Here is a 72,089-nt window from a genome sequence, read left to right as displayed (position 1 = left end):
CCTTTGCTGAGTGCTTTAGCCTAATTGATATCCTTATTTAGCAATGAGCCAGTGGGAGTCGAAGGGGAGTTAAATAGAGCAGTTTACCAGACAGTGAGCACGCTAAAACCAGATCCCTGACACCGCCACTACGGCCTGCTGCAGCCAAGATGATGATTTACATCAGCTAATTTACTGTTAGGAATTGCTTTTGTTTTGTGGGGGGGAAAAGACACTGCTTACATTTGTCTTTTCCTCTTTTTGTTTTCTCCCTCAAATATTCACACCACAGAGGAAGTTTAGTCATGGGTATTGTTTTACATTTGTTTATGGCAGCTGACTGCTCCCCGGCTGCTAACTAAGGCTGAGGGAGCGATCAGCAGCGTCTTTAATGTGTTCAGGTCCACCCGGTAAACAGACACAAGCATACGAGTGCCAGACTTTAACAATAATACATGGCCATTCACAAGTATTTATACATGATGCAATGTTCGAGACATAGCTGCAAAAACCTTCCACAAAGCTGGAGGACTCCGCTACCGACCGCTTTCAGCACGGAAACACAACAGGTAGAGCCCGACGTGGAGTTATCAGACAGAACAATGCACATCCAACAGGTCAAACAAAGCCAATCGGGAGCAACGGGAAAATCAGATTCTTCTTTTAAACTGGGTTTGTAGGTCTCTCCTTCCTGCCTTGCTCCCCAGATATGTCTCCCTTAACAGCTCAAAGTAATTAGCAACGACCACATGCCAAAGGTAGGGTAGCTACTGTACACAGAGTAGGCAGGCCTTATCTTTAATTTGAGACATTGAGATGCTCTGTGGGGGCTTGTGGAGAGCTGGGAGCTATGAGGTAGGCACAGGGGCTCCCCCCTCCCAAGGTCGCATTAGTGAGAGTCAGGAAACAAAGGATACCCGCTGCATAAACTCAAATTATGACGGCTTCATTAGAGCTTTCTGAACACAATAATCTGGAGCTCATTTGCAATAGGACACCTTTAAAATCTGCTGTGTACTCGCTGCTAAATTGTAAGTGTGAACCCAACTTTGTCTCTTTGTCTTTAAATTGGATACCACTGAAAGTCCTACAGGGCTTCCCATTAGTCACTTTTCAACCCGGGCCACACAAAGGCCTCCAATCACGACGGCACGCCCTGAGCCCATTTTTTACACTGTCAGGATGAAGAAGAGCATACGAACGCAGAGTCGATAAAGTCGTATGTAAGAAATGCCTGGTATCACAGCGCTGCATGCCACATTGACCGATTAAACATCCAGGTCCAATAATGATGCTCTCACATGCTTAAAAACACAAAAGACAAGGAGAGAAAGGAACCGAAAAAATATATAATAGTTAACACTTAAGCAACTGAAATTATTGTGGAGGATTTTTCTGCAGCCGCTTTGGTTTCTGGAGCCGTTGTGGAAGTTTTTTGCCCTGTTGTGATTTAAAAATGTTTTACAATGAAAATAAAAATGGATAGGAGAGCCAATTCTTACCCAAATAAAGCGTTTAATTCACAGGACCAAAAGCTGTGTGAAATTCAAATGGAAATACTCCTGAAGCACTGAATCACGCCTTAGCTCACAAACGGACCACTTAAAAGGATCTACCAGTGAATACGTGTCCAAAGTCTGCACTTACATTTTCTTTAAGATAATGAATTCATGCGTACAAGAAATGCACGCTGGAATTACTCCCTGACCTCTCTGCTGGGTCAAAAACACGACAGAAATTTTACCTTATCTTAACGAGCCCCAGTCAAATTCAATTCCTACGGTAGAAAGCTCCAACACTTCAATTTGATGCCATCAACTGATAGCTGACAACTTTGCATCACCTTTACTGTTCCCCAGACAGTGTTTGGATGGCAATAAACTTCTCAAGGTATTGTATACAAATACTATCTGTCAGGCCGCAGCTCCAATTTGACATTAACACACAGAAACATTCCTGACTTGAGTGAGACTCCGACCTGACATGAATGTTTTCTGCACATTCAGGGGGATAGAGAGGGAGAGAGCGGTGCGGTTTTGGACAGCCCGTGTTAAGATCAGTGCTCCAGGCTAGGCAGGTTGCTATGCGCTGAAATGCTAATAAGCTTCCTGGCTCTCGGTGCAGGTCGACTAGCCTGTGCCGACTCGTCTTGACACTTCACACACATGCTGTCTTCCACCCTTTTTAATCATTTTTGATAGGTCTCTCTGGGATGCCATCTATTTAATTTGAAAGGGCTGAGCCACCCAAACTTTTCACCATGTTTTAAATAGAGGTCTGCCTCGACTAGCCTGCTATTTGTGACCTGACAAGGCGAAAGAAGTGCTATTAAGGTTTTAAGAGCATAATATTTGCTGAACACTGGTAGCAACTCGTGGGAATAGGCATGGGATTGTGGAGAGAGTTAATAAAAGGGATGTGCAACTGTAACAATAACACAAGCAGGGAAAACAGGTGTGGACACTTCAGAGAAACACAGCACCATTCCATAGGTTTTTTTTAAATTATAATTTAATTGCATTAAAGGGTAACTTAAAATAAAAATAATAAATAAAAAGCTTTAAAATGTACAGAATTAACAATCTAATAAAAAAACCCATGCACTGTAAAAAAAAAAAAAAAAAAAAAAACAATGACGTTTAACTCCAAATAAATACACAGCAAAGGTAGTTTAAAGCATCTGTTAGGATTATATTTTATATGATATGAACTGTCTGACAACATGTTTTCCCTAACAGAGTTAAACAACCACTTTATAAATCTTATAATTCTCTTAGAGCCCGCAGCCCTCTCGGTGTGGTCAGAAATGAGTCTCAGCCATATTGTACACTTTGATTCATAGGGATGAGCAGGATATTTTATTGGAGTCGGAGAGATTTATTTACTTTGGTTCCGTTAGATATGTTCTTCGAACGACACAATCACCAGGGATTTCTCCATCTAATCTACCACCGTGCTGTTCTATAAACATCAGTCAAAAGAAATGGGACGCGCTTTGCAGGAAATAATCCTAAATAAGCCTTTACATTGAATTTTGGAAATTGTCAGGAGACCCCGCTGATGATCCACGAAGAGTCGGCGGCAGAAAGACCCAACAGGCAAGTGGGTTGTCTGTGTGCTACATAATATCACTGTGACTCTCAAGATGAAGATATCATACATTATTGGTTTAGACTGGCGAAGAAACAGATGGAGTAAGTGAAATAAGCCCCCCCCCAACAAAAAAAGAAAAAGTAAGTCAGGGCAAGATAGACACAAATACACAGAGAGGAAGTATGCTCAAATATGTTGCCTCTTAGCAAGTACACAGACAGCTCTGAGCCTCTTTATGTTCGTCTATATGAAACAGCTGGATGAAAACCACACTCAACTCCACAACAAGCTTGCTTGTTAGTTTCAAACAGAGACTGATGCTGTTTCATACCCTCCGTGCTCTCGTTGGGCCCTGTGCAGCGTGCACAGTAAACCATCATTCACTCAAGTCTAATTTACTGGTGTGCATTTGCAGATGCAGTAAATACAATTGTTTTGCATACTTTCATTAAAAATACAAATAAAACAAACCAGGTTGCGAGTATGGCCACAAACCAGCATGCACCCATAAGCGGGAGAGGGAAAGCTGACATAATTATTAATTAGTCAATATAATACTAAATGGAAAAAGATCTGTCTTTGGTTTCCTCCCAGAGCTTAATGCAACGCAGTCCAAATGAAGTTAAGCAAAACAACATGAGACAGTTAATCTCCACTACGATTCACATCACAGGACAATGTTTGGGGGTTGTAAGTGAGCAACAGGCCCATGCTTTTTAGATTTTCTTGTTTGCTGTTGTTTGCCATCTTTAAGTGGTCTTTTATTAAAGCCAGCCATCTTCCAAAGAGCTTTAATGTACTTCAATATTCCAAACCCTAATGACGACCGAAAATCACATTATTTAGCATTAGTTTGATTTCCCTTTGAGCCCCAAATGGCGACAAACTGTCTTCTAACCAGAGTTTTAACTTGAATAAGGCACGCCACCCACAACCCTCGTGGCATCGCGGAGCTCGAGTCAGTGAGAGGATTCAACTTACCGGGAGCAAACAGCTCAGAGAACATGCTATTTGTCTGTTTAAAAAACATGCCAGATGTGATTTTTGTAAATGTTTGCAGAGAGCCCCGAGAGTAAAACTACCATAAACAAATGAAATGTGTTAAATTTGAAGCAACAGTTTGAGCTTGAGAGTGTCTGTGTGTGTTAGCGTGCTGTCATGCTCGTGCATCTGCACACGAAGTGCATTAAGGCATGCCAACGTTATCATCTCATCTGCGTTGGTCCAGCTTGTAGGTCGTATCCAGTTTCAGGCCATTGGAGCACACTTGTTGGATGAGGTTAAGAGCCTGAACATTCCTGTATGTATTGCTTCCAATACGGTTCAGATTGCTTTTCCTTTTTTTGCATGTGAGCGAGTGCATGTAGGCTGAGGATTCCCCAAAGACCTGCTGTTTGGCTGAGAGACAGGCAGAGTGGAAGTAGCCATATTACTGTTCTTACCCTGCCATCTGCTGGCTCACATCATTCTAGGCCTTGTATCCATCCCTCTGTCACAACTGAGCCCCCTCATCCCCCCCTCTTTCTCGTGCATACATCTCTCCTTTTCTGCCCTTTTTCTCTTTTTGTTTGTTTCCCCATCGCTGGTGACTATACGTTTGTGTCTCTCTCTTTCTCCCTCATGTCTCTTTACACAGAAGCGTTGTCCGCCCTGCATGCCCCTTTACGTCAACCCTCCGCAGAGAGCAGAAAGAGGAAAAAAAGGAGGAGGAGGAGGAGAAAGCAAAAGGTAGAGGGGACAGAGGAGGGGGAGGAAGACTATTGTTATCAAAAAATAAGCATGGTGTTTGAAAGGGATTTTAATTGAGGCATCCGTTATATTTGAAAAGGTGAACTCCTTAGGGGATGGGGCAAGAGGAGCTGCGACACTATTCATATCCACAGACATTCATAAAGAATGGCATCTTCTGACTTTCCCTTTTAAACCATGCAACCTTAAATGGCCTAAATATAGAGAGGGGGAAGTAGACAGGGTGATTTCCTGCACCTTGGGGGGTTGCCACTAGTACGGAGCAGTGAGATACAGCTGAGGACTCCGATTAACCAAAAAAATGAAGGTCCAGCTACACGAAACATCTCTAAAGCCCCAAAAGACAATGTCACGATATCTCTTTTATGTGTATGGCACTTTTGATCTCATATTAGATATATTTTTCTTTGTGAGTGCATAAGACTAACTTGAATCCATCTTTAATTTCCCGATTCCCTCCCTCGTTTCTATCTACGTAGCAATGTCGTTAACAATATGAGGGGCAAAGGTTCGGCCTGTTAGGACCAGATGTCCAGTCTGTAAGTCTACAGCTCAACACGGGAGGAAGTCAGCTGACCGCTCATTTGCTGCTCTTTGTAAGGTCAGCCTTTTACAAGCCCCACCTCCAATGAAGCAGGCGTCGCTATCTGTTTTAGTTACTATATTTTGTTTATGACCACTGACCCAAACATGGCCTGCAGTTTTAAAAACTGTAAAACCAGAAGAAAAAAAAAAAAAGATTTACAGAAAATGCTGCTAAAAAAAAACATTGTTTTTTTTTATATATTGACTTGAACTTTTGTTTACATAAGTACAAACCCAATCTATTTTATGTTTCATCTTGTTAACTTAATTTCATTTTACAGTCATATATTCCTGCAAAACATTTCAAAGAAAAAAAGAGGTGGGAAGGGGCAAAAATAAGTTTCTCACTGAACGATGAGAATGGATTTAATTTTCACTGTGTATAGTATCATTTATTTTTCAAGCTCACTTAAAACTTTACTGTGCATAAAATAAGCCACAATTCGTACCAGGCATGTGCTCTTGACAAAAGTCAGGCTCTGTGGAGGTAGGGGGTGGCACCAGCGCCCTTGGCAAGAGTGACTTATACTCCTGTGGTGGCAGCACTAACTGATAAAAGTAAGAGACTTTAGAGCAAGAAAATTCATACATTTTTAAACAAGACTGTTCAAAACAATAATCTGCACACATCACTAATACATGGCTGCAGAAGAGGGTGCCAGAACTGGACCGGCCTGCCTGCTCCCGACAAAGAATGTAAGGAACATTATCAGAGAAAAAAGACCTGTAATTCTTAGATGTGATACAGAACAGTGCCTGGAACACATCATTGTAGGGCTGGGCGATATGGACCAAAAGTCATATCTCGATATTTTCTAGCTAAATGGCGATACTCGATATATATCTCGATATTTTTTCTGTGCCTTAATTGGGGTTTCCCCCAAAGCATTATAGCATAGCATCTCTGTTAGCTTCATTTTTTCTGAGGCAAACCCTTAAAAAAACAGTCAGTTTTAATACAAAGCCTTGTGCCAAATGTCACGCAGGTACATTTATTAACAGAGGTCTGCACAATATCAACATGTATAAAACAAATGAAATAAAAATAAACTGCCTGCATATATAGAATAAAAATGCTTCTTGAATAAAATAAAACAAATATCCCTTTCCTGCATAACAATTCAATTAAAATACACTGTGCAATTAATACAATGTAGACAGTAACAGGCAGACTTTTCCACTGAGGTTGACAGTTGTGCAAATAACAAAACATTTGTGCAAATCTCAAATAAAACATTCAAGTCAATTTGTCACAAAATAAGCTATATCAAAATCAAAAAAAAATGTCAAAAAAAAAATATTTTTTTTTTCTTTTTTTTAAATCGATATAAACGATATTGTCTCGTACCATATCGTGTTTGAAAATATATCGATATATATTCAAATCTCGATATATCGCCCAGCCCTACATCATTGCTTGGTATTCTCAATGTCAGGATGTCTTACATGTAAGTGCTCTGAGAAAGCCACCATGGGAATACCACATGGTCACTCAAATTCAAGTTTTCTCACAAAAGCTTCACCATTCACACGCCTGAAATGCACAAGTGGCAGTATATTTAAATGAAATTAAATTATGACCAAACACAATATATCTTAGATTCATACCGTCTGCATGAAATGAAAGACTGAGGAAGGTAAAAGTAGTCCGAAAGTTGATGATTTGACCCCTGGCCTCTGCAATGTCCATGTCAAAGTACACCCTCGGGCGCTACAGTGAACACCACATTGTCCCTAATGCATTCGTTACAGTCTGAGCGAGTGTAGAAGTGCTGTCTGAATGAGGCCTGTGGTGTCAAAGGGCTTTGAATGGTCAACGAAAAAAATGCAACATAGATGCACTCCTTTTAGCATTTACAGAATCTCCTCGCCACTTACAAAAGTTCTCTCTCTTTCCAAATTAATGCGGTTAGACTATGTGTGTTCCTACTGATGGAGATGTCGCCTACATGTGCTGTTCCTCAACGACGACAGTGATCAGGCCGAGGCACCAAAGGTTTTCATTCAGTCATCTGATCTCTTCTGCAATTTCACTTAGTGAAGTGCTGAAGTCTCCCAATATTATTGGTGAAAAGTTTCATCCTTGTGCTTTGGTAAATACCCGCAGGCGCTCTTCTGTGTAAGCACCTTTGATGATTTATGTAACTGAAACCAAGGCGGCATCCTTGATTATGAAGTTATAAAATTTTGTTGACAGGACCCACTGAAGTTATTTATCATCAGATTTCACTTCTCCTTAAGACTCTTTACAGCGTCACACATTATGAGCGTTCATCAAAAAAACAGATGAAAATGTTGTAAATGTTAACAGCAGCCAATGCTGACATCATCATGTGAGTTCCTCTCTTGTCTGCTCTTGAAGCATAATTGGAGATAATATTCCAGCAGGAAAGACAAAGAGAGAGCTTGATTGATAACCGTTGGGATTTTGGATGAAAAAACTGGATTAGCCGTTATCTGTACATGACTCTACGGAGGTCATCTATGGAGGTCAACTCTTGTAAAGAACACAGACGCATCTCTATCTTAAGGGGGACAAATATTAACACAGGTTTTTATTCTGCTATAAGTACAGAGGATAAAAGTGTTTGATTTCACATTTGTATTATTTGTAACAGTTCATTTGTTCTGCATCTCTTAGTGAAATTACTTTGACAACGACAAGCTTCTGTTGTGGTTGCGCACTGCTTTTATTGCTCCTTTGCAATAAAGGCACATTTCTAATATCAGTCCGGAGTCCACGTTCTGAGCAAGTGACTAAGTTAAGGTGTGATCCGTTATTTAGACAGACTGGATGCACTTCCTCAAAGCTGGAAATTTCCCCCGAGGGCACGCTTCCATTTCTCACTGTCATGGATTTGAATCTTTTTACCACTGAAGTCTTACAATTACTGAACATTCATCACCTGTCCACCTTCTTAGCTACCCAGATGCTGCATGCAGACCAGGGATGCGGGAGACATAGTCACGAATACCAATTGCCGCTCACACAGTAATGAATTCTCTTATCCTTTTCTTTTTTTTTGTTTTTGTTTTATTTCCTAGTTTAAAAGTTCTCCAGTTGTTAACTTTGGATGCTCGTCGATTTACATACTCTGTGTCTGGGCTAGACATGAAAGAGATTGGTTTTGTCCTTCTGATCTTTTTTTAAATTAATCTTAGCTACAAGAGTGGCAAAATCATATTGAGAAATTCAATTAAATGCTGCTATACTTTAAAGCAAACAGTCAAGTATCTTAAGTATTTAAACTTTAAATTGTAAATTATACCAGATTTTAGCAATAAGAACCAATTATTAACATATCAGTTAAAAATAAGTCGTAATAATAAAGTCACATTATAATTGAAATGAAATAACCCAACATCCAAAACAGTCAGAGATCAGTTTTACACCAGATTAATTTATTATAAATGTCTTGTCCTACACTCTTCACTTCCTCTGATTCATTCAGCTAAAGTGAAAATCTTCTAAGCTCAAATGTTCGTTGGTATCATGGATACTTCTGCATAACTGCAATGACTTATAACCAAATACCGCCGTATATCTGTGAAGTTGTTCCCTCATGAATAAAAGGCCCGATCCGAGAGGTGAGAGGATTTGCCCCCGTGGCTCTCGCAGACTCCCCCTCCAGTCCTTTGTGTTACTCATGCTCACTTGTAGGAGTCCCTTAACACTAACCCAGAAAGCATAAATATATTATAATCTCATCACTGTCCATTTATACAGGTGTCACCCTGCCACGCAACTTGATTTCCAGGAGGGCAGCAGTTTTTCCTCTGGCAGCGATTGAAGTCACAGCGTTATTATCAGGCAAAATGTATTCATGATAGCTGAGGTCCGAGTGCCCCGTGGGCTTTGTAATATAATACTGGACCTCTTTATCAAATTTAACAGTTTATTGGAAACAGCTTGTACACATGATTTAGGCACCAAGTGCTACGGCGAGGCTCCAGGTATCCTCCGAACACACACTTCCACGCGCTCCCGACTGCACATATACATACGCACATTATGACAAACACGCCACACACTCACTCACAGCGACAGTCAGACACGCACACATTTAATCACACATCTCCCTCCTCCTTCGCCTCCCCTGCTCCAACTTCTCTCCTTCTCCCCGTCATATCTCCCGCAGACCCTCTCGCTGGATGAGACAGCACTTTTTCCATAGTGGTCTTTTGTGTGATTTGCTGTTTGTGTTCTCTAAAGAGAAGAGCGATAACAAAAGTGTGACGTGACAAATGGACCTTGTGCCCTGCAGCGAGATTTAAGTGATAGGTTACTGAATGGAGTCTCGGCTTATAATTTATCTGCAGAATATGCGTGCACACAAATGGACACATCTGGATGAGCACTGACACGTGGATTTGTTGAGACTTTACAAATGAGACCTTTATTTTTTAACGTCACCCTGATGACCAATTTTCCCCAGCAGAAATTCAAAAAGTAATTCTTTGTCGTTCAATTTTTCATCATGTATTTTGACTTTAAAATAGATTTAAGTATTATTTCTGTGTAAGACCCCCCCAAAAATGTTGTATTATTAACTGTCTTTTGAAAATTGACAAACTGTGAAACAGTAAACGAGCATTTACAATATCCACAAAAACACCAAGTCTTCTTCTTTCAGATCTTCTTTCAGGATGGCAAATAGAAACCATCAGTTGACCAGCTAATGATTCAAAGAGATGGTCAGAGGTCATCCCCAGCTATTAATGATCCCCCCTAACGAAAAGCACGTGCAGGATCTGTCCAATCATGGACCGTCTAGACGTCACCTGGGGCCGACGCATGACCTGTCTGGTTGAGATTACTCTGAGAAAGAGCAGTAGCCCAGTTTTCAGATGACTTCATGCGCTTGTGTCACCAAAACAAAGAAAAGAAAAGCCCAATCATGCCAAGCTTCTTTTTTTTTTATATTTATTATTATTATAAATTTTGTGTTTTTAATATTAAAATAGTTGCAGCTACTTTGGGCTGTTACATTACTCCTTTTCATCTCTTCTACTGTGAAAATCCCATTAAAATCTCAATAACATTCAGTTTAGTTTAGTTTTTTGTTTCATCTAAAAATGAAGTTTATCAGAATAAAAAAAAAATGATTCTAAAAAAGTTATTTAACAAAGTGAACAAAGAGGTTGGCAACTAGAGCATCTGCTCACTTCACCTGTCACATTCAAATTTAAAAGCTGTCCTCCAAAAGAGAGAGAGAAAAAAATGTAAAAATCAGTGGAGCTCCAGATTTAGCAGACTCTTGCCTCTGGATACGTACATTAATGCTTTACCCTGCTCACATTTGTTGGCAATGCTGCCATGTTCAGAATACGGGCTTAAAATGTTGCAGGCGTGCCACAGCTTAGAGGTTTTTGATGTGTTTAGCAGCTGCAGAGCTTTAAGTATAAATGTTTATTAATCCTTTTAGCCATGTGTGCCCTCGACTGGAGTTTGCTGTATGATGGAGGTTATCTGCACGGCAAGGAAGAAGCTCCGAGCAGGGCTGACCCGCGACCTCTGTGTATCAAATGGGCTCTTTGTATTCTGCGAGTTCACTGTTGTCTTCTGTTCTGCAATTTCTCTTTCTTACTCCGTTCTGCTGCATTTCATTTTATTGTATTCCTGTTGCCACTGACTAAGGCTCCCATCAGTCCTGTGGAAGTTAATTATTAGAGCCAAGCTGTTGTGAGGTTGAGGAGACACTTTTTTGCCTGAATACTGGATATACACCAAGTCTGGCAACGCCACTGAGCATTGTCTGCCGTGATAAAATATGGACGGAAGTGCTGCTAGGCAAATCGTTTATCAGCCAGGTTTAGCATGCACATGCTTAAATGAGAGACTGTGCTATCTGCATAGGTTGTGAGAGCTTATTTTAGTGTAGCCAACCCCGTTTGTTGTGTATAAATGGCGTGCTGGCTGTCGCCCCTATGGGACGTGATCAATCACACATCGCCTGCTTTGCTCTCTTAACAGCTATGGGCAAATCTATTCAAAGTATTCAAACTAACATTTCAGTCCCACCTTAACTGCATGTTTTGTTGATTTTATACTTTCTGCCCCTCTTTTGTCTGCGTAACACTTTTCAAAAGCTCCATTTTCCACTTTTCCACCACAACATTCAATTTAACTCGTCTCCGAACTCTCGTGGCACAACAGAGGAGATCTGACCCCTTTCAGTAACTTTCGCATTATATGGTCAATTATGTTTATTGAATCTGGCATATTTCCTCCACCCTGGACATGCCATTACGAGGAACATGAGCTGACATGTTTGCTTGGCTACAAAGCAGCCTCTAAAATAACTCCACGTGCAGTTTAGTCTCCCATTCCACGTTTGCCTAAATGAGCCAGTTAGAGCTGTCAGACGCTCCTGGAAAAGAGCAGTGATAACTGTCAGTCTGTGCTGAGTGCACGGGAAGACCGGGATGAAGTGATAAATGGAAAGAGGGAGGAACAGAAAGAGGTTTAAGGAGGTGTAGAAAGGTTAGGCTTAAGAGTACACTGGGTGTCACCTTTGCTTCAGGCAGAAAACCAAAAACAAGGAGGAAAAAAAAAAAGAGAGGGAAACCTCAGCTTTAGATGCTGCTGTAAAAGGAGATTTTTGTATTTGCAAGAACATTTTAATTTATGTTATTATCAGCTATTAAGCACCTTCTTATGTACATATGCCTGAACAGTGATAGCAGGGAAAGTAGAGCCATGAATTGTAATGAAGCTACATCTCACTTTAGCATGTCTTAATGACTTAATCACTGACCGAAACAATGTCATTCTAATAAAAAAAGTTATATTCCCAGTGTTTTTGTCGGCCTAAAAGACAGACATTTAGTGTGTGGCTATTAACATGTAATCACAAGAGGTATAATAATGAAGAATGCCCTTCATTTTTGCAGAGGGCAAGGTAGAAAGTGGTGTCCGTCCCTCGTCTTCAGAGGAAAATTCGGCGGGAACTTAGGTGTTTGATGATGCGTTTAATTCACACAGGAATACATTAATATGATAGTCAGTGGAGCGGGAAAGCCCTCAAGTAAGGTTCGCTCATTAGTATGTTTCTCTATTTCTTTTTTTAATTATTCAACAAAAAAATGAGGAGCCGTGTGACAGATGTCTTGGCTGTGTCAAGAAGGAATGATTTGAATTTGAATTGTGCATAAAATCGTGCAATTAAAAGGGCTCATTTGTGTGTGTAAACAAAATACTTGCGTCTAATGAGTACCGGCTCTGAAGCATCAAATCAGAGGGTATGTCTCAATACTTATTCCTTATTCAAGTATCCACTTTTTTTTGTGTTCGTTTGAAGGTGGTGGGAATGAAATGTTGCCACTTGATGGGAAAGTATATCATCTGAGCGTAAAGAGCGGACAACTTGTGCACGGCGGTGAGACGGACCAGACCAAGTGGACCACGCCCCTCACTTTCTCTGACTTCAAAAGCATACCATCTCCAATGTGCCATACAGGTTTATTGCTTGCACGAGTCACTCCCAGTTCATCTCACTGAGCTATTATTTCCATCTTAACTGGTCGGGGAGACTTTCATCACGCGGAGAAAGTGAACACCTGATCTACACACAATGGCGTATTGTTTTCAGGGCCCTGCTTTGACAGAACACCAGAGACAGCTGTGTGAACATGTCAAGAGAGTCGTCGATGACGGCACTGCACTTAATCAGCCCACAGAGATATTAATACAATGAATCAACAAAGCAGCAACAAAACCCTCTCTTTTTTTTATAGCTATATCTACATCTCTAATTAGATGAAAAGATTTCATCAGCATGAAAAGGCTTGCAAGTGGTGAAAACTGGTTTCTATAGACAATTAATTAATTAATTAATAGAGACAGGTTTGTGTTACTCATCTACAAAAACACAAAACTGAAATCTTAGGTTTTTTTAAAATAAATAGAGTCTTTTGGCGAGTCTCATTATTACTGCATCTTAATTTTCATTGACACAGTTAACTACTCAGGCTTCCCCTACTTTGATTTGAGGTTAACGCCATCCTCCTGCAAAAGGTTAGGCAGGTAATTCGTTGCTTGATTAGGCTCACTCTGCAATTAATCATGCTCAAATGAATCCCTTTACAGAGTAATCATTTAGGAATGATGATTAATGGCGGTGTCAGATATTTTGCACGCTCGTATCCTTACTGGGCAACTGCGGTAATGTGTGACGCCACTGTAGCAGGCACCAGGCATCGAGTGTTTGCACTCCCTGCAACCGGGGTGAAGGTCTTGAAAGCTGATTCTTTCTTTCGTAGTTTTGTTATTCTTGTTCCTCCATAAAAACACCAGCTGCAGTGCGGCGGCGGAAGTGAATTCTGGGAACCGGCGTACATCAAAATACAGGTGCAAGGTCAAGAGGACGATCGGCACACCTTGTGGGCACGAGGGACGACTTGCAAGACAGTTGCGTGTCAGTGGTTGTTGAGTCAATTAATTACTTAACTTGGCAAGAGATCAATCGTTCCAGTAAGGTGATCCCATTTCTGACTAGAAGCATATTGAGACGGTAACCTATGACAATATTAATCACTAACAACAGCAGGATAATTCCCACATGTAATTAGTCTACATTTTAATTCATAGAAAAACCAGCACTTTTCTAAACTCACTTAATTATGTACTTAGACTTAATTATGGACCCCTCCAACACCTCTCCCCCCTCCCCAGTTTGTTTTCGGTGCCACAGATGGAAAAACATATTTATTTTGGGGAAGAGGAGATAAAATGAAAATTCCACCTGGGAAAGGAGCGGCAGGTCTCTGCTGAGTTGAGCTGCGTCTGGTAGGAATTTACTGGATTAGCTCAGTCACAAAATGTGAGATGAACCACATTGTCAATCACCCTCAGGGCAGAGCAAGAGAGGAAGAGCTGTCAATCAAAGCGGGTCTTCAATCGTCCCATTCACATCGCCTCCTGGAATCAGTCTCTCCCGCTGACTGCTCTTTGACATTTAACGCACTGGGGCCATGAGGATGGAGAGGAAAAAACATCCTCAGATCTTCCCTTTCTTTCCCTCCATTTGTCTGTCTTCTATCCTTGTGCTTTAGCAGAGGCAGATACGTGTGTTTAAAGTGATGACAGTGTTCATTTACTGTGAGACAGTGCAATAGCTGTGAGAGATAACTGTAAAGCAGAGGGGGGAAAAAAGTTGCAGTAACTCTTTTGGTGTGGTGAGAATAAACAGTGTTGTGGAACAGACAATAAAAGCAGCATATATTGGTCTTAAAGAGCAGAGTTATGCTTTATTTTCATTCTGATAAATAAGTTATATTATTCCATTACAAGGCTGAAAACATATGACTCCCCTGAACAGTATCTCTTTTAGGCTTCTCCTTTTCATGTGATGCATTATGAAATTCACACTGAGCTCATCAATAAAATGCATTTGCTGAAATTCAAGCTATAAATGCACTCCATTTACCAACAGAGTCCATAAAAAAGCAGGGGGAAAAAAAGACTACATCTAAAAAGTGTTAATCTGCTGAACAGATAATACCTTCTGCCTCAGAGAGATGCAGCCTGATGAAAAATCGCGGTGTAGTTCGTTGTCATGTTTATGTGTTTTTCTCCTCCTGTTTGTATTCTGGTGCAGCCGCCTGGCTCAAAGTGAGGTATACAGAGTCATTGCTCTTTTGGCTCCGGCACTGACACCTTGTGCCCTCAAGTGTGGACTCCTTAGCCGCGATCTGATCAGCATCTTTATAGTTTATCAGCCTTGGGGTTCAATTTTGGCTTGGATGCTTTTACAAATGAATGCAATCACTGCTGAGCCTTCGCATCCAGATTGCATTGAGAAAAGCGGGCGGAGGAAAGTTTAGTGGATTATCGTGCCACTTGAGGATGGAGCACAAACACAGTGAGGCAGCCGCAGAGGGGGCCTCCCGTGCCTCCCTCCCCTGCCTGGGCCATTGGCACTCGCTGCTTGTACTCTGTCTTATTTCACTAAAATAATATAATTGTCTCCCATCTTATTGCTTGTAAAGCCATCTTCTGTCCGCAGGCGATGTGTGTGATCAATGAACTATCTAACAGAATCAATTCTTCCAGGAATACCTTGTGTTTGTGAAATGATCCCAGGCAGCTGCAGCAGAAGACTTGGCTGAAAGTGGGATCTTGTGGTACTAGGATTAGTTTAGCGACTTGGACCCTCCAGTTCACACTGAATAGTATGGCTCCTCGCCCATTTCTCATGTTCTTCGCCGCGTGCGCGTGCACGTGCATGTGTGCAAACTAGGCTTCTCAGGGAATTTCAAAATCATATTGCCAAGTCTGTGCATCATCCCTTGAACATCCTCTAAGCAGTTTACCCGACTTGTAACCGCGTCAGTGCTGCGCCTCCTGAGATGTTCTCAACTGTGTTGGAAAATGCTAATAAATGACATGTCATCTATTGGATAACACAAAGCAGATTTCTTGAATTTCACTACAAAAGAGAATTTGATCTCATCACTTACGGCATTTAGATGTCTGTCCGACTCCAATTATTTATTTCATTTATCAAGAGTGACTGATACCCTGGTGCCAAATGCTGTATGTGTTATCTAGAGAAGGAAAAACAGATCCTTGTTGTTATTTTGAGCACTGAATACAATGCTGGTCAGTAGAAAAAAATGCCACTATTTCACCATAAAAACAAAACAAAAAGGAGTTTAACAATCAAAGTGAACTATCAGATACCAGATCAGAACAAATGAATTAACGTCCCCCTGGAAACCCTCATTATCTACTCCCACTGTGCACTTATGCCCTAACTCTACCAGTGATATCATTGCTGTAAGTGGATTTTGGCAAAGTATCGGAGACAATAATACACCAAAAAATATTACAGATGGGAAACTTTGGGAATAGATCCTTCTTCAGGAACAAACTGGAACAAGAGAGGAGAGAATTGAGGACTGGGATCATGCCACGGGGAAGCCTTTTTGGCAGGTCAGGTTGTTGGGGATCATTACTGGAAATCCCTCCGTCGCTGCCAGTGTCTCAAGCATTTCACTAAAATCTTATGTTTCTGTATGCTCGCCAATCTGGAAGTCAGTGGATACAATATGCACCAAAACAAAGTTGTACATCGGATCAAAACACGATTGACATTTTGAGCACATTGTTTTAATACGGTGTAAACCGCTGGCTCGGTCAGCATTGAGCGAGAGTCGTATTTGGATTTTTAAGCATGGACACCAAAACCCATTAAGTTATTTTGATGTATAAATTAAAAAAGGACATTTCATGGAAGTGCGTGTCTGCCTTACTATCATCATTCAGTTGTTTAGTTTTGGGGTTTATTCAATTTAGTGCAAACAACATTGCCAAATTGTGTCCTTCGATAGCATCGCTGCATTGATTGAGTTACACGTTATTGCATTTGTTTCCTGAGTTCAGTCTGTTTCTCTGCAGTTTGAACCTTTACCTGACAACAACTCATCCGGCATGAGAAGTCAGGTCTAAAATCCTTTCATTTCCTTTGTGAACCACATGTCGTGTCCTATATTAGCTGGATAAAGGACCCATGTGCCTTCATGTCTCTGCACCTTAGATCTGGCTGGAGATATTCCCCCCTCCCCTCGTATGCTCTTTTTCTTTCCCTTCCTCTCTTCTGTTTACTTTTCTGCAGTTTCATCGCCATGTGTCTTGTTTTCGTCTTTCTCCCGCTATCTCCCCTCTCTCCTTCCCCGTCTTCCCCAGTGGTAGCGGGCTCTGCATCGCCGGCCTCAGTCCATTCTTTGAGTAGCACAGGAAGTGAAACTGTAACACAGAGTTCACTGGTAATTGGCCACGGTCACGCTAACCAAACAGGAAGGAATCTGCAACTGATTAGAATTCTTCCTCCTGCAATAATACCCCCCGCTCCTCCGCCACCATACCCCCCGCCCCCGCAAAATTAATTACATTTGGGGGTCTATTCCCACTATTGGTTTTCCTGTTTTGAAGCTGCATTATAAGGGGACAAATCCCAAGACAACACAGCCGAGCTAGTTTTTCAATTACAGAGACAGACTAAGTCATAAAGGGCTGAAGGAGAAAAGGCATGCATCCATCTATCCATCTCTACATCCAGACAGGGAGTTACTGGCTGCCTTGATCAGTCAGCGAGACAGACTGCTGAATAATCTTCATGACTCACTTACACTGACCTCCCAGTCTCTCCAGCGCAAAAAAAAAGGAAAAAAAAGACTTGACATGTCTTCCATTATATTTTCTTTATATTTGTGGGAAAAAGGAATGACTTGAAACCTTTCGTGTTGGTTTCTGGATATACAGCAGATTTGGATTATTCATAGTTGAAAAGACGGCAAAATAAAACAGATTTTTCCTGGTTCATATTTTTTGCATGTTAGTTTTTTTTTTACTTTTTTTATTTGATTTAGTTTCTGCTCTGGGACATTTCGTCTGCCAATTCACAGATACAAAACAGTCACTTTGTTCAGTTTACAAGCATGTTCAAATCATGTAAATTTAAATTGTACTCGTTTTCAAATGTATAAAATGTTTATGTTTAAATATAAGTGTGAAATAACACCACAGGAAACCACAGCCAAACATTATATTGTTTATTTCTGCACAAATGTTTTCAAGCCTGCATGAATGCTGCCCAGCTTTAGGGGATTGCATTTTGTACAAGTGCAGGACTTAAATATGACATTCTATACAAGACGGGGAAGGAGCATAAGAGCAGCTGTATGCCATGATCCTTGGTAAATGTAAAAATGCTGTAGTGTTCAGTGCCTTTCAAAATAAAGTGGAAATAAAATTAGGGAGATACATTTCCATCTCATCTTCACAGAGAGGAACAGTGAGCCGAGGCTGCTTCGAAAATAAATGAATCCCTAACAATGTTTTTGATGTCCTATTTTTAAATTTGTACGCTTACTTACATTACTCCTACTTCCCTGGTCTTGGAACTAATCCGATTGATATGGAAATGGGGTTCTCTGTTTTATGACAGAGTTGGGAAGAGACGGAGAGTGGATTCGTAGGTTCGCTCCTACTCAGAATGTGCTGAAAACAGATTTTCTGAATCCTACGGCTTCATGGTACAGGTTATAAGGGATTACACAAACCACTTAAAACTCAACAAAGAGCCGCTCTTTTCAACGAAGAAAAGAGTCCTTTATGCTGGACGTAATCTCCACACTCAAAAGGTTAATCAGGAACAAATGAAATAAAGATTTTCATTGTCCAAGGTTCCATAAACATAGGATTATCTATGGTTATGCCCTAGTTGTTGCTATTATTTTTACTGTTGTTGTAAAAGCACTGCATCTCTTTTATATAAGAATATAGAAACATTTAAATATCATTTTGCTTATAACATTGAAATAAAATAAAAAAATTGTTAAAAAAAAGAATCATAAGCGATGTTTCTCAAATAAGAAAACAATTATTCAAAACCTGAAATTAACAATAAATATATATGTGAAGGTATGTTTACTTTTCTTTCCTAACTTACAGTAACTGTTTTGCTATACAAGTTTGATATTTTAAGATTTCTTAAAATATAGCTTAAATTAACATACTTCGTAGATGTATTAATCATATTATTTAATGGTTATTTTGTTTCAGAATTAAAGAATATTTCTAACTTGTTGAGTATCAATTTGAAGATTTGTCAAAAAGAACAGCTTTTTAAAATAAGCATTTGATATTTCAATAGCAGTGTTTACTAAAGCTCAGTCACATAAATCACACATGTGGTGTGCAGCTACTGTAACGGCACATTCACGCTGGTATCTCCAAGCTTCCTGCTCTCTACCCAGGCAAGTCCTTATCTGCCGCAAACTCCCCTTTTTATCTTAAACAGCATTTAAAATCATCACTTACCAATTCCCTTCTTTAGCTAAACAGTCATTCCAGTGTGTGTTGTCTGTCATTGGGGTTGAAAATTGGGGAATGGGCTGGAAATTGGAACCATCGAGGATGCGGTCCTGGAAAAGGAGGAAATCAAAGTTAAATGAGATCATGCATGCCAAGAGAATGTTTAACCAAAGGGCAAAAAGGAAGCTGGAGATAACAGAGAAGAGAAAACCGCTTAATGTTGTGTTACTGCAGTCTGTTTGGAGTCGTACATACTTGTATCTGTGTGTGTGTGTGTGTGTGTGTGTGTGTGTGTGTGTGTGTGTGTGTGTGTGTGTGTGTGTGTGTGTGTGTGTGTGTGTGTGTGTGTGTGTGTGTGTCTTTTTTTTCATATTTATTTAATGCATTTCAAAATATATGTTAAACTGCATCTGTACAAGATTATTTACATTTGCAATGATAATATATGTATGATGATTTTTCAGGCACGGAATATGTTTGTGTCTACATTTGATAATGTGCACGTTTTTTTTTTTTTTATGTTTTGTTTCTTCGATACGACACAGGAATGTGAACATAAACCATTTATCATTTCTTCCGAGTGTGTGCAGGTGTGTATGCAGGTGAAGACGGGCCTTGAAAAATCTCATCTCATAATGCAGTGTCAAAAAAGCAAAAGAAAAATGTTTGAAGTGGTACAGCACAAACAATTAATCTTGCGCCTTTGACTGCACTGAACAGCGATGATGCTGATCTTCCATGACGAGTTCACTTCAAAAGACTGGAGTTCTGCCTCACCCTGTGGGCCTACGGTTACTTGACAGACAGGTAGATTCTTTGTTTTAATGCGAGAGGACATCGGAGCATATGAAGCATATTTGGGGGTGGGGGGGGCTCTTCTTAAGTCTTTGTAATTTTCAGTCTGAGATAGAAGGAACTACCACACTGATGAAAACAGATAAAAGACAGGTCACGTGACATGTCCAGCACTTTCATTTACATTGCACGGCTAAATACAGCTCACGTTTAACCTGTTACACACTCGAGTGAATGTATGTATTATACATTTCTATCTGTCATCTGATGAAAACAAAGGACACTATGAGCCCGGTTCAGTAAAATGACTGATTATCTGATGTTTGATTAAAGTTCCGTTTATCTCAAGAGCTGTGAATCTTCCTTTATCTGACAGCCGCCTTCTAGCTGACATCTAATCTCTGCACCCTCTTCCCTTCTGCAGTCATGGACCCCAGTGTAAGTTGGCCATAAGAGACAAGACAGGAATGAATGGAGCATGTCTCGATTACAGTATGTTTATTCAGTTTAATCAAGCAGTTTTGCTCCCAGGTATTGTTACTAATGTGTGTTCTGTATGTGCAAGCTAAAGGAAGCTGAGTGATCAAGAGAAAGAGATAGAGAGAGATGGCAGGAGAGAGGTTCCCAGTCCAGGAGCTGGGAGAGGGAAACATGCAGCCAGCCTGCACACGTCCACATCAGACGAAACACTCTCCCAAGGAATGAAGACACAAGACAGAAGACTTCTTTGTGTGTACCTTCATGTGGTTGTGATATACTTAATGATGAATTATTTAAAACATCAAATGTGATCCCAAAAAAAAAAAAAAACTTACTGTAACCAATAAAAACGTGCAAAGAAAAAGAAGCTATTTAAAGGGGGGAAAAGCATGAAGTTGTAATTTTGCACAAGGTGATGTCATGTGAACAGAATACATGTGGGTGTGTGCCGTATTTTCATTGAATCATCTGGCGCTGCGCTTCATTTCTTAATTCTCATTTCCATGAAACACTTCAGAAAAAATATCAACCCAGAAGGTATATTTTCTGCAAGCAAAAACTAGTTCAAAGACATATTTCCTCCCTCCCTGCAATCCTCAACTTACCGCTCTGGCATCTAGTCAATTTCCAATTTGCAATGACTTTTACAAGATCTTTTTTTATTTTGACTGACTTTGTAGCACCACAAAATCCCCAAGGCTACGGGGGTCACATGATTGTAATGTGTGAAAATGATAAGCATGTTTTAAAAGTAAAATTAGCGTCAATTGTTCTGTGGTGTTGCAAAGTGAGCTTGAAAACACAAATGCCAAAATCGGGACAATTTTGTGAAAATTTGGGCAAGCAAGTCTAAATGTGGTACGACTTTCAGTAAATACTGCTGCATCAGTATGATCGGGGTACTTTTCTGAATTGTATTTAAAACATGACTTGCCCCGCATGTGTGTGTGTGTGTGTGTGTATATATATATATATATATATATATATATATATATATATATGTATATACACAGTATATATATATGCAGTCACGGGTCACTTTATTACATCTGGTATACCTAATAAATGAATTACTGTGTGTAATATGTATACACACACACACACACACACACACACACACACACACACACACACACACACACACACACACACACACACACACACACACACACACACAGACCTGGTTCAAATTAATGGATCCTCATCGGGTTGTCATCAAGGTTTGAATGAGGATCGGAACTGCTCAGCCCTGATATACACACACGCAGGCTTCCCCACTGTTTTATTTTTCTGCAATATATATATATATATATCGGTATATATATATATATATATATATATATATATATATATATATATATATATATAATTGTCTCATCATTAGGTGACAAGCAAAAAAAAAGCCACACTAAAAGAGTTAGATTGGACAAGTAATCATGTTTCTAATAATCAGCATGGGCCATAGAAAACCTCATATCAGTCGACCTGATAATCATTTGCTTACAAAAATAAAACTCCTCAGTGTGGTTAAGAAGAAATTGACTTTGCAAACAAAACTGAGTATTTGGTGAACTCCCGCAGAACAAAGTGCAGCTTAAACTTTTTTTAAGGTTGGTGACTGTTACATATATACGTTTGAAATTAGGATTACATTTTTTATAGGTTGAAAAAAGCCAGATTCCCTTTTCTGTTGAGTTTTTCCTGTGTGTGTGTGTGTGTGTGTGTGTGTACATTTATATATAGCTTACTTTGAATTAATAAGTACTTTACATGTGTACGTGTAGTGATTCATGTATATATTGTATAGCTGGATTAGCTCTGAGTGGATTTTTTTTACTTTTTTAAATTCTGTTTTTCTCCAGTCCGGATCAAACCACACAGCAAACAAGTCTTTTTTGAATATCAGAACAGAACATTCAAAGATTTTAATTTCTCATACCTGTGAGTTAAAAACAACCCATGGAGACACAAACCAAAACCTGTGTTACATCTAACTAAATGTGACTCTTCCAACAGCTTCATCTGGCTGAGCGTGCCCGATATTATAAGCTAAAAAAGGCCAAGAGGCTGAGAATTAAGCTAGCAGAGCACAAGGTCAGCAGTCTCCGCTTCCTTTCACAGGTACACCGGTTTCCCACCCCGTGTGAAACGTCCAGTATATTAACAGCTGCTCTAAATAAATATCCAAAAAGGTCCAATCTAGTACAGTGGTGCTGTGTAAAGCACTTCTCTCTCTCGCTTAAACACACACGCGTTACATCAGCCCTCCTCGCTTATTGCACAATGCTCCAGTTACAATGATGTGAAATACGGTGAGAGAAATCTTTTAGCAAAAAAAAAAAAAAAAAATGAAGCAAGCTGTTAAACAAACCGTAACCACTTTCCGTCACTATCACGGGGGCGCTCAGCTACGTGCACAAGGAGGAAGACCTCACGTCTCTGCATAACTGTTACAACCAAGTAAGTGTGGCATCTGAATTCCCAACGCTGATCTGTTCACGAGCTCAACAGTTTACAGCGATGTGAACGTTTGCAAGGAAGGAAAACTCAATCACGCCTTTTGCTTCTTTCGTTATATAAATCAAAGTATCATAAGCGTAATCTGATTCTGTAGGAAATGCTGATCATCAATAAAAAAGGAAAGCTATATTTGAGGGAAATTCACAATAAATCAGGTAAAAAAAGAACAAAAAAACGACAATACCAATAAATGTGATAGTTTGCTGATATTGTGTCCCTAGAACTTTTTTAACTCGTTTCATGCCACTTAAACATACATTAGCAATAATGTGACTGCTCCTGGCGAATAAAGATATTCCCAAATTGTCATTAGGCTCTGATGACTGTAGGTTTCACCCCACAACCTGTCGTCTCCTCGCTTGTGTGTCACAACCAATCACAAGTCCAGACCAAGACAGGAAATAGAAACAAATGTGCAAGGCGTTCTTGGAGTAACCAAAACAACTACAGGTCCAATTTCCTCCTTTGTCACTTTTTGCAGGCTCACGCTGAAGCGGGGAGAAGGACACGTTGTTAAGCTGACTGTAACACTGGCGGCTCTCCTGCTCCAGTGCGAAGCTGACATCCAGTTTCCTGAGTGAAGTCATTTCCTCCGCAGACGTTTTGCCCAAACAAAGCGAAAAACAAAGGTGGGGGATAGAAGCACTTGTCTTGTGGAGACAGGGGCTGACGGCAAACATTCACCTTTAAATTTAATTTTATCCTGTCATCATTACACACAGGCAAGGAATTCAGTGGCCATGGTAAAGAGGGAAATATTATGATAAATGGGCTTTATTAGTATTTTCCCCACGATACTTGACAGTAACAATACAGTGTTTGTCTGGCTGCATCACTGGCACGGCAAGGGTACTTATGTAAACAGTGCTATGATGAATGCGTTAAAGCAACTCCGACTTAATCTAAACTACGTTACATGTTGTTTTAAATATAGCTCCACGATATGCCCATCTTGAATGTGCTATCAAACGCAAGGAGCAGAACTGCTTTAGTCTCCAAATTCAGAGCAATGGGGAGAGAGAGAGGCTTTAAAACATTGTCTGTGAGAAATGCAAAATTTATGAATACCCTCCTCACATCTCAGCTTGATTTATGTGAAATAATAATACACTATTTAATGCTTAAACATAGCTAGGAGCGATCCCTGGCTATCAAGATGTACAATGGAGTAATGGAGCTGGAAGACAAATCACCTTGTGGACTTGTGATGCTTATTTAAAGGTGCTCAGGCAGATATATTAAACTATATGTAATTGTACACTAACTCTGTGCTGTAGGCAGAGGCGTCAAACAGTGGAGGAGGCCAGTCATGATGCAGATGGAGTGGTGTAATCAATTTGACCCAAGCATCCACAGCAGAGAGAGAAGGGAGAGGAGGAGAGGAGGCAGGACTCTTCAATCTGCTCTACTGTCATCTGTTTGTGATTTCACCATCACTCATTTTCACCGCACAGATCCATTTGATCTTTAAAATAAACATCCAAAATAAATACTTTTTTTTTTTAAATAAAAAAAATATTGTAAACAAAAGTTTGATGAGGTTAATGATGTCTTAGCATTCTTGTCTCAGTTTATAAAAAAAAAAAAAAATGAGTGGCTTGAATCTTTGCTGGAGCTTTTCTTTGTGGAGTTTGCATATTCCCCCAGTACCTGTGTGGGTTTACTCCAGGCACTCCAGCGTCCTCCCGTGGTCTAAACACAAGCACGTTAAGCAGTTTGGTGATATTTCATTTAACAGAAGTGAACGCGAGCTTGTGTGGTTGTTTATCTCTGTGTGTCCTTACAATGGACCGGCAACCTGTCCAGGATGTAGCCAACCTCGCACCTGATGACATCTGGGATAGGCTTGGGCTCAAGCACCCCTTCAACACAGAATCAGATGAAACAGCCACACACACACACGTTCCCCTTTCTCAAATGTAAATACAGCGCAATCATGCTATAACCTGCTCACAATACCGAGTGTCGATTTTCAGTTTTAGCACGAGTTGTGTCAGCTTTAAAAAAGGACCAGGTTCAAGCAGAGCTAGTGGTCACACCAAGTGTGATTTATGATTCACTGATTGCCCCATTTAATTAAAGTAAATGGCAAAGCCAAAGCTGAGCCAAATTGTCCTGATCTGATGAATTGCTCCACGTTTTACCACCAAAACCATGTAGGGTAAATAAACAGGGTAATTACAATGGTAAATGAAGCCTCTGTGAGCCAGCCGTGTGGGCTGTGGGTGGCTCACCCAGGATGTGCAGAAGAAGTGAACAACAGGCATTCCCGTAACTTTTCTTTTATCATCTCGTTTGTGTCTCTGAAGCCCAGTCGTTCCAACAAAAACATGCTTGCAATCGCACAAACACCCACTGGGTGCACGCACACACACACACACACACTCTTGCAAATCCAGTGGCAGACAAACCACAACTCTCCTCCCACCTCCATCCCTGTACGTTCATGTACAATTACAGCTACGGTGATCCACAGGTGTTGAATTCTTCTGGCAAGCCATAAAACATGATATGCATGATTTGTGCAGTCAGCCAGGTCTGTAATTTCATTCTCCTTTTCTTTCATTTTCCCTTCCTGGGCCACACGATCCATTTTCCTGCTTTATGAGAGTGCAGACACCTAGAGAGACTTTCAGGATGATTACATGCCCCGTGCCATGGGGGGTCTGAGGAGCCAACACGCCAGCCTAAGAGCCGTGACAAACCCGGGTGAAAACAGCTATTTGAATAAATCGGTGAATACTCGAACTGCTCGAGGTGTGTTTCATTTATCCTGCACATTAGCACAAGTGAAACTATCAAGCTCCAGACAAGCCACATTGGGTGCTTTTACTTTATACGTTTTTTTTATATACTTAAGAATTCAAAATGTGGTCATATTTTACAGCTTTAGGTATGCTCACAGGAGCAGCTCTGATTTAAGATTGGGACACATGCCCTCGCGATCCATGTGTGCCTCGCAAAATAAATCACGCGCTCCTCACGTGAGTCATGCATTTGAGGTGATATTGGTATACGCAGTCAGGCCGAGTGTCACAGCACGTCTGCTGGCAAAGAACTGCAATGTCCTCCAGGGGAAACTAAACAAACTCTGCCTGCTACTTTCACAGTGAAGCCAAAACATAATCAGGGTGAGAGGTAGTTCCTCTGCTGTGGACTTATCCAAACACACACACACCGAGGATTATATTTTCACATCTGCACACCTACAATATAAACACCAAAGGAGGAAAACCAGAAACTGAGTTTGTACATATTAAAACTGAGTCATTATTATAACCCGATTTGAGATTCACAAAGGTGCATTTTTCTAATATTACTCTGAGATTTGCCTCGGCTTCCTGTTATGATAAACACAGTTAGAATATTTATGTAAATAATGGCCTCTTAAGAATTTAAAATTAGGCGATTTTAGTAAATGGCTGTATAAGGATGAATGAATGTGCAAAGCTAAATAAGCCACAGAGCAGAATTTTGTACATTTTCTTGTTTTCGCAACCTCATTAGCCAAAAGGACTCTTCCAGCATCAAACCAGAAGAAAATAATATTCAGTCTTAAGCCACAGCATTAATCCCAGTGCGTGATTGACATTTCATATCAGTGTAAATACTCCAAATAATTAAAAACAGAAATCTTGAAAGGTAATAGCTTTTCAAATCCATTTAGTAGTTAAAGGTTATGAGAAAAAACAGGATTACTGCTTACAGCCAAACTCCTAATTAAATGACACTTTGTAATTTCTTTCTCAATCCTTTTCTCTGTATAAGCACACATCAGGTCAAGTAACTAAGCTATGAAACATGTGTGTCGTTCACCGTTATTCTGAAGAGACTAAAACAATCTTTTCTTTTACTTCAATTTTGTGTATTAGAGCAAACGTAGGTATAGTAGATTGGATAAGCAGACATGCAATTCCAAGCAAATTGTTTGCTTAATTACTTTTTCTTTCCCTTTCTTCTAAGCATGCTTCCATAGAGGGATGCTTCCCCCTCCTGGCTGCTCCAAAGAAAGTCAAAGACTCGTTGCTTGCCCTCGGTGTAACTTGTTTTTACTGCTTGCAACCTGTGTGAACGTCGTTTTTAAAAGCAATAATCCATGCGTTTGTGTTTGAAGGCAGGCGTCATCAATAATTTGCAAGGTCTTAATCAATCTGCAAAACTGAGCTTCAGTTCACAGGGAAGTCTTTTCTGTTGGATTTGTGAAGCCTTGTTTGAATTCTTGACATAAGCCAGTAAAATAATAAATAAAAAACAACGTTTGTGCCTCTACAGTTTGAGGAAGCTACGAAGAGATACAAAGGTTATGACCGTGACATCCCTAGTTTGATTTGGGCTTGTGACCTTGAAAGTACATTATTCTGCTTTCTCTTCCACCCAACATTTCCTGTTTTCTCACTCGTAGTTGTTATATAAAGCTAAATTAAATAAATAAATGAGTACATACATAAAGACGTAGTTTGAACTCTATACATTGGGTCTGAAATCATCTTAGCGAATGGGTCAACTGTTATTAGTAGAACTATGACGCAGAGAGCTGCTTGAAATTGATTTGAGATGGTGAAAAATTGTTACTTTGAAAGCTGAACAACTGAAGCACATTAAAGTAAAAACATTCAGGAAAGAAAATATGTCGGTAAAACAGAAATTAACATGATCAAATGACAATACGGTCAAAACTTAACAAGTTACTACTTTTTTAAGAATAAACAAGTCAACCGGAATCAATTAATATTACAGATAAAAGTTAATAAAGTACTATTACATAATAAAAACATTTTCTGATTATTTAGTCGAGTCATTAAAACCCCATTAACCAGAGTTAAGGGAGCTGAATTAAACCCCAACAGATTTTTCCTCTCTGAAAAAAAGTGTTATATCAGGCGTTTCAATTCCTCTTTTAAATTCACTCCAGTATAAACTGAATGCAAATCCTCACTCGACCCTGATGGTACATGCCCCCTCTGATGTTACAAATATTTAAATGGAGAATCTAAGAGGTCTGACCCGGCGTACACCTCACGCCCTCAGATGACAGAGAACAGATGAGCTGATTTTCAAACATCCACAGCCACCGTGAACCAGTCTGGCTGCCCCTGTCTCTGCTCGCAGGAAGAGAGGGTGGACCAAACCAAGTCAAGGACGGAGGAGGGAGGGAGGGGTGTGTGTGTGAGTGTGTGTGTGTGTCTGTGGAGGAGGGGGTTTTAGAGGAGGAGGGGAGAAAGAAAAATGTAAGAGCAGCAAGCCTAGCAGATCAAAGAAAATAACATGGGAGAGGATATGAGTGCTTTGAGAAGTAATATAGCCGAGATAGCATCTGTTTTCTGTAGCATGCAGGAGGCTTGAGACAAGCCCAGGAAAAAGACAACGGAGAGCGAGTGCACTTTAGCTGAGGATAAGACCTAACACAAATGGGTTATTAAGAAGCCCTCAGTGTAATATCTGGCAGACATTAAAGTGTCTCTTTTGAAATGATCCACAGCTGGAGGAACTGGGCTTTCTTACAATAATGACAGTGATTAATACATGATGTGCATGCTGATTTTATAAGAAGGGTATTTATCTTATTTTGAAAAAATATGAGGCCATGTAAAGAAAAAAAAAAACTGCTGAACAAGTTGCAAAGAGTACTGGGGTCTGTTTTACAAATAGTTTAAAGGAAACGTGTCAGACGTCAATAAGAGATCAAAATAAGAAAAGGTCAACACTACGTGAAAGAGGTGGTTGACAGGGTAACGTAGCCAATAAGGTCAACATTTTTCAAGGCTGTTTGAAAGACAACTTAAAAATGTGTGAGAGAATTACATGAAATGAGAATTACAATAATCAGTTTTGTTCAGGATCCATTTATAAAGTTAAAGCCCCTCACAGGTTGCACTCATATGAGCCTCCTGAAGATCGAATACCGTCCCCTCCTGATCTGTTACTGCAAGAGGCCAGAATTGGATCCATATTTTACTAGTTCAAAAGTCATTTTATTCCCCTTCATTTCTCCCCCCCCCCCCCCCCTCTCCATCTTTCTCCGTTTTATTCATCTCTGACTTTCTCAAGCCTCCTATCTCCATCTGCTTTATTTATTGCAGGTTCGGTAGTGTGGTACAAAGCCATTATCCGCATATATGTACCTTTTTGAATAATCAATAAATAATTATTTTATTATTTAATAGCATCATGAGGGAAAAAGAAATGGGTTTTATTACATAAATCCATCACGCATGATGAATCGGTGCACCTGTAAAGTTGGCTGGAGTAAAAGGAAAAGTGGTCGGACAGCCCTGCGCCGCTACTGTGCATTTTCTCCGCGGAAGGCTGTAAATATGACATTTTTGTCTCTTTGGGACTTTCAATTGGAATGCAATGGCCAAAGAGGGGATTGTAAATTCAGAGAGATTAATTAACCTTTTACATTTGCAATTCAGCCCTGCATCTGTTTCTGTGTATGGTGGTCCCTATAAGCTGAGAGGTGAGAGACCTGGCCGCACTCAGCCCAGGGAGTTTCGGTGGCTCATTCTAAATGAGTTATTAACAGATTTTTTTGAATAGATGGAAAATTGTAGCTTGGCCATTTAGTGTCATAAAGGCTGGGTTGGCGAGGCAGCAGGGGCCTCCCAGGGACAGGAGGCAATACCATTACAATCAAATCTGAGATGGAAGAGGGATTGAGCTGTCCATTCTGAATTTTTATATTGTCAGAGGGCTGTGGAGGAAATAATGCCATCCTGGAGTGTATTAACCTCTGGCTGGGGAGAGAAGGGAGTGCATGACGGGAAGCGAGAACGAAGCCAGACCAAGGGAGGGATTTAAGATTGGACAGAGAGAGAGAGAGAGGGAGGAGGGCCAAAGAAAGGAGGAGGGAAATGAAGGGCCAAGACAAGGTTTCATGCCTCATACTGGGGAAGCCAAGGAGGGAGACACAGGAATATGAGATGGCCCAGAGACAGGGCTAGGACAGAGAACGTTGAGAAAGAAATAATTTAATAAGGGGAGAGAGAGAGCAAAGGAAGTGTAATAGGAAGGAAAGCCCATATGGATGTGAAAACATTATAAAAGGCATAGAAGAGTTGATGGGAAAAGATAGAGGAGTTAAGGTGGAAGAAGGCAGACATCTGGAAGAAATGTTGGAATGAAAAAATGAGGTGTAGCTTGCTGGATAGAAAATTATTACGGACAGGAAAACCATTCAATGAGTTATGGAGCTAGTACAATATACTAGTACAATATCTTGATTATAACATTATTTTGTTGCAAAAGACTTCAGCGGCAGGAGACGTGCTCAGTTATATTATGTAAGAAAATGTGATGATACTTTGGTGCAAGTTGGGAAATATGAAAAGTAAGCCTACAACCAAAACAATACTGAATATATGTCAAGTAAAACTGCTCAATATATTGCAGAATGACAGTTACCAGTGATATACACTTCATTGTATTGCCTTTTGAATTTCCCGCTGTTTTACCCACTTCATATAGGGTACATTTTGTTTCTTTGATCTCTAGTTTTAAGAGTTTGTTGTTAATCAATGTGCAGAGATGGAATCTCTTTGTTGACTGGAAGCAGATGGAAGAAAACTGATCTTTCCAAAGGAGGCTCTGCAGGCAAGCTCAACCAAGTAAAAAAAAACTTCCCTCTGTCTAGTCAGCCGACAATATTTAGACTATATTAGGCTTCTGTGTCACTTCAGACACTTATCTTATCTGAACCGCCAAAACAAATAATGTCAGACTATCTTCACAATAAACTTTTCCATAACCTCCGTGGCTGTCGACAGCACTCTCAAAAACTGTGCTCAGAAGGTGCCGTGAAGTAGCCACAAAGGCTGATTTATGGTTCCGCGTTACACCAACGCAGATCCTACGCAGATTATGGCGTAGACTCTGCGTCGATTTGACGCGGAACCATAAATCAGGCTTAAGACAAACTGAAGGATATAAATACTACGGAAGAGTAGGGCCAGGCAGGAGAAAAATAAAAATAATATTTTAGAGGAAGATTTTTTTTTTCATTATGCACTTCGAGAAAAAAGTCGAAATGTCGAGAAAAAAGTCGAAATGTCGAGAAAAAAGTCGAAATGTCGAGAAAAAAGTCGACATGTTGAAATATTACGGAGCCCCTCTGGTGACATTTGAAAAAAATAAAATAATGCGTGGCCACGCATTATTTTATTTTTTTCAAATGTCACATGTTATTACTACACTCGCCATGACAATACTCTTGCTCTTTAATAAGACTATAATTACCGTTATTAATGATGAATAACCATCCCACCAAGGAAGTTGCATCCACGAAGTCCAGACAGCAGGTCATCCACGAGTAAAATAATGCGTGGGCACGTAATACATAATGCGTGGCCTTGATTATCTCGTGGCCACGAGATATTAACTCGTGGCCACGCATTATTTTTTTTTTTTTCAAATGTCACCAGAGGGGCTCCGTAATTTCAAGAATAAAGTCGACTTTGCCTTTTTTCTCAACATTTCAACTTTATTCACGAAATTTTGACTTTTTTCTCAACATTTCGACTTTTTTCCTCGACATTTCGACTTTTTTCTCAAAGTGCACAATGAAAAAAAAATCTTCCTCCTCTAAAATATTATTTTTATTTTTCTCCTGCCTGGCCCTAATACTCTTCCGTAAAATACAGTGCTGTTCTTAGACAACTATTGCCCTCAGCGTCCAGTGAAGTCAACCTTTACTTTATAATGTAAATACTCATTAAAATAGCTGATCTTAATAGTATAAATAAAATTAAACTAAACATTGTTGTATCCCAAAAACTCGCCTAACTTGATTGGCTGGACTGGCTTGTATTTTATTTGTTTAGTGATGCAGACAGTGATCATCGCCCACTCACCAGGTACAGATGGACTGTTCTCCACAGGTGAGTCCAACCTGCCTGTTACTCCATAACGATAAGTATTATCAACCACTTTGTTAAAGAATCCCCCCCCGTATGTGTCTTAACCATGGATCTATTAGGTCTTAACTAACCCACTCGGACGAACACGCTGATACAGCTGTGATTCACCTGTTTGCAGCGCGTACGTCGCTCGACCAATCGCGTGGCGAGTCAGAGGTCGATGCGGAAGTGGCTGCTCCTGCTGCCTGTGCAGAGATGTGTGTAGCCTGTGCGGGCTAACGGGCTCACCGGCGCGTTTTGAGCTGTTTGTCAGTGGAAAGGACAGGTATGAAAAGGCTCGAACTGTGCCTAAGACGGAGGAGGTACGTCCAGGAAAATGATTCCCACGGACTTTGTCTCTGAAAAAGAGGGAAAGCACACGTAGACACCCGGAAGTGTTGCTGAAGGTAACATGCTTGCTATTGTTGGTCACTTGTTGTCTCTCGAGCAGCAAAACTCGGTCGTAATAATACAAATTACGATGACAGGCAGTGTGAAATGAGCCTTGCATGCTATATTAAAGTTATAGGTTTTACTTTGCTGTGTAAAGCAGCTTGTTCGCAGCCTAAATCACGTCACAGGTGTTACGTGTCCCGGCTCTACGTCACCTACCTGTGTGGTGTCTGCAGGTCCAGACCCTAATATTATAGATCCATGATCCAGACCCTAATATTATAGATCCATGATCCAGACCCTAATATTATAGATCCATGATCCAGACCCTAATATTATAAATCCATGATCCAGACCCTAATATTATAGATCCATGATCCAGACCCTAATATTATAGATCCATGATCCAGACCCTAATATTATAGATCCATGATCCAGACCCTAATATTATAGATCCATGATCCAGACCTGCGCTGTTATTGGAGTGGAATACGAGATCTGGGATGTGGATTGATATACTTCGTTCGGGTTAATTATTTAATTAATCAAAGGGACTGTCCCAGCACTTGTTGAACACCTATGGAGTGTATCCAGTACTCGAGTTGTAAAAAAAAAAAAAAATCAAGGGGGATGGTGGATTTTATCATATGGGGACAGATAATTTGTGCTGATTACAAATAATATAATATATTACAAATAATAGCACTGACCAAAACTCCTGCAGAAATACTGACATAATGACATAGCAGCAGTTAAATGCAGCCTTCTGTAAGCTTTAAATATCCACTGGGCTTACATCAAATACATCAAAACACAACAATAAAAAAACAGTTTTCTGAACTTATCAATATGACTCTGTCCTTCACAGGATAAGTAAAATGGATCACTGCAAAAACTCAAAATCTTAACAAGAATATTTGTCTTATTTCTAGTTAAAATGTCTCATTTTAGTAAAAGAAAATCTAATTTCACTTAAAACAATACTCATCACTGTAAAAAACAACAATTTTCACCTGTTTCAAGTAGATTTTCACTTAAAATAAGTAGAAAAAATCTGCCAGTGGAACAAGATTTTTTTGCTTGTAATGAGAAGATAAATCTTGTCCCATTGGCAGATTTTTCTACTTATTCCAAGTGAAAATTTACTTGAAACAGGTGAAAATTGTCAAATAAGTTATTTTTCTGGTGATGACTAAATGTTGAAATAGCAGTAAAACCACATTCATTGATGAAATGACATAAGGGATGGAAAGGAGGGATGGCAGTTTTACAGGGGGGATGATTTTGACCGTTTTTATTTCAGGGGGGATGCCATCCCTCCTCATCCCCCCACAACTCGTACTATAGTATATTTATTGATCAAAGCTAACAGAAGGCTGTGATCAGCTTTTCCAGAAGAAGAAACACGTCTCTTGCACTAAAATTAAAGACATATTTGTCCAAATAAAGTTTTTATGGAATGTGTATGTCTTTGCATTAAACGGATAATGTTTCCATTCAGATATTTGTTGTGGAAAAGAAATGAGCATGAGTGTAAATTAGGGCTGAATGTCACTTAGAAAAACTGATATCTTTTTTTTTTTTTTTATATATGTACAGTAGCATATAAAATTGTATTAACCAGTCTATTAATTGTATGACTTAAACAGGTCTATTTGAAAAGAGTGACTCTTGATTTTACGTGAAAGTGTGTGCACAAAAACAAGATTAAGTTGGTAAAACCTTTAAATGCATTGCAGTGACTGCAATACGATGCAGTTTAAAACACAGCTTTCAACTGTAACTATGTTGTATTTGTGTAATACTTACACTCTTGTTCAACTGTCAGCTTCCCAAATCTTTCAAACAATTTGTATTTCATTCTTTCTGAAACCAAATATCCCATGTCCTGTTCATTTCACTGTTTACTGTAGCTCCAGTACCTCTTTGAGAAACAGTTTTTTTGTTTGTTTGGTTTTTTCAACAATACTCAAGAGACTTTTAGTCAAACAAAAGTTTGTTTCTTCAGGTTGATCTTTTGAGTTCCTTTGTTGTGACACGAAGAAGAGGATTTTGATATGTCAAGGTGCCTTTTTTTAACTTTAAACGCCACCAAACCTGGCTGTAAACACAAACGTTATTGAACCTGAAAGAAGTGTATTGTGTGCAGCCCCATTGTTTAGGAACAATTACATTTTTGGACAAGGAAAGGCTATTCAAATGTTGAATAGCACAGAAATCTTGAACATTTATTTACAAGTCACGTTTTGTAAAGATCTCTCAGATGAGTAGTTGAACACATTGGTGAAGAATTTTTCTTGCTTTCTTTCTTTCTTTCTTTCTGATTCATCCTTATCTGTGTTATAAAAGGTTAGCTTAAAGGTATTTTTTTGAGCACTTTGCATTACATCACTTTTAGCAGGTGCTTTTATACAAAGTGACTTTGTATAGAAGCAAAGAAAACAATCATGCCACTGTTAACATGGTCAATTGTAGAGTAATTGCAGCTAAGATAACGTTCAAGTGCAGGTTAGGAAGTTAAAGAGAGAATGCAGTTTACACCAGGAGGTACTTTTGGAAGAGGAGAGTCCTCAAGAGCTTCTTGCAGGATGTAACAATCTCCATTTCTAGGCAACAATAATGATGTGATGATTTATAAGCTCTTGCTCTTTTTTTTTTTTACAAAGCTCTACCCTTTTCTTGATTTAAGTTGAAACGTCAGTCTCTTTGTGTTCCCACAGCTTCCAGCAGCCACGGACACAATGAGCGCCAAATATGGCCTGGTGAGCTACAACAGTTCACGGAAGCATATCTCAATCTCCATCCCCTCGTCCACGGAGGTGATGTCTCCTCACATAAAGTCTGTGGAGGAGCTGAAGGTTCTGGGAATCAACCTCACCAGTCTAAGTGCCCCCACGCAGTTCTTCATTTGTGTGGCCGGAGTCTTTTTCTTTTACCTTGTCTATGGATACCTGCAGGTAACACAAAGGAGGAAAAAAAATCACACATGCAGTTAATTGTTTTGAAACAATTTGTAAGATGGAATTAATTGGCAGGGGGGTTTTAAGTTTTGCTTAATTTTTTGTATCTGTCCATCCCTCCACATAGGAGTTGATATTTTCTGTGGAAGGATTCAAGCCATTTGGTTGGTACCTCACTCTGATCCAGTTTGGATTCTACTCTTTGTTTGGATTAGTGGAGCTCCAGCTTACACAAGACAAACGCAGAAGGTAGACAGACATGATCTCTTTATCCAAGATGACAGAACTCTTTTTGTTGTTATTTTTAATATGGAATCAATACAATCCTAATATGTTTGGGGTTTTTTTTTTTTGTCCTGACGTTCCTCACTTTCTTTAAATTTCTATTCTCCTCCAGGATACCGGGGAAGACCTATATGATCATAGCATTCCTAACGGTGGGCACGATGGGGTTGTCTAATACGTCTCTGGGCTACTTGAACTACCCCACGCAGGTCATCTTCAAGTGCTGTAAACTCATTCCAGTTATGATTGGAGGCATTTTTATTCAAGGTCAGTCATTTATTTGTTTTCTTTACTCACAAACTGCATATTGGAGTACTCATTAAAATCAGAATCATGTTTATTTGGCAGAGACAGGGAATTTGACTCGGTTATTTTCGCTCACTGTACAGTAAATGTACATTAGTTGCTTTGGTAGTGTTTATGGTTGTGCATTTTGTCTTCTTAAGCACAAAATCCCACCTTTTATAAGCATCAGAAGAACGGCTGTTCCTCAGTTATTCTTTAATTAACATTTGATGTCGTAGGTGCTTGCTTTTACTCTGCCTGTCTTTTGTGATTGTGCTGTGTTTGGGTTTATTTATTTTGATTGTCTTAAATTTGATTGAACTTATTGGCATAACTCACCTGAATCACAGTTTTAGTGTACTTACAGTCATGGTTTAATACTTGTTTTTTTATTCTTTTTTTATTTTAAACACTTTTTCTTCTCAATTCTTAAAAGTACATTTTTCATGAGTCATTATTGTTAGAAAAAAGTAACAAATACGGCTTTTTTTCTCCTTTTTGTTTCTGAATGATTGCAGCTTTCTTGTTATCAACATAATTGGCATTTTATCAGGAGACGGAAAATAATGTTAATCATTACTTGAAGAGAAACACATTTTCCTTATTCTGCATTCAATTTAAGCCTAACTATTCCAGACACATGGACTTTAGAAGAGGTACACTTTAAACCTGATTTCAGTCATCACAAGAATCTTTTGAAGTGATTACCACCTTTCAACTTTCAGTATCTTTTTATCCACGTCTGTTGTTGTCGGTCATCGCAGCAAAGTCTTCACTACTCCCACTTTCTCTCTGTTCTTGGTTCTGGTTATCCTTTCATCCTCACACCGGCCTTCTCAAGGTTCTGCGTCCCAAACGTCAGACGAGTTTAGTGCTTTTTTTTTTTTCTTCTTTTTCTTTCCTCCATAACCCTCTCTCCCTGGATGGGTAGATGTGAGGACCACAGTCCCCTTAAGGGGCAGAGTGGAAAACATTTGTTCACTTAGAATGCAAAGAGGAGAGAAAGTGGGAGAGAAGGATGGATGGATGGAGGGCGGGAGGGGTTTTTGGGTTGCATCTGATGTGAGGCCCTTCAAAGGGGAGTGAGGGAATCAAAGCCGACCACGGCTAACCTGATGCTACGTCCCCTTGTCAAGCTTTAGGCATCAATCCGTCAGTCTGTTTTCATCTTGTTGTTTTTCTCCCCCGCTTCTCCTTTTTTTCACTTTTGTGCATTGTTTCACGGCTGTCCGCAGAAACTTTGAATTGTGAAGAAACTTTTATTCATTACATTTATACCCAAGTTCAGAGACAATTCACTTTGTTTATCAAATGCTTGTCACGTTTTAAAGGTTACTTAGGTGAGCAGCGTGCGTTCGGTGCCTGAGTTTAGTATCAGGTGCTTGTTCTGTTGTTGTTCAGTGTAGATTTTTGGCTGTTTTTCAGGTAATAAAACCTTTTGAATGAAGTTTTGTGTGTGAAGTCGTTGACTGTAGCCGTGTGTTTGTGTTCAAGGTAAACGCTATAACCTGGCCGATGTGTCTGCTGCTCTCTGCATGAGTCTGGGACTCATCTGGTTTACCCTCGCGGACAGCAAAGTGGCCCCCAACTTCAATGTCACAGGTAATTCCCTGCGAGTCCAAATGCAAACTCCAGCGGGTTTCACAGAAAGCCTTTAATAAAACTGCTGCAGTCTATCCCGGGTCACGTGTTCTGCTGTTGTATTTTCTTAAAGTTCGATGCATTGCTTTACCCACATGATGCACATGGGGTATTTTGATTGAGAGAAAGAGCATGCTCTTTGACTTGTGCCTTACGGTTTTAAAGCCTTGAGTTCGGTTTTTTGGCCATTCTCATCTTTCTCTTTTGAAATTGGATGCTTTGAGTAAGTGTCGAGCCTTATTGAGGATGGTTAAATACTCCAAGGGTTTCATTGACAACGAAGCATCTTAACAGGGTGTGTCACTTTGTAGAGTCGTCTGTCTCACAGTTAGAAAGTGTATCTGGTTTGAGTGGAAATGAAATAAAACTAGAGACTGAGGCCCCGTTTACACGGAGCAAAAACTGAGGCGTTTTCATGCGTTTTGGCCGTTAGTTTACACAAAAACGGAGCTCAAAGTCACCAAAAACGATCATTTCTGAGATTTTCAAAAACTCAGTTTTCACGTTTGCGTCTAAACAGAGGAAAACGGAGATTAAGGCTTCAGAACGTCACATTATGCAACAGAAACGTCACCAGCGTCATGTGTGCGACCTGTGTTTACAATTTATTTGGCCACCGTCACTAAAGTCACACTTAAAAGTAACTCCATTTCTCTGTCACTCCAAACGAAAGACTCTCGTTCCGTCTTGGAAGTAAAGCCTGAATTATGGTCCCGTGTTAAATCGACGCAGAGCCTACGGCGCAGGGTACGCGGCGATGCGCGCCGTACGGTGTGCGTCGCCGCGTACCCTACGCCGTAGGCTCTGCATTGGTGTAACGCGGAACCATAAATCAGCCTTAACTGGAAGTTACACGTGTCATTTCTTGATGTTTTTTCCAGGATTCTGATTGGCTAGCATGACGTTAACAGCGTATTTATGCGGATCCGTGTAAACGAAGAGATTTTGAAAACGATCTTGTGTAAACGATGGAATTTTTCAAAACGTAGAGGGGGAAATATCCGTTTTTGTAAATACTCGGCTATGTGTAAACAGGGCCTGAGTCAGTAAAGCCATTTGTTGAGCTAATTAAAGAAATAAGAAGCAGTTATATTGTAACACCCTTTTTACGCCAACGTTTGCATGAATCACTTGGTTTTTTTTAAGGTACATCTGTTAGGTTGAAGTGTTTCACTCTTTCTCCTCCATTCCCAGCATGCATTTTGATCTGCGGGCTGATATTCCCATCAGTGTCAGAGCATCCATGTGTGACACTACCGTCAGCTAAAAACTCTTGCAGCTACAAGAGTATGATACGCCACAATAATTAGAATATCCACCTGGGTGCCATTGACCCGGGACTAAACGGTGACATTATCTTCACCTTATTAGGAAATCCATTTTACAAACAGACGTTAGCCGTGTGGACAATCGAGGGAATGCAGCATTTAGACACTTCCCCTCTATCTCCCTCTCTTTTTTCCCTGAGGCGTTGTCCGTTTTTCACGTGCAGTCCAAGGTCAAAACAGCCGTTACGTCTTGTCTCAACAAAGAAAAGTATTTTACAGCAATGATCAAAGGCTTTTGATTTAAATTGAATTAATACTAAAGTTAAAGGTATTTCTTGTTCTGCTGAGTTCTCAAATATTAATTTGTGCTCCTTGATTTAGATGTAATGACCGTGTATATGTGTGTGTTTGTGTGGATCGCAGGAGTTGTCCTCATCTCCCTGGCGCTGTGTGCAGATGCTGGGATTGGAAATGTGCAGGAGAAAGCCATGAAACTCCACAATGGCTCCAACTCCGAAATGGTATTGTTAATCTAACTGGAGAAGAAAGAAGTGCACAGTATTAAAAAACAATGAATCGTGCAGCAGTTTCATATGCATAGCTCTGCCCGAGAGTGTCGTCAGACATGTATCCCTTTTATTTTCCCCTGTCATAAAAGGGATGTCACTGAATGGGCCTGTGGTCTTGGTTGACAGGTGCTGTACTCGTACTCCATCGGCTTCGTCTACATCCTGGCAGGCCTGCTCTGCGTGGGCGGGCTGGGCCCAGCAATAGCCTTCTGCTCAGAGGTGAATACACCACCGAGTGTTACCAATGCTTATCTGCTGCTTCACTGTGGCTCAGCACCAAGAATGAATCCATGTAGCTGCAAATGCTCTTTTTAAGATTTACAAATGTCGTTCTTTCTTTCCTCCTCTTCAGTATCGCCTCTTGAAATATGACATGATGGGGTTTTTAATATAACTTATCTTTCATCATCTTCTCCATTCCAGCATCCTGTGACGACGTACGGTTATGCCTTCTTCTTCTCTCTTACGGGTTATTTTGGAATATCATTTGTGCTCGCCTTAATCAAGCTCTTTGGTGCCCTGGTCGCAGTGACAGGTCAGAGATGCAAGACGGGACATTTTCTGTCTTTTTCTGTTTTTTTTTTTTAACACTAAAGATTTTATTATGACTGTGATTTGTATAATAACACACACACACACAATTATCATTTGTAAAATAATACCATATTTCATAATATTATAAGATACCAGAATATACACAGACTAAAAATACATTTTAAATGTAAACCAGTTAATAAAATCACATCTGTTACGATATATCTCCTATTTTTAACAGTGTTTTAGCACAGAAATATCAAAACTGATTGCCACTGATGGTCCCATGTGCTTGCTGGTTCTTTTGCAGTGACCACAGGGAGAAAGGCCATGACTATCGTTCTTTCCTTCATGTTCTTCACAAAACCTTTCACTTTCCAGTAAGTACGGCCACCTTTTGACTCTAAACTCTCTTCTGCTCGTTTAAAGTAAGTTTACAGCGTGACCACTGACCTCTTCTTTGACTAATAAGACGTGATTCATCCTTCATCTCCTCAGTCCACTCACAGACCCGGCTTTTCCTCTGCTCTTTCTCCTTGTCCTTCACTCTTTATTCTACCTTTGACATGCCCTCAAACACTGTTGTGATGTCAGAAGGGACTCGTTTTCCGCGTACCTCTCTGGCTCCGTTTCTTCACCGTGACCTTTGACATGCAAGCGTATAATAAACTTTTATGTACAGCATCTTGGTCAAACTCATCCTCCCACCAGCTGATTCGTGCCCTCGACCGTGACTGCTCCCAGTCCCTCTGATGGCTGCAGTTAACTCAAATCAAAAGCTTATTTTTTATTATGTATGCTGTCTCTTAATGGCTGATCTGTCGAAACATAAAATCATATCAAGCTCATCAATTACAATACTAAAACTATTTGCAAATGATGGTAAATATTTGATATTGGTTCCATCATTAATCCAGTCCATTGGAAATTAATCACACAACTCAAATTAAATGAACTTCAGTTGAATGGTCAATAAATAAATAAATAAAAGGAAATGCTGCATCTTTTTTTTGTTTAAAGGTGCCCAGGGGAGTTTTTGCAGCACATTTTCACCGCCAGTGTTGCTCATTAAATCATACTCTGTGCATCCTTGGGGTCTAACTAATACACAGCGTTTTTTGTAAAATGCCTTTTGGTTTGAATTGGTGCTGAATAAATAAACTCACTGGAAATTTTTGCTTCTTTTCATTTGTAACATATTTCCAAATCCATCTCCGCTTGTAGTTTGCTCCCTCTCTCACTTTAAGACACATTTGCTGCATTTATTGCAGCTTTACCTGCATACCAACAGAAGACATGGTCGTGCAACCCCCACTATTCACAAAAACCGGGCTCAAACTCCACAGGGTATCTTTTTAAAATGGAACTGTAATGGAAAAACTCATAAACTACTTCACATTAGTCTCCTGTTCAGCATTGCTCTTCTTAACCGTGAATACATTCTCACATTAGCTGTAATGAATTTCTTTTTTCTGAAATTATCTAATCTTTCCTTCTTGCTTTTCTCAGGTACATCTGGGGCGGCCTTCTGGTGGTCTTTGGCATCTTCTTGAACGTTTACAGTAAAAACAAGGACAAAATGAAGTTTCCCTCACTTAAGGAACTCAGGAGCTGGCTGCGGACGGGAAAGAAAGTCAGATTTCTTTCGCAAAATGTATAGGAGGCACCCACAAGTACTGGGGACATGTCCTGCAAAAGCAGACAGTTTGAGTCTGTCGTTGCCCCACATTTTACAAGGGGACATGCTGAAGCACGTGGCTGAGCTACAGGGCTACATCACCAGGAATATTTGAGCCAAGGATGGGTCCAGTCAGCCTTGCAAACAGCTGACATCACGAATAAACTTGGGATCAGGGAGTTGCTGGGTCACGTACTGTACACATACAGTATAGCGTTGGTCAATTTCAAGTCCTTTATCTGCAGCAAACTGAAGGAAGTGTAAAAATGTTTTTAAAGGGGATCAACGCCAAGTGGGATCTTGTAAAGCAAGGCTTTACAGTCCCGCGGAAACATTCCCACCATGGAGCACATCACTAAGACTCGAAAGGGAAGCGGCTCCTCAGCTAACCAAATTGCACAGTTTTGCACTGAAATCGACTAAAAAAACACTTAAACTCTTGAGTGGTTGTAAGAAAAATGAAATGTTGGTAGGAAAGAGGCCAGAAGAGATGTGTTCATGTGTCATGTGTGAAAAGAGTGTCACCTACCCACAAAGGAGCAAGTACATATTTGACAAATGCATATTTTCCCCTGCATGTGTCAGATAGGTGGAACGATTTATTTTCTTTCTTTTCTTTTCTACTTTTTTTTTTAATGCAGTCTTTGTGTTTTTAAAAGCTGCTCTCGTAGTTTATTGGTGATTCATGTCTGGCTGTACCCTAATTCATTAAAAAAAAAGGAAAAAGTGGTATGTGTGGTCATGTAATGATATTTTGGGTTAATACAGAGTCATTTGTGTCTCTGTACATCAGCAACTGCCATAATTTACTAACCATATTTCTGGGTGAAAAGGTACAACTCTTCTTTCAATAAAGTGTGTATTTAGTATTTACAGCGGTTTGTGTTTGTGTGAGCGTGGTTTGTCAACGAACCCTTACTCTCTCCCCACGCACCACTTGAGAGAAGAGTTGAAATGTTGCCAAAATCTATGTGTGTTTGTGTGTGTTTATCCATCGAGTGGCCTTAGGCGTGTTTGATTAGCAGTCTTGGAAAAAAAAAAAAAAAAGATAGCATCACTAGACGGAAAAATAAACAGCAGTCTTCACTGTGTGTAAACTGCTATTCATCCGGAGCCATCATTTGGATACATGTCAGTCACTGCGATGTTAATTCAGGGCTTGTAAATGATGAAGCTGTGAAGCTCAGACCTTCATCCATACTGCCGTCTTTCTATTGGGCTATTCAGATGTCTTATCAATTGAAACAGGGCTCAAAAGGCTTTTCTTTATAACATCGGTGATTAATTTACATGGTCGCGTTACGATGGGGGATTAAATTTTGGTCCTGCTGTCACGCATAAAACCTCTCCAAACAAAGCCCTGATTTTAGTTGAAGTATCTGCAGTTTGTCTTAATCCAGATACACAATCCAGAGCGTAGATGGTCATTGCCTCGGAGATCCCTGCTTGTCCACTCTTATTTACCTTGCACATCTCAGCCTGATGTCTTAATGGACCAGATATGATGAGAATGTGCTTTTTTCTTTTATCTTTTGAACATACAAGCTGCTGTAACCATTTTGTATTTGTAATACAAGAGTTGATTCTGTTTTTTTTTCTTCCACCCTAAAAGAGTCTGGGCAGCAAAACACTTTACATCAAGCTGGGGTTCAGGCTGTTATACAAATTCAGGAACTGCTAAAGATAATCAAAATAATAACTATTATCTTTGCAGACCTCCTGGTGGTGCTTTGATAAGAAGGTTCATATTTGTACAATCTTTGGGGTTAAAACTTTATTTTTCTCTCACAATTCCTTTCAAGCTAATGAATTGAATCCACCTATTTCCTGCAAATGCCGGCGTCAAAGTTTTACTACAGTTTTTTTAATTAACCGGCTGAAAGTGTGAGTACTACTTTGTGAATATTTTTTTTATAATTTTTTAGATGCTTCATCTTTCGACCGTGCCAATGAAAAGTGTTATAAAACACATTGTACCGTGCAGTGTCAAAGCTGAGCACCGCTCAAGTTTGTGATGTCATCCAGATGTACTGTTTTGGTTTAAATCTGTGGATTTGAACTAATGAAACGTGTTATTGATGATCAGTGTCAGATTCCAGCCGCAAACAAAAATGAGAAGACGCTATAAGTATAAATGGTTGTCAAACATTCTGTGTGTTTGTGCATGTGCAGTGATGCTCTGCCACTGATCAACTGCAAATGTCCAGTTCATAAAGACTTGGAGGGGATGTCTTGCTGCTGGATGTAAGGTTCTGCACATGCTTGTGGTTTCAGGCTGCCGAGAGCAAGTCATTATCATCACTGTTGTAATGTATGACATCTCAAAGTGGGTTAATAAAGACTAGACTGGCATTAAGGCACCTAGGTAAGTAAAGAAATCTGACACCATAATGTGTAAAGTGTTTTATTCAATCGAGAAAGTTAACTGCAATAAAAAAATCTAGTCAAAAACGTGTCGTAGTGCAGAACTACTTGGACAGCTGTGAGTATCTTGAGGTCTTTCAGTCTCCATTTTCATGTAGTGACTCCCGGTGCATGTGTGTGTCGCTCTCATGGTGGGAAATGCTGCACAGCAGGAGCCAGCTGACAACGTTGCTCTGTGATCCTAACGAAGGCATAAGTGTTACACTCTCACTTCCAGGCGGGAAACTTAACACCAGGCCAATTAGTAACATGGTATTTCATGAAATTTGGCAGCTTGTGTTTGATTACGAACTGACAGTGATCAGTTTGTCCTTCAGGGAACCTTTGGCACTACAGCACAGGCACAAAAAAGGCTGCTAAGTTTTTATTCTGCCGCTATAAGTGACAAGTGCTGCACAGATTGTGAGGATCTAACTCAATTGAAAGCAGAAAACTACTTTGGGCCTTTTTTCCTCTTTTTTTGAGTTGGGTTTTTACGCAGGCGCAGAATGGGGAAAAGGATTCTGTTCAAGACGTCTTAACGGGCCTTAACTGCGGTTTTTGTGTGATTGATGAACAGTGAAATGGTCCATTTGAAGTTGAAAGGTCATGCAGCAGAAATGAAAGCATTACTTTGCTATTACACACATTTGATGTTCAATGAACAACACTGCTTAATCGTTTTGGGAATGGCTATTCTCTTCCAGCTCCCTGAAAGGTCATTATGGGATGGGAAAGCCCAGTTGACCCAAGACAAAGTACACAATTTGTCTTTCAACAGCAGGAGAACAAACCTCACAGAGCAGGCGGACCTCTGTTAGAGCACTGAGGATTTGGGCCATTTTTCAAAGCTGCAAAGACATTTCCCATCCTCTGAAGCTGGAAGAGCACAAATGTTTTTGCTGTGTTTTCTAATCACTACGTCTTTAGCGAGATGTCGATTTAATGCGTTAGGGACGTTCTCTTTAATATGGCAAATTGCTTGAGGATTTAAGAAACATCTAAATACACAACTGATTTACGCCTTGGAGTATCCATTTATCTTTACATTCCTTTTACCATTTCCAATTTCTTTCTACTTTTCCTTCCCCCCATCCTCCTCCAACCTCCAATTCCCAACACACACACACACACACACACACACACACACACACACACACACACACACACACACACGCACACACACACACACCTGCTAACCTAGGTCATCCAACCTCTGGTCTCACAGCTGTGGCTGTACCTAATAAATAATGGGAGGTGTCCGGGGCTCATCATTCCAGCAAATAGAGCTATATAATATTCGGTCCACTCCAGATAGGTTGCCATATAATATGAGGTCAGACCTTGGACGGCCACAGCGGGGAGGGCTGGCAGCCCATTCATTACGGGTGCAATCGGTTCAGTGGGGGCAGCAAGGTGTCGGGGGGGAGATATGCAGGCTCCCTCATAGTGATGTGCACACATACACACTTGTTCCCTTTCTCTCTCTCTCACACACACACACACACACACACACACACACACACACACACACGTGCATGTACAATCCCTGTCACCATCGGTTAAGTGGGAAATACAGACGTTGCACTACATACATCTTTTGAACCAAAGAGATTTCATACTTTAATGGTTAGAATTTCTTTATTGCTGAAACCAATTCAAATAATTGGAATAGACTTTAAAGGAATTAGCTGGCAGTCATCACATATAGCCTATGTTTTCTTAAATTAAAGTATTTTAGAAGTCTAACTTATGGTGGCATGTTTAGAGATTTGAATTGGCATTTCAGGAAATAGGCATATTTGGTCTCTGGGTGACAGTTAAAAGGAAATTGATATCAGATTCAAGCCGAATATGAAGCAACAAATGACATGCCTGGCAATTGTATTTCGTTCCCAGTGAATTTTATTGCTAGTGATCCAAGGAAGTGCAAGGCCGAGTTTGAATTTGTTTTGATGAGTAATTTCCACCAATTGTTTTAGTTGTTTTTCGCTGTAACATCAGAGCTACAAACTGCCTGCATGTGAGAAGTTTAGGGAACCCAAGGCAAACTCCAGGTCCTGCAAATGTCCACTTAGGTCAAGCTCAGAAAGCAAGTCATTTTGAATAAAGTCATTTTACAGTTTGTGCTCAGCTTTACATTTAAAATGTTAAAAAACACATTACTAGAGGTGAAAATAATATCTACAAATTGTTGATTACTGCTCCGAGAGTTACCTCTTAGCGTGATATCTTCCTTTTTGAAAGAAAGATTACACTTAAACTAGGGCTGGGCGATATATCGAGATTTTAATATATATCGATATATTTTCAAACACGATATGGTACGAGACAATATCGTTTATATCGATTTTTTTTTTTTTTTACTTTTTTTTTTTAATGATTTTGATATAGCTTATTTTCTGACAAATTGATTTGAATGTTTTATTTGAGATTTGCACAAATTTTTTGTTATTTGCACAACTGTCAACCTCAGTGGAAAAGTCTGCCTGTTACTGTCTACATTGTATTAATTGCACAGTGTATTTTAATTTAATTGTTATGCAGGAAAGGGATATTTGTTTTATTTTATTCAAGAAGCATTTTTATTCTATATATGCAGGCAGTTTATTTTTATTTCATTTGTTTTATACATTTTGATATTGTGCAGACCTCTGTTAACAAAGGAACCTGTGTGACATTTGGCACGAGGCATTGTATTAAAACTGACTGTGTTTTTAAGGGTTTGCCTCAGAAAAAAATGAAGCTAACAGAGATGCTATGCTATAATGCTTTGGGGGAAACCCCAATTAAGGCACAGAAAAAATATCGAGATATATATCGAGTATCGTCATTTAGCTAGAAAATATAGAGATATGACTTTTGGTCCATATCGCCCAGCCCTAACTTAAACCATTTCTTCCCTCAATTTTAATGGCTATCACATACAATCAGATATGAAACTCCTAGAGAGGCTTTTGCTGGCTCAACCCGAATAAGCAAACAAGCACGTTTCAGGACCCACTGCGCATATGGTTCTGGGGTTGGAGTTGAAGACACCATCAGATAGCTGCTTCAACAAACCCGTCATCTGGACTAAGCAGGCAGAAACACACGTGTTCTTTGTTTCCCCCAGCGCATGTAACACCTTCCATCCTGGGTTAGCATGTAAGAAACTCTAGAAGACAGAAGACACAGGTGAATGTCACCACAATCACATGGATTACTGACTGCCTAACAAACAGACCACTGAGACTGAACGGTTGTGTGTCTGATCAGGTGATCAGCAGCACGGGAGTACCACAGGGAACTGTACTCTCACCACTCCTCTTCACACTGTACACCTCAGGCTTCCAGTACAAGTCCTGTCATCTGCAAAAATACTCGGTGGGGTGTATCAGTGATTGATAAAAGACTCATTTTGAATTTGAAGAAGAAAGAAAGGAGAAGAAATGGAGGCAGGGGAGGAGTATATTACCCTGGTGTTCAGTATTTTTTGTATTTTTTGAGGTAGCTTAGGTCCTTCTGTGGTTGCAGCAAGATTTTGCATATCGTCAAGTCTGTGGTGGAGACTACAGTCTCATCTGTTAAGGTAACATCTTCAAAACTAATGACTTTATGCTGCATTTTCAGACATTTTTATGCTTTTTACCCCCTTTTATGGGTCCTACCGTTGTCATTCTTTTTAAATTCACTCCATCTATTGCTATAGCTCTGATCTGTTTCCCTTACTCTACCTCCCCTCCTTTTCTTCTCTTTCCCTCGCTCTCCACAGCTGTTTAAGTCCTCACCTCTTCTTCTTCCCACTTCAGACTCATTACCCCCCACCCACCTGCACCTCACCCTCTACGAGAAGCTCTCCTCGTATAATATGATGGCCATCTGCTAGGCTGAGCCGCGCTTCCCAAAAGCCCTAGGGCTAGATGTTTATCTGTCGTCCCCCCGCATCAAACCCCTTTAAGGATGCAAAACATATCAGCAATCATCACAGCTACAATTAGCACAGGTGCTGTTGAGCTGTAAAGTGATCAGGAGAAATGGGAGGAAACATAATTGAAGTGGATTAGAGCGGAGAGGTGGGAGGGAGAAAAAATGAAATAAAAATTCCCGAGGCTTGGACAGCAGCCTTTTTTCTATACTGCTGTTTGAAATTCACTGTGCTGTGATTAAAATTGGTGCAGAATGGTAGTGGAAGTTTTGGCAAAGACGTTTAGATTTTAACAGCTGTGCAGTGTTTTTTTTTCCGTTTTTTTTTTTCCCCCTAGCGTGCTGTTTCCTCGAATGTGGTCCTGTCAGATTGACACAGTTAGGATTGTCCAATACACATGCAAGATCGGGGCTTATTATGTATGAACTGGATGTATTTCCCAGCTCCAGCAGAGAAGTTTGTGCAGCCATGTTTCTGTGTGGTCTTCACGTCCTGCTGTGGACTCCTACACATGACAAACAATGCATTTCTGTTGTCAGCATCAGCTGACAGAATGGCAGCAAACATTTACACAAACACTGTACTCTACAGACTCTCACACCCTACCGCGCACACTATTTTCGTTGCTCGAGCTGAGTTGAAATATTCCACAGCAGTCACTCATGAAGAGAAATTCTTAATAATAAATATCCAGCCAATAATGAATGTGCTGCTGGCTGCAGTTGTCTTGGGGGCATAATATCTAATTTCCTCCCAATGTTTCATATCCCTACTCCTGCATGTCGACGCAGTCCATCATTACACCCCAATGCAGGTTCCTATCACTTTTATTTATTTTTCAAATCAATATATAAATCAAAGCCTGGACAGATGAGATCCAATAAATTACAGAGTGCCAGACAAAAGCAGAATGTTAACTGTGTATAGCAGCAGAGATTTCCATGGGTGCAGCCTGGTCTGTGTGCTAAAGCAAAGTCTACTAAATGTCATAGTTGACTAGTATTCAGTGCTGTTTTGGAAGTCAAAAAACTCCCCCAAAGATCTTAAATGAATACTTTTTGTGAAACCTTTTGTGGTAATTGCACTGTTGGTTAGCATGTGGCTAACTTAGCTGAAGTTTAACTCTGTATGCAAAAAAAATCCTGCAACACTTTGAGTTTAACTTGCTGTTGCACTCAAAAGTTGAACATGACTTCAGAGTTACAGGTTCATCTGATATGCAGTTAAACTAGTTGGAAACTGGAACTACGTCTGTCAGCATGAACCTTGCGGCTCAGCACAGCATACTGGCTCAATCAGTTGTTCAAATCAATTATCTCACACCCACCAACAAATAATATTCATTGTGATAAATAAAGGACAAATATTGTTACCATTAAACTGATTGAAAGGGAACTGACATGACGATTTCATTTCAACAATTCAATTCAATTAAATAATCAAGTTTACCATTATTGATGTTCAAGAGAGTTAAATAAACTGACATGAAAGAGAATCCCAGTAACATTGAAGAGCTGCTAATATCTATTGCATGTGCACGATATTGGAGCTTAATAAAAAGACTAAGAGTTATAAAAAAATACAATTTAAAAAAAAATAAATTAATATCACCAAAAGTTACACATGGTTTGTGTTAGTGCAGGGATGTGTCTTCACTTTAAATTTGTATTTTTCTGTTGATCTTTAATTTAGAGGCAGCACTTTCCTTGAAATAAATTAGGGTAAATATTAACAAAATTACTGTATAGAGAGATACATGTCTCCATGCTTAAAATGTAACTGTATCAAGTTTAAGCAAACATCCGGTGAAAATGTTTTATTCGTTGTTTTTTCGAGGACACAGCAATTGAGATCAAGCTGTGCCTGTGAGTTAAATCAAACAGTGGGGTTTAAGATGTGATGTGAATTTATTCAAGTCACATACGGTAGTGATAGTGATAGAACAATTCGCCATTTACTTCTGTACTTAAATCTTTTTATAACCCCATCACCCCCTGAGAAATGCAAATGAACAACAACATGGCACTTGCCCAAGAACTGACCAGGAAGAGGCCATGCCCTCCACACCAGACATACATTTAGACTGAAGTCGAGGATGCAAAATAGATCAGCGGAGCAATGATCCTCTGTACACCGGCCGCCGTGTGAGTCACCCCCTTCTGTTCCAAGCTCAGCCACGTGGAAAAATAGGAAGGCCAGCGTACTATGGGGAAGAAATGGGGGCAAGAGGATGCTGAACCTGGTGAAGTAGAGCATAGAGAACAGTGGAGGAGACTCTGCAGTCTCAATAACCTGCAGCTGCCAAGCTCAATCCTCGCTGAGGGCTCACATAGGTACAAGGGCCTAACCAGTCAGCTCAGGCGTAATCCCATGAGGCAAAGTGTGGGCTCGGAGCGCAAACGTGCACACACGAACTTGGAGCTATACCTGAGTGCGGCCGTCATCACTTTCAGCAGGAATATGCTGCCATCAGGCCTCATAACATCAGACAGTACCTTGGCACTGACACCACATGACATGCATATGTGCAGAGGCAGCGTGCGGCGATGCTAGTCCGGGCAGCAGCAGGGGTTTGAGGCAGATTCCCACTGACACCGGTCCACTGGGGGGAACAGGAAATCCTCTCAGCTACATTGTAGTAACACAAAGAGCCATAGGAGTACGTATTTAAAAAAAAAAGAGAGGGAGAGAGGTAACAATAAAGCTGTTTCCACATTTAATTTTAAATAAATGCACGCTCTAAACAGAGTAGTCATCTTTCCAACACACAGACTTCAGGGCAATGATTGATTTTGTCTTTTTAGCTACTAATATGCCAGTTGTTTTCCCTTTGCTCACCATTTGACCAGTAACATACGACTAGCACAGTCTCTTAGACCTCCTATAGTTGTTAATTTTTCATATTAATAGAGCTTAATGTAAATATATTGAACTTACTTTTGTAGGACTTTGAAAAAAAAGCTAGCAACAGATAAGAAACTGCTAATGAGAATATATTTTTCCGTTGAAAACAGCTTTCAATGAGCAATGTGGTTTATCAAAATATAACTGGATGACTTTTTAATTTAGCTTTATCCAGTTTGTGAAGGGTTTATAATGATGAAGGATGCATTTTTAGCAGACAATTTTTTTATAACCTTAGGAATGAGTTTGAAGTTTGTATGGCAAAATTAAATAATGTCTCTGTTTCTTTTTTGAGTCCTCTGTGATCAAGCTCATCAGTCACAGTGGGGACTGGAGCTAATCCCAGCTGACGGTGGGGAAAAGGCAGGCTGAAGCCTTAATAGGTCGCCAGTTCATCATAGGGCGAATGCAGAGAAAGACAACCTTTCACGCTCACACTCACTCCCACAGATGAAAGGAAACCGGACCACCCAGGGAAAACCTGCACAGGCACAGTGAGAACATGCAAACTCAACACAAAAAGCCCCCCCACAGATTTGAAACCAGAACCATCTTGCTTTGAGGCAACAGTATTAACCACTGGACCACCATGCTGCCCTGCTCACAATGTAAAGTACAGTTTTGTTCAAAACTTCATAACCTTATTTGAGCAAAACTGTAGTCAAGTTTGACTTCAGAAGTAACTGCTCTCTCTTCTTTAAACTCTTAAACATTAAAAAGGATTCAGAAATTCTGCACATTAATAAGCCTGAGAAATGCATGACGTGACTTCTTTTATTCTGTCCTTCAGAAAAATAATCACTGATACGTGCTGATTTACTATTGATGGAAGGTTGATAAATCCTCCTGTGCAAGCAAATCTTTTTACTCTTTGTTCTACCGGATCTATGAGATGCATTTCATCTAGACAGAAACAAGTATTGCTACATAGACTGCAAAACCTGGTGAGACTTTCTGACTTTAGTTGTTTTGAATCCAATTTAAACAACTGAAACAAAGCGATAGATGTGAGAACTGGTTGAGCAGGTGCCACATGTGCAGACACTACTTTTATGTAGGCTATGTCTTCCTCCCTCTCTCCACTCTGCTTTGCTGTTTGTATATTTTCAATGAAGGTCACAGGTACAGATACATCTTTAAAAGATTTTGTGTCTATAATGAACCAGAAATCTGAGCAGATGAAAATGACAAGGAGTTCCACAGGGCTCTATTTCACGGCCTCTTCTATTCAACCTCTGCATGCTCTCATTTGTTTGAATTATGCAAAGTAACTAAATACATGAATCGGTCATTAAATTATGATCGCTTACAGTTAATGTGAGTAAACACTGCTCATCTTGTTACAATGCAATGCTTTTCTGGGAAAACCTGCATCCCGGCATTCCTATAAATGTTATTTTGGTACTTGCCACCTACATATACATTTTTGCAGCCCGATCACACAACATCATTCCCCTACAGCAGCCGCCTCCCCAAGCAGGACAACACTGGGCCCTTCAACAGATTCTGGAAGGGCTCAGAGAACACAAAGAATCTGATGTGTTCATTCGGTGTCCAAACACCCTGAATACCAGTCTGATGGTATCTGTGGGTAGCAATCCCAACCCAAGAAGAAACCACTCCATAACCCACAGGGCCCAAAGGATCTATTGCTAACATCCTGCTACCAGACACTTCAGGACACATACAGATATTCTTTGTCCAGGCCTTGACTGGTCAGAGCTCTTTTGGGAGCACAAGCAGGACCTGCTTAATATTAATCTGGTCATGTGGTATGGATGATCAGCATATGCTTATGGAGCTAGAACAGTCTCATAATGCACAAATTGCACACGTCATCCACAAATGCACAGGACAAAATTCACAAATGCACAGACAGATTCACAAATGCAAAGGACAAAAATCACAAATGCACAGACAGATTCACAAATGCACAGGACAAAAATCACAAATGCACAAACCAATTCACACGTGCGTAGGACAAGATACACAAATGTATTTTTGATGCACACACTAATATAACTTGATTTACAAACTTTTTTTTTTTGTCTGTGAGCTGCGCTGGATTTGCGTGTGACTTTTGAGAGTCCCCTGACATGACTTGATCCACAAATACGTTTTTTTTTAACACTGAAGGATCTGCAACCAATCAGATGTCTTCCGTTGTTTCCGCCAATCTCAAAAGTCACACGCAAATCCAGCGCAGCTCACAGACAAAAAACGTTTGTAAATCAGGTTATAGTTGTGTGTGCATCAAAAACACATTTGTGTATGTTGTCATACGCACGTGTGAATTGTTCTGTGCATTTGTGAATTTTGTCCTGTGCATTTGTGGATCGGCGTGTGTATTTGTGAATTATGAGACTGTTCTAGCTCCATATATGCTATCTTAGTTTTGTGGACGACACACAAATTTACATAAACATATCACTAGGGGATCACAATTTACATCCAATGTCTTTAAAAAAATATACCACATGATGTTACAGAGTTTCAAGATACAGAATTTGCCCCCTTAAATTAACATTTTCATTTATAGTTTTAACTGACCTTTAAGTATAAAAGGAGATGCCATTCATTATAAGATAGAATATCAAACCTCCATTCATGAGTTGGCTTAAAAAGAACGACGAGGCTGTGCTAAGAAACAGTATATTCTTTGAAAACAAAAGCAAAGCAGAAGGCAGTTGTTCTAATATGGCACATATAACGAATAAATAATCCAGTTGTCTGCACTGCCCAATGCAAAGCAATTTAACGCATCAGTGGGAGCTGCCTATTAATTTCCTGTAGGAAATAGAGGGGAGCCTGCAAGCAGTGATTGGGGGGACAACACAGTCGCATCATGTATCACTTCCCAGCCGAACATGATACACTCAAGCAAATAAATGCATAAACGTGTGCTCACGTACACACACATTTACACACAATCGAACAAATCCATGTCATAATAGTAACCATATCGCTGTTACCCACAATGTCAGCAGTTGCAGAAGCAAGCTGGCACTATATGTCCGGTGATAGTGACTTAATAAGGAAAGCCCTTAGATAGACAGGCCCATATGTGATGCTTGTCCTCAGGGCGCTGCATCGTTAATAGTACCCCCCGGGAAGGGGGTCTTTGCTTTGCCTATACGTTTGTTGAAAATCCCTGTCTACTTTAATTAGGTACCCTGCTTCTGATCCCTCCCCTGTTTTTACCAAATTACTGGCAAGGGTGCGGCAGCATCGATATCTCTGTCTGGCTCGGGTCCAAACAACAACACCTCACTCACGGCTAGAGAAGAAGAAGGGGAGGACGTGGCGCAATAAATCCTTAGGTATTTGGACGTGGGCCACTACTGATCCCAAATGGCTACAGTGGTGGTAATAAGCATGCAACAGACACTCCCGGCCCAAATGCATGAATTCCAAGAATTCAGCTTTTTTCGATGCTTTCACGTCAGGCTTATACTGTATATAAACTCCCACATAGCCTTTCTATGAATTCTCACCTCTTTGCATTTTCTTTTCAAAGTTCGTACCTTAAAAACAGCAAACTTCTCTAAGAAAAAAATGAATGCCTGAAATCATTTTATAATACATATTACAATTCTAACTGTATCATATCTGGGTATAAACATGTTCAGGTTGCCAACTATAGACACATTTCCCATCATTTGGAAAAAAAAAAAAAAAAGAACAGCATCATTGGACTATCATTCTGCCACTTTACTTGCTATTCATTTGACTTGTCTCCTAGAATCAATGAGTTTTGTTTGATGCATGGTTTTTCATTATCACCATGGCCCATCATTACTTTCCTCTTATTATAGTCTGGGGGACATTGGAGACAGTTCAGAAGAGCTGTGGACGAGGGATAACATACACACATACACACACTTTCGCTCTCTCTCCATCTGTCTCTCTCACACGCACGCACACGCACACACATACACACAGCTCTTTCTTTCTTTTGGGGTAGAAGAGAATGTGCCCCACAGACATAATGTCTGTGTTTTCCTGCAATTAATTAATGGGTCCCCAGCTAGTTAGCAGTAGGCAGCACTTGTTTTACCACGGCGACTGAGCGAGGGGTGAAAGGGGTTGTAGCCAGGCTCGCCTCGGTTGCTGCAGGCTTTTAGTTGTGAGCCACTGGATTTGGACTATTTTTAACGAAATCCCTTTATGGATAGATAAATCTGATTTTATGCAAGAAGAGTCTCTTGGGTTTCAATTAACTGGGGGTCACGCTGTAGATCTATCACAAAAAGAAGGAGGGAAGAGTAGAGTGAGAGAAAGAGAGAGGAAAAGATAGAAAAGGAAGAGAAAGAGAATGGGTAAGCCTTTAATTAATATGGTCTAATTAAACATTTGTGAAATGGATTATCTGCACTGTTTTGTTTTCTTTTCTTTTGTTATGATGAGCAACGGTTGCCTAATTGCATTGTACCCAGCATTCGTGTTAAGACTTGTTTTGGTCAGATCGTGGTTGTTAATATTGTAAAAGATACTTTGGAGTCCCATTTAACTGCAGTTTGACTTTCCACAAATCAGGATTCAAAGAAAATGTGTAATTGGGAACGCTGTATTTCTGGCTCTTCAGTTATAATCCTCTGGGTGCTTCTTGAGAACATTTCACAAACTGCAACGATTTGGTGGCGGGGGGGTTGGGAGACCTCCGGGAGCTCATCTGAGTCCTAAAGCATGCAAGATGACAGCTTCCCGCTGCACGGCGAAGGTGGATGTGACTTTGAATCGTGCCACTCTGTTTAATCACAGGCCATGAGGCGCAGTGAGTTGTTAAACCTGAAAAGAGTCACATTAAAAGCAGCACGTGTGCAGGGCTAGAGAGAGAAAAGAGAGGGAGGGAGGGCATGAAAATCTATGACAAATTAAACAGTGTTTGGTCAGAACGCACAGCGTGATATGTGTGTCTATCACCTTCATGTTCACTCTGTCTCACAGCGAAGCATAATTCTTCCCAGGCAGACGGCGCTCTCATTGTTAAACTACCCACGGGGCAACTCTTGATGTGAAGTTGATCTCAGGTTGTATTTGCTTAAACATGCAAACAGAGACACACGTGTGTACACACACTGATCCCCTCTGCTGCCAGGACATTTTACTACCCAGTCATTTTGCCAGCATGTGAAGCAAAGTGTATTTATGTCCATCTTTTATTTTCTTTTGCATCAAAGCAGAGGAACGATTCAGTTCACCCAAAAGACTAAACCAGGGCAAGTTGACTTTATGGTACGAGATACATACCTGAGTTCACACAGGAGGGTGTAAAAGTATAAAAATGAGTAGACTTATACAAAGGAGTTAACCTGAGTGTCATTCCCGAAGGCATGACTCTTGTGCATGAATTTCCAAACACTCACATCAATGCTCAGTGAAATCCCAGCAGTGGTTTCTTCTGAGTTGGTAACACACAGCAGGGCTATAGGTAGAGACCTCCGAAACATGGATCTGTGTTTTAGGCCCCGTTTACACATAGCCGGGTATTTACAAAAACGGATATTTCCCCCTCTACGTTTTAAACAAAAATGCCATCGTTTACACGAGATCGTTTTCAAAATCTCTTTGTTTGCACGAATCCGCATAAATATGCTGTTAACGTCATGCCAGCCAATTAGAATCCTGGAAAAAACATCAACAAATGACACGTGTAACTTCCAGTTAAGGCTGATTTGTGGTTCCGCGTTACACCAACGCAGAGCCTACGGCGTAGGGTACGCGGCGGCGCACACCGTACGGCGCGCATCGCCGCGTACCCTACGCCGTAGGCTCTGCGTCGATTTAACGCGGGACCATAATTCAGGCTTTACTTCCAAGACGGAACGAGAGTCTTTCGTTTGGAGTGACAGAGAAGTGGAGTTACTTTTAAGTGTGACTTTAGAATATAAAACAGATAAAATACAAGAAAATATTGACGGTGGCCAAACTAATTGTAAACACAGGTCGCACACATGACGCTGGTGACGTTTCTGTTGCATAATGTGACGTTCTGAAGCCTAAATCTCAGTTTTCCTCTGTTTAGAGGCAAACGTGAAAACTGAGTTTTTCAAAATCTCCACTTTGGCCGGAGTTTTCAGAAATGATCGTTTTTGGTGACTTTGAGCTCCGTTTTCGTGTAAATGAACGGCCAAAACGCATGAAAACGCCTCCGTTTTTGCTCCGTGTAAACGGGGCCTTAGACTCTTTGATGTGATGACGGAGTGGGTGCTGATGTGAAGATGCAGGCAACTTGAAACTAGCGACACCATGACTAAATTCAAATCAGGGGTCAATGAAATAGAAAGTGAAAGCTATGATGCACCAGCTGGGCCCTTATTGAGTGCTGCGTTTGATGCACCGGAGGTCTGTATTGTATTAAAAGTTGTAGTTCCAGGTTTGATTTCAGTTAATAAAATTAAAATCTAAATAAAATGAAATGAAATAGGAGGGACTGGGGTATTCCTTAACTTCCCTCTGTTATCTGAGTACATTACTGCTGTCTTGTTTAATATTCACAGAAACTCAATCATCTAAACTGGTCTCTGAACCACATGCATGACAGCAGCTGATTATTTGAAAATGGTAAATAGATCGGCCTATACGGCAGTTCTCTGTGCTGTAAAGAGACATCTGTGTCTAAAAAACATCTTTACTAAAGAAAACAAAAGTAAAAGAATCCTAAAACCACTGAGCATCAAGTATTGGGAAATGCTAGTTTTTTTTGTTTTTTTTTACTGTACTCTCATGACTACAATCTGAAGCAAAAAAAAGGTTTAAAAAAAAAAAAAAAACGTGAATGTTAGATTGGACAATGAGATGTGAAATGGTATTTTAAGCTTCCTTCAGTGATGTTCAGTGGTTTTTTCCGGGCCTTTACCTCCCCCCTGTCTTCTACGAGTCTATCCTACATTGAAATTGTCATCTCTGGGTCCAAAGAGGTCTAAATCGCAGCCGTGGTTTAGTGACAGCAGGTCTGAACCATCATCTGCACGGAGCATGCCCAGAGAAGCAAACAAACTAATTAGAGATCCACCTTTGATGATTGATCTTTCTCTCTCTCTCTCTGCCTTCATTCGCTCTCCATAAGCATGTGTTTCTGGGCCCAGAAATTACTTAATATGATATATTAACATATTTCTGGCAGCAGCGACAGGAGGAGAGAGCTCGTTGGAAACAAATTATCCAAATTAATTTCTAATTTAAAATCCTGCGCCTTTTATTATAAGCTCTGGGCGCCCCGACTATAAGTCAGGAAAAGGGAATAAGCACGAGAGGTGAAAAGAAAATAACAGCAGATAAAGAGAAAAACAAGTGATGTCAAGGATGGAGGGATGAAAGAAGACCTAAAAGGATGCTTTATTAACCTAGGCTGCTTTACGGCCATTAAACAATAAGCGGAGGCTGATGAAGACCCAGGAAGGAGTCAGCTATGGCGGGATGAACTCAGCTTAGCCTCATTCAGCCAAGAGAAACTGTCCCCACAGAGGAAAGAAAAGAAGGAGGAAAATGAAAATTGGTCCAAAAGTTTGAGGCGGACTTGATATACACTTTATACTAATTAGCAGCCTCGCATCCAAGTTAATCCTAGGAACTAAGAGAAGAGCGATGACCATGGGTCAGTCTTTTAGAAATAGAAACAAATCTGCACATAATAACCTGAGGTGCTCATGGAAAATGGAAGCCTCCAAAGCATGTCCATGTGGGGTGATAGTAGAGGCTTTCAGATGCTCAAAATGACCAATTAGAGCTACTTATTATGGCCTCAGATAATGCTGCAGTTGGACATCCTCTGGTCATAATTTATGCCTATTACTGAGGATTAGCTACAACTCGTCCTTTCAAGGGCTTTGCTGCAACAAACAGTTAAATGATTTATTAAACCGCAGAGCTCCAACTGAAATTGCTGCATTGCTTTGCAAAGAAATATCTGCATATGCCATAAAAAAGTGTAACTGTTGATGTACTTTTATGTTACATGTGTTATTTTAATAAAACAAAGTCCAGAAATGAAATTAACGTGGAAATCCGACGGGGCCGTCACGCAAGGCGTTGCGTTATATTGTCCTCACTTTCGTACGAGTGTCACTATGCATTTGTTTTATTGTGTGTTTGTTCTCAAATTAAAAAGGGACCTGCGGCTAGACGAATGGCAAGATTGAAGCTCAAGTTATGCCAATATAAAAAAGTATTTTCCATCCAATATATCCTAACATCATCCCAGTTCGAATCAAGAGACATTTGTATTATGACCTAAATGTGTTAAAAGCAACATAATCGCACTTTAAGGCCCTTTCAAAGTGGTCGCGAGTGTGTGCAAAACAAATATATCAGTCATTGTTATCCTTGTTAAGCTCTCAACACTGCGCGTCACACATGAACTTGTAATTACATGTTTAATCACCAATCTATCGAGGAGCCTACAGCTTGTTTCAGCTAATATCAAATAATGGCACAGCTCACCCTGTAATGAATAAACACCCGCTTCTCTACGCAAAGCTCGGCATACACAGCCTAGACCCCCCGAACATGGATGTCGTGGAGCACGGACACATCTCCCGTTTCAGCTCTCGGGGACGAGGGGTCTGTTGTGCTTCGGTTTTAGCTTTTTTAGCTTTTTTTTTTTGTTCTTCTGAAATTCTGGGTGCCGTGTTGGCCCAGGGAGCGGCGCGGCGCTGTAATTAAGGACAGAGGGAGGAGGATGTTCGTTAGATGTAGTGTCCTCATTAGTGTAAGTTTCACCCGGAGGTGGTGCTGAGCAACGGACACCTAATGAGAAGCATATTGTAATGAAAGCAGGGAACCAACAGCCGTGCAAGTGTGTGTCCGTGTGTGTGTGTCTGTGTGTGTGTGTGTGTGTGTGAGTGTGAGTAAGGACTGATACATTCTTGGGGTATGTCATTTATATCTCCACCAGGCATAATTCATGGAGATGGCGTGAGATGTTTTCCTCCTTTCTTTCAAGATCGACTCGGACTCCATTTAAATATGACGCACATCTCGATTGTGTGGATTTATCACAGGTGCACAAACGGGGGAAATCGTTGTCCGCCGCTTCATATTTTCCTGGTTTACTCCAGTTTATTAATTTAGGACTGAGATGATAAATGGTGCTTTTATATGGTCATCGACAAATCATTGTTAACGTACTACAAGCAACGAAGCGGCCCTGCAGACCCCGTGGGGGCTCACCTGCCCTCTGGCTAGAGGTGACTAGTATGTACGCTGCACACACACACACACACACACACACACACACACACACACACACACACACACACACACACACACAATATAACAACATGCTTCTCACACAAGTACCCTACTGTACAGGTAATCTCACTTAATCATCTCAGAGGTCACCGCAAAGTGAAGTGGGGTGATAATTGCTGCGGTGAACAGCAAGAAGTGAAGGATTGCCGAGAGAGAAAGAGCAAGATGAATGCAGGAAAGACAGAGTGGGAGGATGAGGGAGCCAAATAAAGATGAAGAGACAACGGGGCACACACACACACACACACACACATACACACACACACATACATGCATAAAATCTAGAGGGCAGATTTAGAGATGAAGTGAATTGGTGCTGCAAGAACAATTGATGATGCTGATCCTTAAACAGGAAACACTAGAAGTTCTTCTCATATGGTCTTTGAATAAAATGATCTGATACAGTAGAACCAGCTGTATTTATTATCCAGATTTATCACCTTCTATTATGCATTATGTATCGTCTATATCCAGCATGTTGTTTCATCTTTTACAAGTGCAGTTAAATAATGATTCCGAGGGCAAAATGAGCAAATATTACCACCAAGGAAAAGAGAGAGAAAGGAAAGACAGAGCTGCAACAAGAGGAGAGAGAGAGAGAGTAATATGAGGGAATAAGAGTGGCAGAGGAAGAGAAACAGAGGGGGGGCAGAGTGACAGTTCTCCCCCCCGGGGGCTGACGGGGGCTGGCCTCCGTCGGCCTGTGACAGCCAGCCAAACAGGTACGCTGTGAGATGATTTAAGGTGATAATAACCTCCACTTTAGCGGATGGCTGATGTCTCTCCAGTGGCTGCTGAAGCTTAATGAATGAAACATTAGTAAATACTACTAAAAACATGATTAGATAGCCCCCCTGCTGACAGTAGGCGATAAGGAGAGGGGGGAAAAATAGATGAAAATGCATATGCATCTTCAGCACCGCCACCACCCACAGATACAAACACACACACACACACACACACACACACACACACACACAACACACACACACCACCCTCGTCTTTCGGGCTTCTCTCTGACGGAGTTGTCCATTTCTTTTATTCCAGCTAAGCTCTTTTGAATAAAAGATGAAAGATGTATCTGTGTGTGCTTTGGTGTGTGTGTGTGTGTGTGTCTGTGTATGTGGCTTGTTGAGTGTCCTCTGGGTCTGTTGCCACGAGACTAAATAATGTGTACAGCAAGGTGCGCTGCCTGCAGATATGCACAAACCATACAGAGCAGACAGCCAGACAAAGCTCTGCAGATGCAGGGCAAAAAGAGACAAGGTCTCACTGAAATAGATGTCCCGCTGTCGCCGCCCGGCAGATCCCTCCGTCACGGAGTTACAGAAAACACCCGAGACTACAGACATCCATCTGCAAGAAATGGAAAACTGTGAGTAAATGGCAAGACACTGGTTTTGGCCTGTGGGAGAAAGGTGGCAAAAAATATGATTAATATAAAATATGGTCTTTAAACTTCCACTATAGTGATAATGCCTAAATGAATTCTTGTGCTGGATGGATGAGGTCTGACTCACGGCCAGACATCACTGATGGTCCCAAATATAGCCATGACAGCTGTTGTCTCATGGGCCGGATCACCAGCATGGAGATGGGCGTTGGATTTCTTTAGTCACCTTCATGAATTTCTTGGCTCTGAATAGGAAGATTGCTGCTTCCTAGATAGATGCTGATAGTGCTGATGTGTTATTTAGGGTGCTTTCAGACCTGTGGCCCGTTTGTTTTGTTCCGATTCAGGGGCTAAATCGATACAGTTGTTTCGTTTTTCGTTTGTGGCGATCCCATTCATTTATGTGCAAGAGCACCTGGAGCAGAAGTAGGAGGTTGGAGTGTATGGAGCCAAATCAAGGCCAAAAGTTTTGCTAATTTGAAAATAAAATTTGAACCTGAAAATTGTTTTTTACAGTTTCAATTTTATTTTTTTCAGTATCAGATCTTTTTTTTTCAGTTTCACGTCTTTTTTTTCAGTTTCAATTTTTTTTTTCAGGTTCAGACTTTTGGCCCCGATCTGGCGTAAGGGGCGTGGCATCAACTGAGAGGGGCGTGGCATCATCACCCCACGCCAGATCGGGGCCAAAAGCCTGAACCTGAAAAAAAAATTTGAAACTGGAAAAAAAAGACGTGAAACTGAAAAAAAAAGATTTGAAACTAAAAAAAAAATTTGAAACTGAAATAAAAAGATTTGAAACTGAAAAAAAGATCTGATACTGGAAAAAAATGAAATTGAAACTGCAAAAAACAATTTTCAGGTTCAAATTTTATTTTCAAATTAGCAAAACTTTTGGCCTTGATTTGGCTCCATAGGAGTGAAGCTGCTGTGACGTATTTGATTGAGTGATATACAACAACACTAAAGATGTAGAACCTGGAGATGACATATATGTGCTGCTGGGTCTGTGACTGGTGTTCGATATCAAGTAAAAAAAAATCAGAGTGAGAGAAGCTTCAAACGGCAATGCTTTTTTAATTTTTTTGTTTGTCTCGGCGCTGCTGAAAAGTCGATTGGGATCCGCGAGCAGCTACGAAGTGACAGAGCTCCTGGTAGATCTTGTCGTTTCTTATTGCCCATATAGACAGGGGTGCACACTACTCGAGGGCTAGTCTACTGCATGTTTTAGATGTTTCCCTGTCTTCAACACACCTGATTCTAATCACTGGTCGTCATCAACATGTCATCAAGGTTTACACAACTCTGTTGGTGACACAGCCTTGTCTATCAGGGTTGTGTTTAGGCAGGGAAACATCTAAAACGTGCAGTAGACTGGCCCTGGAGTCCCGACTTGTGTGCACCCCTGCATATAGATCCCTTTTTAATTCTCTCCTCAGCCACCAGGTTTATGAACAACTGCACCTCAGAGTTGGACCACGGAGCAGACTTCTGCGCTGCCATTGCTTGTTGAATAAAATGAACAAGAAGCCGTCAGAGTTGCTCTTTCGCTGATTTCCACCTCCTGACTCAGACGTCTGACTCCAACCCCCCGACCAATCGGTGGCCTGTAGTGTGATGACGTCAGATACAGCCGACTCAGCCGCTTAGAACCTCGGCAGAATAGTTACAGAAAAGGTATCTACTCGGCACGTCCCCTAGTGGGAAAGAACCAAACCGAGTGGAGGCGAGCCGGGCCGGGCTGAGTAGGTGTTAGTGGAAAAGTGCCATAAGAGGCTAACTGACTGCCTGTGTTCACCTGCCACCGGCCCACCACCCGTGGGATACCCCAGTCCTGCAGCACTGAGCTACTGCAGATCCCAGTGGAGCTCCACTAGTCCTCATGTCAGGTATGACAGCATTCATTTTGGATGTCATTTCTGCAGCAACAGGTCAAATGAGGATGTGGACAGATTTGCTCAGAATCCATGTACGGTAACATTAAATTAGGTGGAGATGTTGCAGGCCTTTTTAGATTAACCTGGGCTGGTGGGACAGTGGACTCATTATGCTCATTATGAAAGTTTTTCCTGTTTATGAGGAAACTTTAGACCCTTTGTCCAGACCACAATGTCAACTTTGCTCTGCATGAAAAGTTTGGTGCTGAAACAAATGTATATACACACATCTGTGCAAGTTAGCAAAATTGATGTCAAGGAAAGGAAAGCATGTGGCAGTAAATTCAAATATCTCAAATCGCTACACCATCATTTTCCACTGGATCCTTTTATCTTGAGCACTGTAACTAAATATTGCATTGTATAAGGTTTAATTGTTCAATAAGGGTGAATTCCTGGATTATGGGCTGTTTTAACAAGTCAGGATACAAGAAACTGTGTTATATACATGTATATGATGTTGTCATTCCTTTACGTGTATCCATCTTCTCTGGGTTACATTAAATCTTACTCGTATATCAACCTTAATGCCTCTCCTACACAGGCCCACAAACAAAGAGGGACAGGCTCACAGTAAAACCAACTTTAAAGTGCAGCCTAAGCCCGTGTGCGACAAGGTCAGCAGAAACAGCAGTTTACTGTCACCAAGGGGAAACGCTGGAGTGATAACTTTGGCTAACAAGACTAAATAGGACAACAGTAAGTCACGAGGGATACAACTCCAGGAAGTGCTCGCTCACCTATTTCTAAACACGGACATGTTTTGGCTGCGACAGAGGGACACACAAGGACACCCAAACAGGCCAAACCTATCTTTGACTCTGGAAGGGGCAACAAAAACAAACCAGGACAGAGAGATGAGAGGGTGAGTAGCAAAAGGGGTGTAATTGTGTGCAAGCTGAGCGTGTATTTTCTCAGATAAAACAGGAATGGCATGCAGCTTTCATGAAACATCTTTTTATTCTGTAATGGTTTGGTGGTAAGTGTCAGGAAACTTTAAGTGTTTTTGGTTTGTTTTGTTTTTAATAATGGCTTTTTTGTTTTGCATCCTTAGACTTTTTCATGGACTTTTTTCATATTCTTCAAATGGATAACACAGTGTGACTTCAGACCGAAATTAAGTTCGCCGAGTTAAATTACGGCAGGCTGAATTTATCCATTTATATGACTCTTTTTAATGGCAGATTCAAAGCCGCCTGGCTAATCAACGGCCTATTACAGAGCTTCTCAATGGCGGCAGTTTGATTGGCTTCAATTTACATAATGGTAGAACACTGAGAAAGGGAAGCCTCAACTGCTATCTATTCTCCGGCGAGCCAATTAGATAGGTTTATGGATTTCAAACATGCGCGAGGCATTCACTGTGGTGTGTTGCACCAGAGAACAAACAAGCTGATGGTCTGTGGCGTAACGAAGGAAACAAAAACAGACCTATTTCACAGTCCTGGACTACGCTCCACATAGGAATCCAATTTATCTCCGGAATAGGAAAACTGTTTCATCTGCTGGTGTAGTCGTCTGGAAGTGACGTACACATGCATTTGCACAAACATATAGGGCCTATTGTAATTTATGACGCCTACTGTTTGTATTTAGAAATTCAAATGAACAGTCTGGAGCAAAAGCTTGCACTGCTGAGAGAGGAGTGAATGAAAACTGACTTGTTCAAAGAAAGTTGAAGAGCATGTATGAAGAACGTGCACAAAATACGGTAGCATTGTGCTGCTAATCCAGCTGACCTGTTGGTAACGCTACTAAGCCAATCGATGTTAAGATGGCCAACTTAACGCTGTCAACAGCAACTAAATAGGGGCAGCAATAGTGGATGCTCTGCACTCCTTTAGCCTTTATAAGCACACGTCATCAGTGATGGGCAGAAACGCGTTAAAAGTAACGCGTTACTATAATCCGATTACTTTTTTCAAGTAACAAGTAAAGTAAGGGATTACAATTGCAAAAACAGTAATTAGATTACCTTTACTTTTCTGAAAGAAGGCTGCGTTACTGCGTTACTAAATGCAGTATTTGTTTTGTGAAAATATCTCATGACTTTGACTTTGACAAAGTCAGTGGTAAACCAGAGACGACATGAAGTGTGTGAGAGAGCAGGAGCATGCGGCGTTTAACGCCTGGAATTACAGACATTATTTTGAGTTTGACTCGGTCAAAAGTGATAAAAACATTCTCGTCCGCTGTAAAGTCTTTGTGGGAGGAAAGTTCGTTGCGAGATCCCCGGATTCCTCCTCCCCCACTGGGGCTGCAGCGCCGGCTGCCTCATCAGACTCCAGCGGGAGAACTGCCGGTGGCCCCTCTGCTGCTAAACAGGTGAAACTAGATGGAAGACCAACGGGACTTAGTGCAGCTGAATTGAAGAAGCTTGTCGCAGGTTATATTGTATTTCAAGTCAGAGAGAGCTGTATTTTGCCTGACACAATGTGCATACATTTAAGACTGAAAATAATAAAAACAAGTTTCAAAATAGACTGTTTCATTTAGCTACTTATTCTCATTTAATTTTATATGGTGGAATATGCACAAAGAATATTGTTTTATATTGTTCCAGTAAAGTGTATTCAGGTTGTGCATCATGTTTTTGAAAAGTAACTAAGTAAAGTAACCAGTAATGTAACTAATTACTTTTAAAAATAAGTAATCAGTAAAGTAACAGGATTACTTTTTTGGTTCAGTAATCAGTAATCAGTAACTAATTACTTTTTCCAAGTAACTTGACCAACACTGCACGTCATACATATTGCGAATCAACACATTTAGTTTTCACTTTTACAGGACTGAAGCCATGGGAGGGTTCGTTAGTGGGTTAGAATGACATTTGGTAGTTGGCATAAAGAAAAAGAAATATCTTAACATGAGCCAGATAGCTGGTTTAAAGATCATGAATAATAAAAAGTGGACAGAAATACATAGAAGGAAATGGATTACAAGCAGGCAAGCCAATCACATGTGTTGGGTGGGGGGGGGTAACAAATAAGGCTGCAGCGTAGGTTACATAGCAGGGTTCCCAGCTATAGCATACATATGTCATTAATTCAGCAGTGACACATAAATCACCAATAACACCACCTACAGTGTCAGAAACACAAGGTCAGACAGCCAGTGTGTTCTCTTCCAAGGATTACGTGAGCCAAAAGAGATGACTTGTTGGGGTTTTTCAGCTAATTTTAAGCCAAACTCTAAATTTACTCTTAATATTTATGTCACCGTAATCTAAAACTATGAGCTGCACAGGAACCCACAGGTGGGCCTGTGGTGGAAACATTTAATTTCAGAAGAAGTGGAGGCCAAAAACTGTGTGTGTGCGTGTGTGTGTGTGTTGAGGGGGGATGGGGGGTGAAGAGCTGCCAGAGGCAAATCAGCAGGAATCTCTGCAGTCAAATGATTTCACGTTCCTTTTTCTCCTTGGCTGCCTGTGCTGCCATTTACAAAGAGCACCAACAGAGGACGGCCACATGCGCCCAGAACACACTCCACACACATGCACTCATGCAGACTAAACTCACTATACCTTCCAGTTGCATTAATGCAGGCCTTTGGGCAATTTACTCCACCCTTTGATTCATAAACACTGTAAATGAAATCATGGTCAGTGGTTACTTTTACTTAAAATTAAAAAAAGTAATAATCATGCATCATCTGTCAAAAACCTGCAGTTCCTGGCCATCTCATCCAACATAAGCATCCTATATGTGAGTAATCTTTTTATCTCTCTCTCTCTCACACACACACGTAGACATGCATGTGGCATCAAAGAGGTCTGCCCCAAACCGCGCACCTCTCCTTTGGTCTCTGTCTCATGAGTGAGCCTGAAGTGAAGCGGTGGAGGATATTAAAACAGGAGAAGAAGAGCAAGAAGATCAAAATTACCAGAGCAGCAAAGCTGCAGGCACAAAGCCCCAACATGTTTCCCCCTTTCGCCCTCCGTCTCCCTCGCTCTCATCTGACGCCACATGAAGCCTGGCTCAGGTAACTGCACTTTTTAATGATGCCATTTGCCTAATGCCTCCTTGTGCTTGTCAATCTATCTCATATTACCCCTCATCTTGCCTGTCTCACTGTATCACCCGCATCCCTTGACTTCAGCACACCAAAAAGCTTCGCCTGAAACATCGCTGCAGCGGCCCATTAGGAGCATCTTCTGGCCTAATTGGGGGGGGGATCACTGCGTAAGAGGTGGGGAGAAAACAACAACAAAAACAGGGGAAAGGAGGACGGTGATGGGCATGTCTTTTATCCTTCCTCTTCCCCAGCCTCTCCTTTCTGCTGATGATGCAGGAGGTTCCACCAGGGTGGAAAACGGGGATGAGAGCGAGTCAAAAGTTGACAGCTCACCTTAAAACTTTTCCTCGTGGTTCTTTTGTTGCACGCTCCCCCTTTTTGATAATTTGGTAATATATCTGCTCTCGTCAGGCTCTTCTAAGCTCCAACAGTTTTGCTTAACCTTTGAACCTGCTGACTCCGTCCTCTGCATTCACTTTTCCATCAAATCTTGCAGCGCTGTCTACTGACAAGTATGTCATGTTGCCTCACACTGGGTTTTGACTTAACAGTGAAGACAACTTTTATTAGGAAAGAGAGACAAAGGTAATACCCTGCCTTATTTGTAATGCATACAGATGTGAGACCAGTATCCAAACACCGTGATGGAAGTAGTCCCATTTTCTTTTGCACATGTACACAGTACTCGAGTTGTAAAAAACAATCAGGGGGGATGGTGGATTTTATCATATGGGGACAGATAATTTGTGCTGATTACAAATAATATAATATATTACAAATAATAGCAGTGACCAAAACACCTGCAGAAATACTGCAGGAATGACATAGCAGCAGTTAAATGCAGCCTTCTGTAAGCTTTAAATATCCACTGGGCTTACATCAAATACATCAAAACACAACAATAAAAAACAGTTTTTTGAACTTATCAATATGACTCTGTCCTTCACAGGATAAGTAAAATGGATCACTGCAAAAACTCAAAATCTTAACAAGAATATTTGTCTTATTTCTAGTTAAAATGTCTCATTTTAGTAAAAAAAATCTTATTACACTTAAAACAAGACTCATCACTGGAAAAAACAACAATTTTCACCTGTTTCAAGTAGATTTTCACTTGAAATAAGTATAAAAAACTGCCAGTGGAACAAGATTTTTTTGCTTGTAATAAGAAGATAAATCTTGTCCCACTAGCAGATTTTCCTACTTATTTCAAGTGAAAATTTACTTGAAACAGGCGAAAATTGTCAAATAAGTTATTTTTCTGGTGATGACTCTAAATGTTGAAATAGCAGTAAAACCACATTCCTTGATGAAATGACATAAGGGATGGAAAGGGGGGATGGCAGTTTTACAGGGGGGATGATTTGGACCGTTTTTGTTTCAGGGGGGATGCCATCCCCCCTCATCCCCCCTCATCCCCCCTCACCCCCCCTCAACTACAACTCCATGTACACCTGAATGAGCATGTACATAAAGGATGCTTGATGCAAAACTCACTGCTTTTGCTGCACAAAGATGCACAAACCCTTTGTTTTCGCCATTCACAACAACAAAAGTCCACAACTACACACACTTAAAAGCAATGCGGACTCATACATCTCAAGCACTAACGTACACACATTCATCCGGCACCACATGAGCAAACATACACGTTTTCTGGGACACATAACCCAACAGAGGCTTTTATGACAGGCCGGGTGACATGAAGTCCGCCGGATGAATAGTTTGATAGCCCCGGGCAGCCGAGGGGAAAGGATAGGCCGTAAATAGGATTGAAGTTTAAATGGAATAATGCAGACTGGAAAAGAGCCAAGGCTTGGAGTGGAGGCAAAACCAGAGGTAACACAGAGGTGACGAGTTCGCCTGGAGAGCCGCTCGGGCAATAATGAGACTTCGTTTTTGTAGATGGAAGTGAGAGGAAAGAGGCGTTTGACAAAAGTTAGAATGATACAAAGGTACAGTCAGGAGGGCGCTTGAGAAATGTTTTTTCTTTCATAGCAAACAGCATAATCTGCCACACGTGACAGATTTTAGTGGCTATCAAAATGTAATACCAACTATGTTCTTTGGATCAGCAGCGGCGAGCTCCGTAAACGATAGAAGAGGAAACACATAGCTGGCATGTTTTTGAAAGATGAAGGAAAGGCTGTCCTTTGGAAGTGATGAGTGGACAGTCTGGTGTTCAAAGATGGGGGGATGATCCTAGTAGGCCCACATTAAGAACAGAGCACCTCCGTTACGAGTCATTAGACATCCTTACAACTGATGGCACAAGGAAAGAGAAGATTAATAAGTATCCAACAAGAAGACCATTTGCAGGACAATTGTGTAGCATTTGTACATTGCAAGCTTGAGTAAAAGTATAAATGAATATTGTTTCTGACAGCTCTGAGAGTGTTTGTTGTTCTTATTATGTGTGATGTGTTAAATGAACTTAGGATATTTGGAAAAATGCATGAAAAAAAAAGCATGGGTGCAAAGTTGCCAACCAGCTAATAAAAAAAAACATGCATCACACATATCTTCAGAGGTGTCAAAAGTATTCACATTCAGGTAGAAGTATAGATACTAGAGTTTAAAAATACTCCTGTAGAAGTTGAAGTATCAACTCAAGTTTTTTACTCAAGTAAAAGTATAAAAGTACTGGTTTCAAAACGACTTAAAGTATAAAAGTAAAAGTAATGTAAGGGGGAAAAAACCATTAAAAATGAATGCATCTTAGTATAATGCAAATATATTAAAGAACCATATATGTGTACTATTGAGCATTAACATGTGTTTCAGAGAGCAGGAGATATGATGACTAGTTGCCTATAAGTATTGTAATGGTGCAAAAAGTCAAACTTCAGAGGCATGTTATCATTTATCCTAACCTTTATTGGAATGTACATCCAAGTTTAGTTGCAGGAATCTGAGGGCAAAGGATGTAAGAACAAAACTGGACAAGAACATCTGAAACAACCACAACCAAATTCACTCTATCCGGACGGAGCAATTTAACTGGATAGTTTTTTTTTAAAGGCCGAAATGAAATAGAGTAACGAGGCCGTTTTTAAAATGTAAGGAGTAAAAGTAAAAAGTCGTCTGAAAAATAAAGACTCCAGTGAAGTATAGATAACCAAAATTTCTACTTAAGTAAGGTAACGAAGTATTTGTACTTCGTTACTTGACACCTCTGCATATCTTTAACACATTCAAGAAGCATTAACCATGACACTTTATTGGGAGTTGTTTAAGCAATTCATGGCAGTGACTGAACTTCCACTGAGCTACAAATGACTAAAGTTCCTTTGTGTTGTTGTAAGTCTTAATATACAGAAGTCAACATCAAAAACCAGTTTTAATAAACGCAAGTCCTCTGTGTGAACCTTTGAACTAATGTTGGTGATCCCTTTGCTCTGTCTTCTGTACAAGTATTAAAATCAAGTATTAAAACCGTTACGGGTGCTCCCTCGTCCACCCCCAGCTTCATAAAAGTCTTTGCAGTAAATTTGCTCCAATTAGCTCAGGAGCGGCAGCGAGAGCATCCCCCCAACGCTTTTAAACAGCCACCCAAACACGTGTGAGTTAGTGCAGTATGCTGGATGATTTCTCAAATCATTGATCTCAGTAAGTGCTCGGTAAAGAGGACTCCCATGCCTGATCAGCTGGCTGTGGACAATTACATTGGAGTTCAGGGACAGCCTTGATTAGCACTTTGCTCCAGGGAAATGCAAATCATTCATTATGCGTCTCCACAGCAGTCCGCCTCAGTACAGGATGACAGCCGGATCTTAAGACTCCAATGACATGCAGCTCAAATGTTACTATGTGTTATCTGTTTTGTTATTAATCTTGTAGTTTGGCTCTTTCTACGTGTATGTTTTTATATAAAATATTGTGTGTTTATAGTAAAGCAGTCAAAGTAATGAAAGAAAACATGCCAGAGAAATGTTATTCTGAACAGTCAGTTTTCTGCAGTGATGTGACATCAACTATTCAGTTATGCCTTTTTTTTAGCTGGCAGTCAGATGGCAGTGAACAGATGGAGATTCTTGTAAAAACTGTCCTTTTTATCTACTTTTTGTACACATACAAAGTTAAAATAGACTAAATGTGTCCATAGGAACCCTACCAACACTATCACTGAAGTGGGATGACATTTTTGAGTTTTGCAAAGACTAAAAAGTAGTCATTTATTATAAATCCATTGCCTCCAGTGTGAACATTAATTGTAATTTTGCTGGAAACACCTGTGTTGTTTTGATCCCTAGCAAAAGTGTACACTCCTCCCCTCTAATGTTACAGCTAGGGTTGTTTTAACTCTGGAGCGTTCACTTAACACTGACATATGTTTACTGTATCTAGGGTTGCCACCTTTCAGAAATAGAAATAAGGGACGCCCTGATTTCAGCAGCGCAGGAGCCAAAAAAAAAAGCCCCAAAACTTCTAAACTGAATAAAAATGTGTTTATTTTATATGAAAAAACAAAATGCTTTGATTTAAAGTTTAAAGTGCTTTAATAGCATTGAACTTTCATGACTGTAGAGACAGACAACCATACTAGCAACTGAAATAGCCTCCTATGCTACGTATGTCCACATCAGCCCAGATGTATATTATAGCCTACAGGTGAAGAATATGGTGTAAAAGTTAATTTATTTCAATAATTCAACTAGAATATGGTGTAAAGGTTAATTTATTTCAATAATTCAACTAGAATATGGTGTAAAAGTTAATTTATTTCAATAATTCAACTAGAATATGGTGTAAAAG

The 72,089-nt window shown here is 40.4% G+C and overlaps 1 protein-coding gene across 1 annotated transcript; it reads left to right on the top strand.

The window, feature by feature from the left end:
- Window positions 1-32,081: 32,081 nt before the first annotated feature.
- Window positions 32,082-42,402, top strand: slc35b3 (solute carrier family 35 member B3). Its single transcript, XM_061713754.1, has 10 exons — window positions 32,082-32,321; window positions 35,028-35,264; window positions 35,395-35,516; window positions 35,665-35,819; window positions 37,332-37,439; window positions 39,170-39,267; window positions 39,442-39,534; window positions 39,739-39,850; window positions 40,160-40,229; window positions 41,359-42,402. The coding sequence occupies exons 2-10, from the start codon at window positions 35,049-35,051 to the stop codon at window positions 41,507-41,509; spliced, it is 1,125 nt and encodes a 374-aa protein (XP_061569738.1). The 5' UTR covers window positions 32,082-32,321; window positions 35,028-35,048; the 3' UTR covers window positions 41,510-42,402.
- The last annotated feature ends 29,687 nt before the right edge of the window (window positions 42,403-72,089 follow it).

The sequence above is a fragment of the Cololabis saira genome, chromosome 22 (assembly GCF_033807715.1).
Source record: "Cololabis saira isolate AMF1-May2022 chromosome 22, fColSai1.1, whole genome shotgun sequence".
Classification (NCBI taxonomy): Eukaryota; Metazoa; Chordata; class Actinopteri; order Beloniformes; family Belonidae; genus Cololabis; species Cololabis saira.
Note: the sequence above shows the minus strand (reverse complement) of the source record. Positions and strands in the feature narration are given on the sequence as shown.

What these genes read in the sequence shown, in the direction of transcription:
- slc35b3 (XM_061713754.1), top strand. Translation starts at nt 35,049, where the DNA reads ATGAGCGCCAAATATGGCCTGGTGAGCTACAACAGTTCACGGAAGCAT. An exon ending in TGGAGGCATTTTTATTCAAG is followed by an intron (nt 35,820 to 37,331) that starts GTCAGTCATTTA and finishes TTTGTGTTCAAG; the next exon opens with GTAAACGCTATAACCTGGCC. An exon ending in TGCCCTGGTCGCAGTGACAG is followed by an intron (nt 39,851 to 40,159) that starts GTCAGAGATGCA and finishes GTTCTTTTGCAG; the next exon opens with TGACCACAGGGAGAAAGGCC.